Raw genomic sequence first — 72,089 nt, forward strand, 5'->3', positions numbered from 1 at the left:
TACGTAGGTCGCTTCCATATTTTTGTTGTTGTAAATAATGCTCTAAAGAACATAGGTTCATATATCTTTTCAAATTAAATTTCAAATTTCTTCAGATAAATAACCAGAAGTGGAATTTTTATATAATTTGGTATTTCTATTTTTTTGAAGAATCTCCATATTGTTTTTCACAGTAGCTGCATCAATTTATAATCCCCCAAAATGCACTAGGGTTCCTTTTCTTCCACATCCTTGCCAATACATCTTGTTTGTTCATTTATTAGTGATGATCATTCTGACAAGTGTGAGGTGATATCTTATTGTGGTTATAATTTGCACCTCCCTGATGATTAGTGATGTTGAGCATCTTTTCATGTTTATTGGTCATTTCTATTTCCTCTTTGGGAAAATGTCTATTCAGTTCCTCTGCCCACTTTTTAGGTGGATTATTTGGTTTTTTGGTGTTAAGTTGTATGAGTTCCTTATATATTTTTAATATTAACCTCTTATTGGATATATCGTTGGCAGATTTCTACTTTCATTCAGTAGGTTATCTTCCCTTTTTGTTGATTGTTTCCTTCACTATGGACAATATTTTTATTTATAATTTTGTTTATCTTGCCTGAGGAAACATATCTCCCCAAAATATTGCTAAGAGAGATGTCAAAGAGTTTACTCCTTATGTTTTCTTCAAGGAGTTTCATAGTTTCAGGTCTTAAGTATGTAATCCATTCTGAGTTTATTTTTGTGTATGGTGTAAGAAAATGGTCTAGTTTCACTTTTTTTGCTTGTGTCTGTTCCGTTTTCTCAATACTATTTATTAGAGACTGTCCTAATCCCATTGTATATTCTTGCCTCCTTTGTGGTAGATTAATTGGCCATATAGGTGTTGGTTTATTACTGGGATCTCTATTCTGTTCCATTGATCTATCTGTTTGTTTTTATGCCAGCACCATACTTTCTGAAAAGTTTTTAACTTCATGGAAACAAATAGATGCCATGATAATACCATTTCGAGAAGGCCAGTCTGTTACAGTCTCATATCTCCTAAAATGTTGAATAGTAAGCTCCAGAGTTAAGGAATCGTATGTAGGGAACTACACTTACACAGCCTGTGAAACTAAGGGCAGTATTAGATCTGCTTACACTATGGCTCCAGGATACATCTGACCTTCCCGCCCATGCTGTCCTTCCTAGAGAGCTTTTCATACAACCCTGCTTGAGACTCTACCTGACACCACTGGACTCCTCTCATTCTCTCTCCTTTCCTCCCTCCCTCCTTCCCTATGAGCTACTTCAGTCAGAATATTTATAAGAAACACACCATATATTCTTGATGATTATGGTGATGACATTAGGCAGGGGTAGTAAGCTATCTGCTGTCATACACAAGTACATTTACATATGCAATTCTTTGTGCTCCGCTTCCTTTCATTAGATAGACAATCTTAACCTGTTTTTATTTACTGTCAATTCTTGGACACTGAGAAGAGTTGAAATACAACTGGCCACTAACTATTACTTGAGGAAAATAAATAACATAAATTGAATAGTCATGCTATTGCATCAACATGTGAATTATGATACAAACTCTCATCTGGAACTCAGACTCTGCTATTTAGTCTCTGTCAAAAAAAATGAGTGAAGAAGTGGTATTTTTGGAAGATAAAAACCATATATTCCACCAAATACCACATACTCCAGTAGCTTGGTTCTTGAATGATTTATTATTTTCCTTTTATATACTTAACTTTCCTCAGTGAATGTTATTTAAAAAAACAAGTAAAAAAATCTAGTATTATTTTTCTTAAGAGTAAGTTCATTATATAATTTTGGATTATCTCTAGAAAGTCTCATATAAAAAATACATCTGGGAAGTTAAAGATATACAACTTTGCCTTCCTCTAAGGAACCAGTGGGCTTTTCCTTATCTAAATGTGTTAATTATTATTTAATCATATAGCCCTTTTTGGTTTTGCTTCTGTGGAGTTCAAAAGCAAATATGAACATTCTTAACAGTTAAAATGTTGGTATATTTGGATTTTTAATGTTAATGTATGAGCAAGGGCTGTCATTTACTGTCTACCTTAATCAGGCATGGTGCTAAGTAATTTATCACAATTGTCTCATTAAATTATTTAGTATCCTAAAAGAAAGGTTTCATGCTGAATAAAAGGTGAGATTGTTCTTATTCTAGATGATAAAGGGGAAGTTAGATGGCTTTCTCACATCCACATAGCTAGTAAATAGGGAAGCTGTGATTCAAACTCAGATCTGTATAATCCCCATATACTATGTTCAACCAATGTACTCTCCTTCCCTGCTAATCTGTCTTCTTTTTCACTCAACTTATTTTACTTATATTTTTCATTTTCTAGTTCTTTTTATATTTCTCTTTAATTACAATTTGATTTCATATGTTTTTGTTTACACTCACAATTCTTTATAAAATCAAATAGGGAATAAACAAATATATTAAAATAACAAAGTAAAATAATCATGTACTAATGCCTCATGAACAGCTAAGAACTCTGTGCACTTTGCCCATCAAAAGACTTGCTATCTGTTATGGGTTAAACTGTGTCCTCCTCCTAAAATAATATGTTGAAGTTGTAACAATAGTACCTCAAATGCGACTGATTTGGAAATACGGTCATTACCAATGTAATTAGTTAAGATAAGGTAATACTGGAGTAGGCTGGGCCCCTAAGCTAATCTGATTTACAAGAAGAGAGGGAACACAGAGACATACATGCACAGAGAAGACATGGGAAGAGACACAGAGAGAAGGCCACGCATTAATGGAGGCAGAGAATGGAGTGATGCATCGAGAAGCCAAGGAGTGCCAAGGATTGCCAGTTAACACCATGGAGCGGATACTCCCCTAGAGCCTTCAGAGAGAGAGTGGGCCTGCTAAAACCCTAAGCTTGAACATCTAGACTCCAGAACTGTGAGGGAAAAATACCTGTTGCTTAAACCCACCCAGTTGGTGGTACTTTGTTATGGCCATCCTAGGAAACTAATACACTCCCCAGAAGTGCTGCAGGAAGGCAGATCAAATTCCCAGCTAACATGAAGCACCCAGCTTAAGTCACTTTGGTAGCAGTGTTTATGTATAATTGCTACATTTGGAGTTAGAAGTGGATTAACTGCCTCATTAAGCCATAGCTCTTGAGAGAGGCTGAGTGTTGCCAGTATTGGTTATCATACAGATGGGCGAGAGTCACACCACACAGTGCTTGTGAATATCACTTTGGCTCTTCCAGAATCTGACTCTGCAGTTTATTGAGTTTTAAAGCACATTTTTTTTGATATTGCTCAATCAAGTGACAATTGAACAAGGCAGTAGAAAAGATCACCTGAATTTATTACCTTAAAAATATATCATGGACCTTTATTTTCCCAACATAGTCTGTGAACCACCATTTCGTTTTTTAGCTTTTATCTTCATTCAGCCGCCTTCACAGTACAATGTTCAACATCACAAAAATGCCATGTTAAATGTTTTTAAAAGTATGTTATAAGGAGTGATTCAAATGATTGGGAAAAAAAACCCTCCAAATGTTAATGAATCTGCTCACTAGATTCTTACTTTATAGCACAGGACTTTTCTGTAATTGCAGGAGGCCAAAGAAAATGATGCAGGTAAGCCCCAGTTATGGAAACAGTGAGAAAGCAAAGATAACAAATACTAATAAGCTTGTTTCTAGCCAAATGAACCTCTACTATTTATTCTTAATGTCTATATATTTTATCAGTGCTTTGCTGAGACAGAAATAAGACTGCTTTTTAAATTTTTTTAATAAACTATCAGTGAATATGTGGTAATGGTTACTGAATCAGAAAATTCGTTCTAAGGAGCGTACAAATAAAAGTTGTGGTGAGGAAGCTGTAGCATTCATTTCACCAGGGTTTGATTCCAAAGCACCAAAGGCATTTGATAAATGTGGTCTTCTTGTTTTAATAAGATTGAAATTGCAGGGGAAGTTAGATCACATCTCTTCAGAGTGGCTCATTAAATTCTACTACTGGGTTTTGTCCATTATTGAACAGTCTCCAGCCTTCACAGAAGGAAGAGGGGAAAAAAGTGTTGTCAGGTTTTTATGGAAAGATATCATCACTGCATTTTATGCTGCATGCATAACTTTTTCTACTACTTCAGTAACAAATCTGTTTCAGACATTTTGTTTTCTTTTTAAGATACAGGTTAAATTTACCCAAATTATCAAATTTACTAAAATTTACTAACCTTACATAATTATTTTCAAGATCAACAAACAAAGCTATTTTCTGGGGTAGGTTGGTTTGTTAACTAGGAAAAGCATCACATTATTCTGTGTTGGCAGTTACCCACCAGGCATCAAACACCCCTCTTGCAAACATTCCCATACGTGGGTGCAGACGCCTCCTTCGTTAGCATTTCTAGATGAAATGATAGTTTTTAGTATATTCATTTGTAGCTGCTCTATTTAAGTATTTCCCATAAACTTAAAGTAGTATTCAATTTTCAACCATCCAAAGGGTGAAATCAAAATAAGCCACTTTGTAGTTAAGGGAGAGGAATAAAAGTACCTCCCACACCCACCCCTGGTCTCCTGCCCACCCACCCAAGAAAAAGGAGGGATAAATGGGAAGATTTACTTTTCAACTACCTTTCCAAAACTCATCTCCTTCCTGGAGCCTGTAAAAGGTAGAACCCCACTGACTCTCATTCATCTAAGGATTTACTACAGTCCCTCACTACAAAATTATGTAAATATAGAATAACTAGTCTTTATAGCAAAATGAGTATACTTGATGGCTGTTTGTTTTGAATGTCAAATTCTTAGAGGAAAGGGGTAATTTTCATTGTTTATTGGTAGCTTTCCATGATGTCCACTATTAATTTTTAACAAGGCATTAATGTATCTTATCAATATTGTTTTTTATATGCTTATGATATTATATTGTATATAATATTAAGGACTAGTGTCAGACATGTACAGCCAAGAGGACAACGATGACTAAATAATTTTCCATCTCTGTTCCCTACCATTCCCTTTGGAAACCCCATTTTCTTTTCTTTTTTTTTAATTTTATTTTTCAATTTACTAGTTTTTAAAAGATTTTATTTATTTATTTTTAGAGAGGGAAGGGAGAGAGAGAGAGAGAGAAACATCAATGTGCGGTTGCTGGGGGTTATGGCCTGCAACCCAGGCATGTACCCTGGCTGGGAATCGAACCTGGGACACTTTGGTTCCCAGCCCACGCTCCATCCACTGAGCTATGCCAGCCAGGGCGGAAACCCCATTTTCTAAGGCTAGTCAAGACATTACCTGCCCTATTTCCCCCTGAAAATAATGCTCACACTGGCCTTTTTTCTGTTACAATTGAATCTTTTCTACTGAAATATGTACTTTTTAATGCTACCTATTTTTTTCTTGCTCAGCTCTATTTTCAAATCTTCTGCAAACAAGTCTTCACTTACTGTCTAGCTAACAATGATATTTCTTTTAAAATATTGCAATATTTTATGATCTGCCTCCTTCATTTAATGGCTCTAGATTACATTATATTATACTTTTTGTGTATTCATCATTTTCAGTTCCAATTAACTGTCAACTTTCTTAAAAGTTTACTCCTGCGTTCCCTTAAACCAATAATTATTTTTGAGACACTAGAGTAATAAGAATTTATTTCAAAAACAAATATACCTCTGATTTCAGTTTTTATTTGAATAGCATTTTTTGAAGTTAATGATCACAATTCATCTGAATTAATATCCAAAGTTAGTATGTGAAAATCCACTAAAATACATTCAAAATTTTAATGAATCCCTTTTCTACATTTATAATATTTCCTTTTTGCTCTCTCTGAAAAGTTTCCATAGTTTATATTATATAACATTTATAGAAAAACTGATACTACATAAAGTACATCACAGTATTATTGTTTTTTAAAGAAGGAAGTCTTTTTTTTAAGATTTTACTTATTTATTTTTAGAGAGGGAAGGGAGGGAGATAGAGAGAGAGAGAGAGAAACATCAATGTGTGATTGCTGGGGGTCATGGCCTGCAACCCAGGTATGTACCCTGACTGGGAATCGAACCTGCGACACTTTGGTTCACAGCCTGCGCTCAATCCACTGAGCTACGCCAGCCAGCGCTACAGTATTATTTTTTTTTTAAAGATTTATTTATTTATTTATTTATTTTTAGGGAGGGAAGGCAGGGAGAGGGAGAGAGAGAGAGAGGGAGAGGGAGAGAGAGAGAGGGAGAGGGAGAGAGAGAGAAACATCAATGTGCGGTTGCTGGGGGTTATGGCCTGCAACCCAGGAGTGTACCCTGGCTGGGAATCGAACCTGGGACACTTTGGTTCCCAGCCCGTGCTCAATCCACTGAGCTACGCCAGCCAGGGTACAGTATTATTTTTAAAACTACCTGTTCATAACTAAAATAATATATATTACCATAAGTATTAATAACTAAAACTTAGAAAATACATATATTGAATTAGAATTCAGTTCACATGTTGAACACAAATAAGAATTGAATTTTTTACTTACTATGAATCTAATTAAGTATAATTAGATCTATGAAATGGAAGTTTTAGATGCCAAAAATATAGCTCCTTCTTGTACAAAGTTAATCCAATTGTGAAACTAGATACAAAGTAATGAGTTTCTGCAAGTCCTAGAGAGACCTCCACATTCTGACAATTAAGAGTTAGATGCAGCTAATGTACAAACTTTGTTCTTAATAATTAATTGCTTATCAAAATCAGTTCTGTCAGTGATTCAGTTCTTTGAATTAGAACTACTGGCATCTATTATGCTATATTGAATTAAACAGAACTCAGTCTCAAGTTTTAAGAAGAGTTTGGAAATTCAGAGATTCTCTATGAGCAAACTTCTTATTCCTTTCTATATATTCCACCCAGAATATACTAGGTGTCAATCTTGTGCCAGGGACTATGCAGCTATTGAGGCTATAAAATAAGTAAGACAATAATACTCTACCTTGGATGTGGTGATTGATGAAAGAAATTTAGCTCCCTTAAAAGAAGTGTTTAAAACCATTTCTAGCACATAAACCTTCACCACGAAATAAATCCAGTAACAGTGGCTGCACAGACACACACATAGTGTCCTCTTTTTAATCTCAGATTTGTTCCAGTGACAATTAATGGTTTTCAAATGACTGGGAACAGAAAACAAGTATTTTTGTTTTTAATTGTTATTTTTAAAATTTATAGATAAACACACTACAATATAACTAGTTAGGGGAGTGGGGAGGGAAGAGAACTGACTACAAGAGGAAAGTAGCATTGTTTGTAAACCCACTATGTTCCATGAATTACTATATATATTTTATATATTCTTCTCAACAATGTTTCTAAAATACCTTCTGTTACCCAATTTTACTAATGAGAAACCTACAACATTTTAGAGGTTAAGTACCTTTGCCAAAGTCATTCAGCTAATACATAGCAAAAGGCCATTTGTGTTTTCAACATGGAGATCAATGGGATGGTATTGACATTCTTTGTTCTGTCATAACGTGAGCAGGGACACATAGAGAACCAGGTGCATTTAAGAATTAGGTTTAGGAGGAAGGTTTTCCTCTATTAACTCTGTTTTCTATTCAAACTATATAAGGTCTAAAATTATATAAGAAGTATAAAATCTGGAGCAGGATGTACTTTTCTGATACCTTAGAAGAGTCTGGTGCTCAATTTTAAATGTCCTCTCTCTAAAATATAAGAAATATTGCCAACAAGCTCTCTAGCTGGGAAGTAGTAAAATGTGAGAAAACACCCAAAAGTGTAAAGACAGTAAAAATGTCTTATATATCTGAGGTTTGAAATCTTATTCTGATTCATTTTCCATGTAAATAGTCTTTAAAAAGACTAAGCTCTACACAATATTCATTCAAACATCATAAAAATTTTATTCTTTGAATTCCCTAATCATACTGTCTGATAAAGTGGTACTGCTTTTTTCATCTTATATTTGAAATAATTCAAACTTTCTTCAATTAAAAGTGGATTATTCTCCTTGTTGACAAATAGAATTCTGTACACAAAGGTCAAGAGGGCTACACACTTATTCTTGGCTTAGGACTCAGCAGTTTGATATTGCTTTGAAGGGACAGGATTAGGAATTAAAGAAATAGGTTGAAGCTTTCATCAACAATACTTTAAAAAATTAATAGAATTTGCTATTTATAGAAATTTCAGTTTTACAGAAAAAAATTCATTAGAAAGTATAGAGAGTTCACACACACCCTGCTCCCAACATCCATTCAGTCTCTCCTGTTATTTGTGCACTGTGGTGCATGTGTTACAACTGGTGAACTGAAATAGAAAAATTATTATTAAATGAGTCCATAGTTGACATCAGGATTCACTCATTTTGGTGTGGAGTCTTATGGGTTTTAACAAATTATAATGTGTGCCTCATTAGCTTATCATACAGAATAGTTTTGCTGTCCTAAAAACGCTCTCTTCTCCACTTACTTACTCATTTCTCCTGCCCTAGCTCACTGAACCCCTAGCAACCTGATTGTTTTACTATTTCCATACTTTTGCCTTTTACAGAATGTTATATGGTTGGAATCACATGGTATGTAGTCCTGTCAGATTGGCTTCTTTGATTTCGCCATGCACTTTTAAAGTTCCTCAATGTCTTTCTGTGGCTTGATACCTCATTTCTTTTTATTATTAAGTAATATTCCATTGTCGAGAGTTACAAAAGTTTGCTTATCCACTCACCTATTGAAGGACATTCCTGTTTCTTCCAATTTTAGGCAATTGTGAATAAAGCAGCGACAGACATTGATGAACATATCTTTGTGTGAACATAAGTTTTCACCTCCTTTGAGCGAACACCAAGGAGCATGATTGCTGGATTAATGAGTATATTTAATTTGTAAGAAACTGCCAAGCTGTCTTCCAAAGTAGCTGTATCATCTTACATTCCCCTTCAGCCATGAATGAGTTCCTATTGTTCTGGATCCTCACCAGCATTTGGTGGTGTGGGTGTTTCGAGTTTTAGCCATTACACTAGTTGGATGTGCAGTGAATCCCATTCTTGTTTAAAATTATATTTCCCTAATTATATATGATGTTACACATCTTTTTATAAGCTTGTCACTTGTATATCCTTTTTTTTGAAGAGGTCATTTTTTATTGAATATTCACTGTTTTTACTAGGCACTGTATTATATGCTAGGAACATTTGTTAATGTGTCACAGAAGAAAATATATACTGAATTTGTTATTTAGTTGTTGCTTAAAAAAATGAAAGGTTGGTTTGCTTTCTGAGGAAAGTGGCAGTTTGCCAATGACAAAAGCTATCCAAAGAAATTCACCAAGGAATTGTGGTTCTCAAATCATATAAGCAGGATGCTATAAAACCTATATTTTTATCCCTTCTAAAATGGCCTGTCACAAATACATGCATATGCTACGTATTTGTAGAAAAAAATGTGGCATACTAAACTCAACACATACATATTATATGATACAACAATTTCATTCTTGGTGTATACTCAACAAAAATTTATTCATAGGTTCATAGACAGACATATAAATTAATATTCCTAGCAGCATTAGTAATTACCCCACACTGAGAAACACTGAAAGTCCTTTACCAGAAGATTGAATAACTTATTATATATATATATTCATATAGTGAAGTGTAAAATAAGCAAAATGAATGAACAAATTATTGCTAAATCAACAGCCTATTGCCTGTGTCTAGGTTTTTTTTGGTTTATTTGATTGTTGCTATCTCTTTTATATCTCACATATGAATAAAATCATATGGTCCTTTTCCTTTTCTGTCTGACTTAATTTCACTTAGCATGATACTCTCCAGATCCATCCATATTATCTGTTGTTGCAAATGGCAATGTTTTATCTTTTTAGGGCTGAGTAGTATCCTATTGTATACATGTATCATTTTTTTCTTTATTCAGTCACCTGTGGAAGGACACTTAGGTGGTTGGAATGTCTTGGCTATTGTGCATAATGCTGCAATGAATGTAGAGGTACATATGTCTTTATGAATGAGTGTTTTCAAATCTGGGGGTAGGTACCCAGAAGAGGTCTTGCTGGGTCATATTGTCCATCTTTTGAACAACCTCTATGTTATCTTCCATAGAGGCTGCACCAGTTTACATTTTGCTTTGCATTTCCCTCATAGCTGGTGATACTGAACATCTTTTAATGTGTCTGTTGGCCATCTGCGTGTTTTACTTATAAAATGTCTGTTCAGGTCCTCCACCCATTTTATAATCAGATAGTTTACTTTTATTATTTAAACATTTTAAGTATAGCAGGTATTCAATATTATATTAGTTTCAAGTGTACGATATAGTGATTCAACATTTATATAACTTACAATGTGATCACCACACTAAATCTAGTAAACGTCACCATGTAAACTTATCATCACCTCAATTAACTGTATTCACCTTCACCTTTTTTTACCTATGCCTGCATCTCTCTTCCCCTCAAAACAACACTAATTTTATCTCTAAGAGTCTGTTTTGTTTCTTTTTTTTTTAAGATTACACACACAAGTAAAACCATATAGTATTTTTCCTTCTCTTATCTGACATTACAGTTAGGATAATACCCTCTACTTCCATCTATGTTGTCACAAATGGCAAGATTTCCTTATTTTATATTGCTGAGTAAAATTCCACTGCGTGTGTGTGTGTGTGTGTGTGTGTGTGTGTATCACATCTTCTTTATTCACTCATCTATCAGTGGACACCTAGGTTGCATCTATGTCTTGCCTATTGTAAATAATGCAGCAATAAACAGAGGGGTACACATACCTTTTCAAAATAGTGTTCCTGTCTTCCTTAGATAAATAACCAGAAGAGGAACTGCTTGATTGTATGATAGTTCTATTTTTAGTTTTTTAAGCAATCATTATAGTGGCTGTACTGATCTGCATTCCTACTAACAGTGTACAAGGGTTCCCTTTTCTTCATATTCTCTCTAGCATTTGGTATGTCTTATTGGTAATAGCCATTCCAACAGGTGTAAGGTGGTGTCTCATTGTGGTTTTGATTTGCATTTCTCTGATGATTAGTGACGTTGAGCATCTTTTCATATGCCTGTTGGCCATCTTTATGTCATCTGGAGAAATGTCTTTTCATGTCCTCTACCATTTTTGATCAAATGCTTTATATTTTTGTTATTGAGTTGTATGTGTTCCTCATGTATTTTGGAAATCAACCCTTTACTGAATATATCCATTGAGAATATATTTTCTCATTCAGTATTTTGTTCTTTTGTTTTGTTGACGGTTTCCTTTGCTGTGCAGGAACTTTTTAGTTTAATATAGTCTCATTGGTTTTGGCTTTTGTTTCCCTTGCTGAAGGGGCTATACCGACAAAGATATTACTAAGACTGATGTCAAATAGTTTACTACCTATGTTGTCTTTTAGTATTTTTGTAGTTTAAGATCTTAGATTTAAGTCTTTAACCTACTTTTTTGTTGTAAATGGTATCAGGGAGTGGCCTAATTTCATTTCTTGCATGTATCTGTCTGCATAAACATGGGTTTACTTCTGGGTTCTCATATTCTGTTTTTTTTCCCTTGCCTTTTAGGTGTAAGTATAGATTGTTTAGTGAGCTTTTTCTTGTTTTGCAGGTAGGCTTGTATTGCTATGAATATTGTCTTCGGATGGCTTTGACTGTGTCCCACAGATTTGGGGTTATTGTGTTTTCAGTTTCATTTGTCTCAAGGTATCATTTGACTTCCACATGCATGTCAGAATTAGAACAGCTGCCTGGATCCCTGTGGGTATTAAACACTATAAGCTTTAGCAAGATCTTGGTCCAGAAGATGTGGGACAGAGTTGAAGACAAAACCCAGTTTTGTGAGAAGGCATTAACACTTGCCTGGGGCTGGAGACTGAGATGTTGATAGAACGTCAGAGAAGATTCATAAAGTGAAGGGATACTAATTCAACTTTTCATTTGTGACAAAGCCTGAATATGGGAAAGAGTGACATATATTCAAGTAAATCATCAATAAGCAGAACAAAGTGTCTTTTGGGAAAAGTGAATAAATTAGCTCAGTGGATTGAGCTCAGGCTGCAAACCAAAGTGTCTCAGGTTCAATTCCGAGTCAGGGTACATGCCTGGGTTGCAGGCCATGACCCCTAGCAACCGCACATTGATGTTTCTCTCTCTCTTTCTCCCTCCCTTCCCTCTCTAAAAAAATTAATAAATAAAATATTTAAAAAAAAAGAAAAAGGAAAACTTAAAAAAAAAAGAAAAGTGAATAAATAAGAGCAGGAGAACTAAATCCATTAAGCCTTACTGGAAAGAATACAAAGTAAGCCCTTTCTCATGCAATTCTGATTCCTTCATAGGTGAGCCAGTGTTCACCAAGCTTAAAGCAATGGGGCTACTAGATTCACAAACACAGAATATTTCCTTTGTGCATCGTCATCAGAAGAGCATGTCATCTTTGACCTTCTAAGTAGTTTCTTATCATTTTATATTCTTTTTATTGGCATCTACAATTTAGATCCATTATCCACTTATCTTGTTTTATGCCATATAGGCTCCTGCTAATTCAGTCATTTTTCTTACCCTCTGTGGTTTGCATGATTACTAAGCATTGCTCTTTGGGTCCACATGTCCAGTGTCCTGGATGCCTGTTATATGACAACAGTGAATCTCTTGAGACCAGAAATAAGACCCCTTTAAAATTTGCTGATATTATTTTGATTCCTGATAGTGGCACCTTCTAGTTCCATTTTGGAGAGGTTTTTGGAGAGGTAACAAGTGGGTAGTATTACCCATCCTGACAGTCCCACCCTGATGTACTTCTCAAGAAAAAATGTAGCAAAGTATCTTACCCTTTTCCTTACATTCCTAGTCAAATATTCTGACTGTTAGAAGACAAATGGGCCATTTTGTTTGCTTTCTTTCCACTACTAACCTTGAAATCTTTTCTTCAAGGTTACAAAGTATTTCAGTAATTTGGAAAAATAGAATAGACTGTATAGTTATAAACTCTCAATTAATTGCTGATAAAACTGTTTCCCCATATACATTTTATTCAGCAAGTAAAAAGTCTGAATTTATAAATTGAGTTCATTCAAGCTTAACCAGATTTGAGCTTGAAACCTCATAAAATTTGATTTTGCTTGTAACTTGTGGCTGACATTTCCAAATTCAATTAGCTTCAATTCTGCAAACTCATAAGCCAAATTTGAGTCCAAAAGTGTTTATAAATTGCTTAAGTATATTTTAGTGTCTGAGATTTGCTATCTGCTTTATTTTTTAAAAATTTTATTGCACTATAGGGAATAGATCTGTTAATTTTTTATCATGAATATTGTATTATTGAAATTTGGGAGGCTGAATTTTTTTATCCTTTTCACCTTTTGCATTCTTTAATGACTCCATTTCAATGCTGAAATCAGGGAAACTATGATTCAGTTTTTCTTCTGTAAGCTAGGAATGCCTTGTTAAGTAGGCCTGTGTCTGGCAAAAAATTCTGTAGAGAGATTTTCTCATTTACCTTTTTTCTCTTAAAGACTCGCAACAGGTGTGTAGAATAAATGTAGTAAGCAGACCTCATATAAACTAAAAGCCAGGATTAGAGTTGTATATTTTTTGTGAAGTATTATTTTTAAATGTATCCTTTTTTTTTCTAAATAAAGCTTGGTCCCTGTGAAACAACCTGATTATAAGGAAAACAAATAAAAAGAAGCATGAAAAGAGGAACTAAATTTTTATTTTTATAATGATAGGCTTACAGTAGAACATTTAGAAAGGAGAGATACATAGGAAAATGAGGTAAAAAAATAAATAGCAATCCTCTATACTCTCAAGACTCAAAGATAGCTTTTATTAACAATTTTATGCATACTTTCCTTATTGACCCCTTTTCTCTCCATGAATATGAGATTAAAACTATATGAAAATCCATTGAAAAGTGCGTAGCAGTGGTAGTAGTTGTCATTGTTGTTACGACTATATTTAATCCACTCCATATTGAGTTAGACCAGACATTCATACATTCACTTAATACATTATCTTTTAAGTATCTACCATGCTTTATGCACTATTCTAGGAGGCAAGAAAAAAGCAGATACAATCTTTATCTTAGTGAAGTTTATAACCCAATGGCAGTAGACACATCACAGTTGGCCTCAGGTATAAGAGAAGGAGGGAATTGGTTGATAGATAATAAATAGATAGACAGATAAGTGCTACCTGCTATGAGATGGTAAGTGCTAGAAAGAATATAAAGCAATGCAGGAGAACAGAGGGTCTGTAGGTGGTGGGGAGGGGTTACAATTTAAAACAAGTCAGTCAGAGAAGCCTTACTATTAACAGGATGCTTACAAAGGCATAAAGAAAGGAAGGGAGACAATTACACAGAAATTTCAGGGAAGAATATTCCAGAAGAGCAAGAAACACAGTGTGGAAGGAACAGAATGAGTAAAGAGAAAAGAGTAGGAAATGGGGTATGACACTGTAGGGTTTTATAAACCACTAAAGGACTTGGACATTTACAACTGGCCGAAATGATGTGCCACTGAAGGGTTCGGGGCAGTCGAATGGCATGCTCTGACTTAAAATGTCCAATGATCATCTTGTATGTTCTGTTGAGAATATATTATGGATATTGGGCATGGGGAGACTGCTCAAGAGGAAAAAAACACTGAAATCAGTAAGGAAGTTGTTTCAATAATTCAGGTGACACAAGATGATGGCTTTAACCAAGGTGAAGGCAGTATGGATGGTAGGAATACATTAGGGCAAATATAAGAGAAAGTGTAATCATGAATGGCCCCAAGTCTCTGAGAGGAAAAATTACCACTTATGTTAAATTGAAGAGGTCTAATATATTAATGTAGATGTTTAGTAGTCAGTTGGATAGATGAGTTTGGAGTTCAGTAGAGCCTTCCAAGTAGAGGTGTACAGTTGGTAATTAGTTGATACTAAGTGGGTGAGTATAGTAGAGAAAAACAGAAGAGAAAAAAGGGATTGAAGGTTGAACTTAGCAAACTCTATAGTTTAGAGGTTGTGTAGATAAGGAAAATCTGACAGAGGAGACTGAAAAGGATCAGTAAGTGAAGTGAGAGGGGAAAAATAAAGGTTTTTGGTGACTTAGAAGCCAGAATAATAAAGTACATGTTACAAAAAGGTGAAGTAAGATGAGACCTGAGGTTAGACAGTTGGATTTAGCAACCTTGCAATTACTGGTATACTAACCACATGTCCAAGTTGCCTGAGCCAGTTCTGCTTTATGCCCAATGCCTCAATATAGTAATTATTTATGCTCCCTTTCTCTTTCAAAGATGTCCAGGCTTGGAAATATATTATATAATCAACCAAGCTAAAGCCATGTGGCAAACTCCTAGTTAGAATGGTATCAAATGATAGAAGATGGGACTTGGAGAAGTGAAGCTGACTTCCTTTGGAACAAGTTTCACTGTCAAGTAGAGTGGACAAATAGGCTGCTAGCCTGAGGGGACTATTGATCAAAAGAAGATTCTTTTTAGGCAGGATAGATAATAGTTTCTGCTACGCTTATAAAAAGGCAGGAAAATGTGATGCAGGAGAGAAAGGAGACTTGCTGGAGTGAACAGGGGAGAAGGGTTGGCCTCAGGTAACATGGAAAATCAATCAAATGAAAAAAATTAATAAGGATAGTATAAGAGATCTCTGGGATAATATCAAGCACCCTAAAGTTCTCATTATAGAGATTACAGAAGGATAAGAAGGAGAGAAACAGGAAGAAAGAATATTGGAAGAAATAGTACCTGAAAACATTTTTAATCTGGAAAAGGAAACAGGCATCTTGGTCCAGGATGCACACAGAGCTCCAAGCAAGATGACCCCAAAGAGACCTGCATCAAGACATATTGTATTAAAATGGCAAAAGTTAAGGATAAAGAAGTAATTGTAAATGCATCAAGAATGAAGCATCAAGCGACATACAAGGGAAACCTAGTAAGGCTATCACCAGGTTTCTCAGAAGCAACTTTACAGGCCAGAAGGAACATCTTTAACTTGCTGAAAGAAAGTAATGTGCAACATAAAATAGTATATCTGGCAAGGTAATCATACAGAATTGAAGGGGATAAAGAGTTTCCCAGACAAGTAAACACTAAAGGAGTTTACAACCACTAAACCAATCTTACAAAAAAGCATTAAAGGGTCTTTTTGTTGAAGAAAAGGTCATAACCAGAAATAATAAAATATAGGATAAAAAATCTTTTTTCACCAATAAAGCCAAATATACACAATAATCACAGTGAATCAAACACTTAAAAAGCTAATGTGAATGTTAAAAGACAATAGTAGGAAAATTAACTATGACTACAATAAATAGTCGGGGGAGACAGAAAACCAAATAATATAAAACATGACATCAAAAACACACAGTGGGGGGAAGGAGTAAAAATGTAGTGTTTTTGGAACATGATTGAACTGAAATACCTATCAACTTAAAATACACTACTATATATATATGTATAGTATAGTATGTATATACTATATATATAGTATATATAAATACACTATTTTATATATATTTCATATATATATATGAAAATGCATGGTAACCATTATTAAAACTATATTAAAAATGTACAAAATGTGAAGACCAAGGAATCTAATCAAAAACTAAAGAACAAAAAGTCAGAGAGAGAGAGACAGAGAGAGAAAAGGAGGAGGAGGAGGAGAAAGGAAAGCAAACAAAAAGAAATTTTAAATGGTAGTAAGCGCATACCTATCAATAATCACTCTAAATGTAAATAGAATAAATACTCTAAACAAAAGACATAGGGTGGCAGAATAAATTTTAAAAAAGAATAACAAAAAATCCATAACCTATCTATATGCTGCTTATCATAAACTCATTGTAGATTGAAAGACATACACAGACTAAAAGTGAAGGGATGAAAAAGATATTCCATACAAATAAAAATAGAAAGCAAGCTGTTGTAGCAATACTTAATATCAGACAAAACAGACTTCAAAACAGAGAATGCATAAAGAGATAAAGAAGAATATTACTTAAAAAAGCCAATGGTCAATCCAAGAAGAGGATCTAATAATTGTAAATATTTAAGTACCAAACATAGGAGCACCCAAGTATATAAACCAAATGTTGATAGACATAATGCAGAAATAAACAGTAATACTATAATAGTTGGGGAGTTTAATACTGTACTTAGGTCAATGGACAGAATATCCAGACAAAAAAATAATAAACAATAGCCTACTTGCCTCATTAGACCAGTTTAACTCGATAGACATTTATAGAGTGTTTTACCCAAAAGCTGTAGATTAGAAATTTTTCTCAAGTGCACAGAGAATACTTCCCAGGATAGATCACATAACAGGCCATGAAAAAGCCTCAATAATTCAAGAATACTGAAATTACATGAAGCACATTTTCTGCCGCAATGACATAAAACTAGAAATCAACTATGGCAGAAAACTGGAAAAGAAATACAAATATGTGGAGGTTAAAACATGCTTCTAAACAACCAATAGATCAACAAGGAAACAAAGGGGAAATCAAAACCTATCTCTAGTAAAATGAAAACACAAAATTAAAAATTTATGGGATGCAGCAAAAGCAGTTATAATAGGAAAGTTTATAGCAATACAGGCCTACCTCAAGAAGCAAGAAAAGTCCCAAGTAAAGCACTTCAATTTACACCTAAAGAAAGTAGAAAAAAAGGAAGTAATAAAACCTGAAGTAGAGAAAATGAAATAATAAAGACCAGAAGGAAAATAAATAAAACAGAAAAGATAATGAAACTAAGAACTGGTTCTTTAAAATGATAAATGAAATTGGCCAGCCTCTACCAAAACTCATCAAGCTAAAAAAATAGAGAACACAAATATATAAAATCAGAAATGAAAGAAGAAAGACTACCAATGATACCATAGAAATGCAAAGGATCACTAAAAAATACTGTGAACAGTTATAGCAAATTGTACAGCCTGGAAGAAATGGATAAATTTCTAGAAACAAACAACCTTCCAAGACTACCCAAAGCAATTTATAGGTTCAATGTAATTTCTGTTAAATACTACCCAATGCAATCTATACATTTAATGCAAATTGGCGCAGCCACTGTGGGAAACATTATGGAGATTCCTCAAGAAACTAAAAATGGATCTACCCCATAACCCAGCAATTCCACTGCTGGGTATTTATCCAAAGAAGACAAAAATATATGCATCCCTATGTTTATGGCAGCATTATTTACCATAGCTGAGATATGTAAGCAACCTAGATGTCCATCAGTAGATGAATGGATAAAGAAGATGTGATACATATACATAATGGGATATTACACAATAAGAGAAATGAAATTTTGCCATTTGTGACAACATGGATGGATTTAGAAGGTATTTTGCTAAATAAATCAGACAGAGAAAGACAAATACCAATGGTTTCATTTATATGTAAAATACCCCCCAAAACAAACAAATAATACAAAACAAAACAAAAACATACTTATCAAAACAGAGACCAAAGGGATGATTACCAGAAGGGAGGAGGTAGAGATATGGGTGGAGATAAGGTGAAAGGAAATATAGTCAATGATATTGTGATAAGTTTTCATGGTGAGAGATGATTACTAGGAATAGTGAAGTGATCACATTGTAAGGTATAAAAGGTTAAATCACTATATTGTATACCTGAAACTAATATAACTAATATAATCCTGTATAGCAACTATAGTTAAATAAATAATTTAAAAATATATATACATTTATTTCCTTCCCTAATTTTAAATTTTTATATAAAACTTTGTCTTTTCATTTATAATTAAATATTTCATATTATACTGGAAAAGGCTTTCCTCATTATAAGATTTGTAGTTTTTTCTGGTATATTCATAATTTCTTTGTTTTTATTTCTGTGTAGTTTTATTTTTTAATTTTTATACAACTAAAATAACTGAATGGAGTCTGAGGAAGAAATAATAACAAGATGTCCATAGGATTTAAACCTATCGATTAAGAGGCTAACTAGGCCATTATCCAACAGAAAACATCCAGAAAGAATAGTCTGTAGTAGAAGAGGGGCTTTTGTTTGGGGAAGTTACAGATGTGTCTGAACTCTCAATTTACAACTGCATACAACAGGTAAAATGATCCTAATTGCCTTAGAAGATTGTTATACTTATGTTTGTAAACTGCATCACAAATATTAACTATTGTTTTCATCATTATTTTAAGCAGGACTGAATACATATCTGTGGGGATAATAGAAGAAAATCTATTAAGAAGGAAAACAGCATACCACTTATTAATTTAAATACTCCAGGAATTTTATCACAAGTCTTGACAAAAGAAGCTATGATTTTGTTAGATAAAAGACAAGTGACTAAGGAATTGGCTCTGGATCAAGATGCTCTCAAAAAGATACCTTCAGAAAAAAGAAGCTGTGCTAAAATAACCAGTACAAAAATTCACAGCACAAGTAGTTTCTAGGATTATCCAAGCAGATTCCTGGTACAGGTCAATGTAAATTAACAGAAAATAATTTCTCCCCTGCCCTCCATTAAAAATGCCCTGGGGACATTCCCCAGAAAATGGCTGTGGTACTTTATAGCTGACCCTAATCTAAGTTATAGTTAAGTAATTTTGAAAGGAGATAAAATGAAAATTCATAGAGCCTTTCACAAAAGGCATCAGGTTGGTAATTGTGGTTATTAGTTCATATCTAAATTTTCTATGTGGACTCCTGCAGCTCTATTCAATTTGCATATTTGGAAGTTCCATAGCCCTCTTTTTCATATTGTAGCCTTCATTTCCATATTGTTCAAAATTTACTTAGAGTCTGGAAGTGAATACTTTGGGGCAACATATGAACAAGCTGCATTCAAGCAATTATGGAAATTCTGCATCTCATCTTGATGATCAATAAAATTGGAACCTATGAAAAAAAATTGCCGTGCTTGATTAAATGTTGTCATTAATATTGCAGTAAAAGAAACTTTGGAATGTCCTTTCTCTCCTTGACTTCATTAAGCTCCCAGAGAAGCTTTACAGACTCATTATCTTATTTCATGTTGGGCTTTTCATCTATGAATCTCAAAGAGTAAAAATGAGATTTAATAACTTTTGAGGTCATGACAATTTTCACACCTACAGTATTACAGAAAAGACCTATGTCATCAACTTGACTTTGACCAGCAGTTTGATCCCTGAACTTGTGAAATTTAAAATCCACAGCATTTCTTTTTTTATTAAAGTATGCTACAAATACAAAAAGTTAATAAATCATCAAGAGATATCTCAATGTATTATCACAAATTGAATATACCTATGGAAGCCTACCCAATTCAAGAAAAAACTTACCAGCACCTCAGAACATAGCTTTCTTTTAAGATAAAAATAAAGAATATTTTCTTTCTCCTTCTCCTCTTTCCTCTCCTTTTCTTTCCCCCTTTCTCCTTCTCCTTCTATTAGTTTTCACCTAAACTACAATCTTCATATTCATTGAAACTGGCCACACACTTGTAAACCTCTGAACAAAGCTTCTGAAATCCTTGAGTTGGGAAAAACTAATTATTTATATTTTCTATAAATCCTAGCCCCTGGCTTCAAATATTAGGCAACTGAATAGATCTTTTTTTAAAAGTTTTTATTGGATTTACTGTAGTGACATTGGCTAATAAAATAATACAGGGTTCAAATGCACAATTTTATGCAACTGAATCACTGTTTTAGAGGTATAAAATTCTCCATCGCTGTGTGTGTTCAAATAGATGTATCACTCTAATCATTAGACAGTCTATCCTTGAGCTTATAATAAATTCTTTACAATTTCCAATCAATAATTCTAGTATTATATTTTATAGCACCAGAAAAATATTCTATTTGAATTTCAACAGCAGATTTTGAAACATTCATTATGAACCTGAATTTAAAAACCTTAGCTTTTAGCTGAGGGTTAATTCCTAGCTCTTCAATAGATCCCGGTTGAAATGTTTTCTTCCCATCTGTCTGCTGGGCTACCTGCCTCTTTCGTCTTCTCAAATATCCTACTTCATAAATACTTTTTAAAACTACCTTATTGAAGTATAGTTGACATACAATAATGTATTTAGTTTCAGGTGTATAATATAATTATTCAACATTTATAATTTATATAATGCAATCACTGTAATAAGTCTAGTAACCATTGTCAACATGTGGGTATTACAATATCGATTACTTATCCTTTGCTGGACATTACATTCCCATGACTTATTTTTTATACAATTAACTGGAGATTTGTACCTCTTAATTTCCTTCGCTATTTTTAGCCATCCCCTTATCTCCCTCCTTTCTGGCAATTCCTCAAAAATTAAAAATAGAGTTATCACACAGCTCAGCAATATCACTTCTGGATATCTATAAAAAAAAACCCAAAACATTAACTCAAAAAGACATATGCAGCTCTATGCTCATTACAGCATTATTTACATAGCCAAGATATGGCAGCATCCTCGGTGTTCACTGGTGGATGAATGAATAAACACTTATTCATATCTTACAAATGAGAATACTTTACAGTATACATTAATTTTTTTCTAAGTCCCCAATTAGTAAAAATTTTAGTCCATCTGTCTTCAACATAGGCAATGACAGCGGTAAATGTATTGATGAGTCTGACTGATAATTGTACTTGATTTATGCAAATAACTTTTCTGTTCTTTTTAAAATTTTAAGAGATTTCTCATTGAAAAGTTGCAGATGCAACTGAAGTTCCACTTCTCATCATTTCTCTCTTTCTTCCAATAGTTACCCACTCCTCTGAAGTTGTTCCCTAGAGTTTCCACACGTTTTTATAATTTTTCAATAAATATATATGCTTATAAATAAGATATTAATTTTACAATATTATATGCATCCTTTTACAACTTTATGTTTTAATTTAATGTACAATTTGGCTACTTACATTATATATATCACTTATATATAATACATTCATTTTAATATCTCTATAATATTTCATCAATAAGCTATAGTTCCTCCATTCCTCTACTATTGTACAATTAAATTATTGTTGCTAAAATAACAGTGCTATAATGAATATCTTTATGCCTATTTTCTTGTATATGAAAATTCATGCCAGGTAGAATTCAGAATTGTTGTCTTTATGCAGAATTCCAAATGATTTTCCAGAGTAGTTATATTAACAATCAAAGTAATAATATATAAAAATTCTCACTTCACAGAACCTAGGTATTTAAGATTTGGCATCATCAGACCTCTTGTTATCTAATTAATAACTGAGAAATGATGTATTTCCATAACACTGAACTAGAAATAGTTACCCAATTTGTTGTAAGCACCCCCAACATACACAAACCAAAAAGAAACAAAATAAAAAGAAAACTTCTATCTTAAAATTTCAAATTCTAGATTATGGTTGACAAAGAGAAGAGGAGTTTATTAGGCCAATTACCAACTTAGAAGGTTTTTCTATTTGTATTTATAACACAGAGCACTAATTGAAGTGCTCTGGAGATGATAATGAGTATCAATAGGTTTATTATTATGAGTATGAATATTTATGAGTACAAGGTTATTTATAGTCTTACAAATTAGTAAGAAAAATGTAGGCTAACTTTTAAGTAAACCTGCTATTTTCCTATTTCATAAAGAAAATTACAAATATCAGAAAAATATTCTTTCATATTTTTGCCCCGATCTGTACATTTCTTTTTTCATTTTTCATTCCTTCCCTTAGGTACCATAACAAATACAAGCAACTTTTTAGCTAATTCCTTCATCTGTATTTTGTATTCCAATTATTTGCTTCATTTTACTTGAAAACTTTATTTTACCCATCGTATGTCCTCTCCCCTGCATCTTTTCCCTTCTCCTCTTTCATGGGTCTTTCCATTGGTATCCTATCTAGGCTCACATCCCTCAGTTATTATTATCGCATGTTTCCCAGCATTGTTCTAATCTCCACTGCTACATCACCTGAAGACCAGACTGTCCATTCAATACTCATGCTCTGCTCAGTCTGCCTACTGATAGGTGATGTCTGCAGCTGGCTGCAGTGCAAAGGTCGCTCCAGGCCTCCTTTTCATCAAACTCTAGGGATAAATTGAGCCCCTATCTCACTCAAGTATTTGCAGTATTTGATACTATTGATTTACCACTCTTTTCAATAAAATATTAATTATTGGTCATATTTGATTATGTAATATACAGTTAATTTTAAATGTTTTATATAGAAAGTTCTTTTTAACCACTTATAACCATGCAGAAATAACTACACTTAATGTTCTTTTTTATTTTGCTTTCAGTTACAATTATTGCAATTATCAACAAGTATATTGATCTAACACTGCTTTTTTACTTAATATTTTGAACATGCCATTAAAAGCATAAAGTGTTTTAAAAGGTAACATGAGTTCAGGTAGGTAGACGGTGGTGATGTAGAGCCCACTTGCTCATGCACCCAACTGGGACACCTAGCTGATCTTCAGAAAAACAAAGTGAACAGCCAACGGAATCCCAGCTGACAAGAAGTTTGGAAGCCAAACTGTGCAGAGGATGCTTAAAAATATGTGGTAAGGAGAGTCTGTAGGCCGACCAAGGATAGGTCCCAGGCCTTGCGCTGGAGACCATGGCTGCTGAGGGAGCATTAGAGGAGAGCCGGGTCAGTGATAGCAACCAAGAGGCTACCTCCCCTCCCAGAGGCAGGAAGCCCCAGACCCCTGCCAGGAGATACCTGAATGCATAAAGTCACTGGCGGAGGCGGGGTAGATAAAAAGGCAGTAAAAAGGGGGTTAAAAAGACATACAGCCCATGGTGTACCTTGGCTGGAGTGGCAGTTACTGCCTGGGACAGTACCGGAGAAATTGGGGAGCCAGGTGATAGCCGGAGCTGGGAGAAGAAATGGACCATGACTGGCCATGGCCCAGATAGACTTTGGACTGGTCAGAGAGCTGGACTGTGTGAAAAGCTGGGCACTTGTTAGGAGCAACAGGTGGCATCCAAGGGGCTTTTGTTGAAAGGGAAACTGGGCTGTCCTGCAGGGACCCGTGGGCAGGCAGGGGCCAGGTCAGTGAAGAGGGAGGAGAGAGAGTGTGATTTGCTCCCACTCGGTACACCTCATGGACTGATAAAAGGGGTGCAAAAACAAGGGGTGATAAAAGGGGTGCAAATGCACAGAGTGGACAGTGCAGGCTGCACAGCGCTCTGAAGGTATAGGCTGGAAACTGGGCCCCTGTGATTATTGTAGCCTAGACTGAGCCCACATCCTTGTGGAAACACTGGAAAGGAAAAAAAACAGCCTAGCCTCCTTCTGCCTGCAGGACCCAGAAAGACCTGCAAAATAGGCTTAGCAGGTTTAAAATCAGCAGGAGGCTTATTTATATATCTATCTATCCATTTATTTACTTGCTTACCTTTCTTTCAAAAATAAGATGATAAGACTCAGAGCTGTAAGAAAACCTTTTTCTTATATAGACAGTAATGCACTTATACTAGGGGATTTTAACATCCCACTGTCAAAAATGGGTAGATCTTCGAAACAAAATATCAACAAGGATATTGTGGCATTGAATAATTCCCTAGATCAAATGGGCTTAACTGATATATAGAGCCTTTCATTCCAAAGAAGCAAAATACACATTCTTTTCAAATGCACATGGAACATTTTCAAAGATAGACCACATGCTAGGACACAAAACAAGCCTCAAGAAATTCAAGAAAATTGAAATTATATCAAGCATTTTCTCAGACCACAAGGGCCTGAAACTAGAAACCAACCTCAAGGAAAAAACTCAAAAACACTAAAATTCATGGAGATTGAATAGCATATTATTAAACAATGTATGGGTTAATATTGAGATCAAGGAAGAAATCAGAAAATTTACAGAAATAAATGAAAATGAACACACAATAGTCCAAAACCTATGGGACACAGTTAAAGCAGTTCTGATAGGGGAGTTCATAGAGATACAGTCCCACCAAAAAAAGTAGAAAAATTTCAAATAAGCAACCTAACCTTACATCTACAAGAATTGAAGGAACAACAAACAAAACCCAGAGCATGTAGAAGAAAAGAAAAAGATCAGAGCAGATTTAAATGACATAGAGACTGAAAGAATAATACAAAGGATCAATAAATCCAGGAACTAGTTCTTTGAAAGGATAAAAAAAATCAACAAACCTTTAAGTGGACTCATCAAGAAAAAAAGAGAGAGGACCAAAATAAAATCAGAAATGAAAGAAGAGAGATTACAACCCATACCACAGAAATATAAAGGATTGTAAGAAATTACTATGAACAACTATATGCCAAGAAATCTGAAAACCTGGGTGAAATGAACAAAATTGTAGAAAAATATAATCTTCCAAAACTGAATCAAGAAGAAGGAGAAAACCAGGACAGACTGATAACAGCTGGTGAAATTGAAGCAGTAATAAAAAAATTCCCAACACACAAAAGCCCTGGACCAGATGGTTTCACAGAAGAATTTTACAAATCATTTAAGGAAGAGCTAACCCCTTCCCAGACTATTCCAAAAAAACCAAGAAGAGGGAAGAATCTGAAACTCATTTTCTGAGGCAATCATCACCCTAAACCCAAAATCAGATAAAGACTCAACAAAGAAAGAAAACTTCAGGCAAATATTGCTGATAAATATGGACTCTAAAATCATCAACAAAATATTGGCAAACCACATCCAGCAATAAATTAAAAAGATCATACACCATGTTCAAGTGGGATTCATTCCAGGGATGTGAGGACGGTATACTATTCTCAAATCAGTAAACTTAATACATCACATAAACAAAAACAAAGACAAAAATCACATGATCATATCAATAGATGTGGGAAAAGCATTTGATAAGGTACAGCACCCATTATGATAAAAACACTCAACAAAGTGAGAGTAGAGGGAGCATTTCTTAACATAATAAAGTCCATATACAAGAAACCTACAGCCAACATCATACTCAAATGGGCAAAAACTAAAACTTTCCCACTAAGATTAGGAACAAGACAAGGATGTCTGCTTTCACCACTTCTATTCAACATAGTTTTGGAAGTCCTAACCACAGCGATCAGACAAGATAAAGAAATAGAAGGCATCCAAATTGGGAAGGAGGAAATAAAACTGTCGTTGTTTGCAGATGACATGATAGTGTACATAGAAAACCCTATAGACTCCACCAAAAAACTACTCAACCTAATAAGTGAATTTGGCAAAGCAGTAGGATACAAAGTCAATTTTCAGAAATTGAAGGCATTTTTGTACACCAACAATGCAATATCAGAAACAGAAATCAGGAGAAAAAAATCCCATTTGTTATAACAACAATAAAGTACCTAGGAATAAACCTAACCAAAGAGGTAAAACACCTGTACTTGGAAAATTACACAACACTGAAGAAAGAAATCAAGAGAGACACAAATAAATGGAAACACATACTGTGTTTATGAATTAGAATAATTGATATAATCAAAATGTCCATACTACCCAAAGCAATTTATAGATTCAGTGCAATCCCTGTTAAAATTCCAATGACATATTTCACAGATATAGAACAAACATTTCAAACATTTATATGGAACCATAAACAACCCTAAAGTGCCGCAGCAATTTTGAGAAAAAAGAACAAAGTAGGAGGGATCAAAATACCTGATGTCAAACTATATTACAAGGCAACTGTAATCAAAACAGTCTGGACTGGCATAAGAACAGACACACAGATCACTGGAATGGAATAGAGAGACCAGAAATAAACCCATGTCTCTATGGTCAATTAATATTCAACTAAGGGGGCAGGAGCCTAAAATGGAATAGAAATAGCCTCTTCAACAAATGGTGTTGGGAGAGCTGGACAACTACATGCAAACAAATGAAATTTGGCTACCACCTTAGACCATGCATGAAGGTAAAATCAAGATGGATAAAAGACTTAAATATATGGAGTGACACCAAAAGTCCTAGAGGAGGACATAGGCAGGAAAATCTCAGACATTCCTGAGATTATCTGAGGAACATAATTGCCCCACCCACCCCCACCTCCCACCCTCAATTCTGCCCTCTTTGGGTTTGTCCATAGGTACTTTATACATGTTCCTTGGCTTGACCCTTCCCCTTCTTTCCCCCAATGCCCCCTCCTGCCTCCCTTCTGTTCACTGTCAGTTTGTTCTTTATTTTCATGTCTTTGGTTCTATTTTGCTTGCTGGTTTGTTTTGTTGATTAGATTCCACTTATAGGTGAGATCATATGGTATTTGTCTTTCACCTCCTGTCTTATTTCATTTAGTATAATGCTCTCCTGTTCCATCCATGCTGTTGTGAAGGGTAGGAGTTCCTTCTTTCTTCCTGCTGCATGGTATTCCATTGTGTAAATGTACCATAGTTTTTGATCCACTCATTTACTGTTGGATGCTTAGGCTGTTTCCTGTACTTCACTATTATAAAGAGTGCTACTATAAACATTGTGGTGCATAGACCTTTTGTGTTAGACCTTTTGAATTAGTGTTTCAGGACCCTTAGGGTATAACCCCAGCAATGGAATTGCCAGGTCAAAGGTCAGTTCCATTTTTAATGTTTTGAGGAAATTTCATTCTGTTTTCCACAGTGGCCGTACGAATGCATTTCCACCAACAGTGCACGAGGGTTCCTTTTACTCCACAACTTTGCCAGCACTTGTTGTTTGCTGATTTGTTTATGATAGCCATTCTGACTGGCGTGAAATGGTATCTCATTGTGGTTTTAATTTGCATCTCTGTGATGGCTAGTGATGCTGAGCCTCCTTTCATATGTCTCTGGGCCCTCTGTATGTCCTCCTTGGAGAAGTGTCTGTTCAGGTTCTTCATTCATTTTTTAATTGGATTGTTTGCCTTAGAAAATATAAAAAAGTACAAACTAAAAAATAAGCCTACTTTAAAGTTCTTTTTAAATGCACACATAATTCTAAAGATGGTTAAACTAAAACCATTTGCACTAATTTCTAATCAAACATTGTATATAAGGAATGGGAAATATTGATAATTTCATAATATATTAGGTATTTTACAAAAATAATATTTTTTTAACTTGGCAAATACTATTATCTCGTATGTATTATTTGAGGTAATTGGACTAATCTTGCCCTAATCACACACTGTTTTAACTGGTATGTTTTCAACTTTCACATTGTGCTTGCACTAAAAGCTTTTCATTTTAAAAAAGAATATTAGTTCTACTAGATGAACTATGTACACATAAAGAATTATTGATCAAAATTTAAAATTTTAAGGAGATTTGTTTATTTATTTTTAGACAGAGGAGATGGAGGGGAAAAGAGAGCAAGAGGAACATTGATGTGAGAGAGGAACATCAAACGGCTGCTTCCCACACTCACCCTGACAGGGACCTAACCCACAGCCCAGGCGCGTTCCCCAAGCAGGAACCAAACCAGCCACCCCTTGCTCTGCAGGACTGCTCCCAGCCAACTGAGCCACACTGATCAGGGCAGGCTATGTGCCCTAGGGCAAAAGTAATGACAGCAAAAGTTTATAAATGGGATTACGTCAAACTAAAACATCCTTATAGTGCAAAGGATGCCATCAAAAAATGAAAAAGCAACCTACTGAATAGAAAAAGATATTTGTAAATTATGTATCTGATGAATGGTTAATATCCCAAATATATAAAGAACTCATACAGCTCAAAATCAAACAAACAGACCTGAAAAATGGCTAAAAAAATGGCAGATCTGAATTAAAATTTCTCCAAGGAGGCATACAAATGGTCAATAGACATCTAATAAGATGCTCAATATCATTAATCATCAGGGAAATAAAAATCAAAACTACTGTCCTGGTTGGTGTGGCTCAGTGGATTGAGCTTGGGCCTATGAACCAAAAGGTTGCTTGTTTGATTCCCAGTCAGGGCACATGCCTGGGTTGTGGGCCATATCCCCAGTAAGGTTGACAGGCAACCACACATTGATGTTTCTTTCCCTTTCTCTTTCTCCTTCCCTTCCCCTCTGTTTAAAAATAAATAAAATCTTAGCCCTGGTTGGTGTAGCTCAGTGGATTGAGTGCAGGCTGCAAACCAAAGTGTCACAGGTTCAATTCCCAGGCAGGGTACATGCCTGGGTTGCAGGCCATGACCCCCAGCAATCGCACATTGATGTTTCTCTCTCTCTCTCCCCCTCCCTTCCCTCTCTAAAAATAAATAAGTAAAATCTTTAAAAATCAATCAATCAATCAATAAATAAAATCTTTAAAAGAAATACTGTGTGATATCTCCTCATACCTGTCAGAATGGCTGTCATGAATAAATCAATAAATGGCAATGTTGGCAAGGACATAAAGAAATGAGAACCCTCATGCACTGCTGGTGGGATTGCAAATTGGTGCAGCCACTACAGAAAACAGTATGGAGGTTCCTGAAACAATTAAACATGCAACTACTTTATGAGTATTTACTTATAAATACTTCTGGGTATTTGTTTGAAAAAATCCAAAACACTAATTCAAAACTTTGTGTGTACCCCTATAATGCTCTTTACAGCATTATTTATAATAGTCAAAATATGGAAGCAACCTAAGTGTCCATTGACAGACTAATGGATAAAAGAGAAGTGGTACATATATATATATATCTATGAAATATTAGTCGGCCATAAGAAAAAGGATAAAATCTTGTCATTTTTGACAATATAGATGGACATAGAGGGTATTATACTAAGGGAAATAAGGCAGATAGAGGAAGACACATACCACATGATTTCACTAATATGTGGAATCTAAAAAACAAAAGAAAATAGAAACAAACTCAGTGATACAGAGAACAAATTGATGGTTATCATATGGGAGGGAGGTCATATGATACAGGTGGGCTAAAATGTTAAAAGAGTTTGAGAACAAATTGCCACTTACAAAAACAGTCATAGGGATGTAAATCACAGCATAGGAATAGAGTCCACAATATCTAACTATGTATGGTGCCAGGTGGGTCTCCACTTATTGTGGGATCACTTCATAAGGTGTGCAAATATCTAATCACTATGTTGTACACTGGAAACTAATGCAACATTTATGTCAACTATAATTTTTAAAATATATTAAATATAAAATTTACTTGGCTTATTAGTGATATTGATAAAAACACTGAGTTTTCATCATTATATATGATGGAGACAATATTTTGGGATAAATATAATTTATTTTGCTAAAGAAATACTCATCACTTACACTGGGACATCATGAACCCAACATTGAATTAATAGTTTAAAACATACATTGATTTTCAGATAGGGCAAGATAGCAGCGGCCTCCAAAATGCCCATCTTTCAGTAATCCCTCCATAAACAATACGAAACAAGAAAAGAATGTGTACAAAACATGGCTTCAGCATAACCTGAAGATAGAAAACACCTGTACATCAAAATAAATAAGTATAAATAAAAAGAGAAAAATGGGTAAATCCTGGAGCCGGTCCATACATGTTCCTGCTCTACCTCATCTCTGTCACAAGCCTTGTAGCAGGAAGCAGGTGTTTGATATGAAATAAATTGATAAATCTCTAGCCAGATTAACTAGGAAAAAAAGAAAGAAGATACATATTTATAAAGTCAGGATTGAGAGAGGTGACCTCACTGCAGATTCTAGTCATAGTCCTCAATGTGGAAGAAGGGGAGAAAATAACAGTTGTGGGAAGGTAAGGGATTAGCCTGTGAGGTTGGAATGAAACTGGAGGTGTCGGTATGAAGTTGTAGTTAAATTTCATAGCTCTCTTGAGAAAGGACCTAAAAGCAGTGACATCCATTGTCAATGAACCCGCACAGCACCTAGGTCTCATTTTCAAAATAAATACTTCAAAGGCTGTCACAGAGTTTTACAATTACTGACAAACAGGTTGCATAGAAAAAGAATAACATAACTGATACAAGAGTTATTAACGATGTACATTATATGGGTAAGTTTCTTAGCCCAGAAATCTACTTTTAAAACTTTAGGGTCCCACCCTCCACCAGCACTTAATAATAGATTCTTAGCCACAATCATTGGCCCACTGACATAGAGAAAAAAAAAAACTTACAAAAGTCCAGTTAACTCTCATAATCAAATTGCAAAGTATAGTTGGGAGCTGTAAAATTCAGTCACCAGATGCTGTGCATGAAAGCCATAGTGTTCGTTAACTTCTGAATGAGGTCCAAACATTTTCCTGTATTTTTAAAAATAAAGTCTCATCTTATTCATTGAATCTGTTCATGGCAAAAACCTTATTTGTATGTCAGTTTGCCCTTGAATTTATTACTAGTATCTATTTTAATTTGTCTGTTCCCAGGAGGCAACAGCTATGTTGTTAAATTTATCCATTTACTACTCAGCACAACAGATAATTTAATGAATTTTGCCCTAATGATAATGATGGTTTAAAAACACTACTAAATTGAAAGCTTACAGATTTATGTCCTCTTACTTCTAATGGTCATCGTATTGATGGTGATTAAAGAGATGGTGTGTAGAGAGTTGTAAGCTATTTCCCACAGAAAGCTACCTCAGCCTCAAATATCACGTTAACTTTCTTTTCCTAACGCTACAAATCACCGAGCATTCCATCAGGTAAATTCTACTAGCTCTTAATTACCTTATCAACAATATATAACAATGATCAAGAACAAGATGTTAAAAACATAATTGTCATACCAATGCATAGTGAACATGTGCCAAAGTTTTGTCTCACTCATTAATCATGGACCAACAGAATGACAAAAATAGTTCAAAAGAGAATGCAAAAAAATACATAACATAAGTGAAAAAATCTTGGAAAAAGGTAGCTTATTTTAATTTTTAATGATTAATAAAATCATAACCTTGGGGGTTATATTTTCTATAAGACAGAAATCAATTGCATCACCATTATACAAAAATAACTGGCATATTATTTATTTTCTTCAAGTTAATCTCTACAGAATCCAGGTCATGATAAACAGTGAACACTAAGTCAAGTAAGTCACATTCCCTTAGAAAGTCAGGTGACCTAGTTCACTGAATAGCACTCTAGTGTGACACTGAAGGGCATAAAGCCCTTTCATGCCTTAATGCCAGGTTTTAGTTAAGTTTCTTTAGCAAAAAACTGAATGTATCTTTAACGTTGAAAACAATGTATAAATGAATACATTGTGTAGTGGACAGCAAACCTCTCTAAATTCTCATAAAAGTAAATTACTTTCCAATAGTTTAATTCAGAAACTATATATCTAACCTTTATACCCATTAGTCTCATGAAATATAGGGTAAAAAAAGCACAATTCTATCCTTAAAATATAGGCATATAATACACATATATGTATATTCTCACAAATACCTATACCTATGGACATATACATATGGATATGAATCTAAATTCCAATCTTAATCTAGTCAAAGAAGTAAAACTGAGAATAATCTGGTGTCATCAGTGTTCACTTGTCAATGTGATATATAATACTTTTATGACAAGTAAGAAGGGACCTCTAGGTGGTTCCCAACTTTTATCCTCAGAAGAGTGATTGAGAAGTTAGAATTTGTACGTGGTCCACACTTTTAGAAAATACTTCTAGCCATGGCACTTTTACAGTTACTTAACCATACATAATTATTTTTAATCTTAAGATATGTTTTCAAATTATTTTGATATTTTTGAAGTATTACACCCCCTAGTTTATGTTCTTTGTAGCTATGTTCTGTTTCTTGTTTTTTTCTACATTTGAATGTACATGTTTTTCCTCAATGATGTGAACGCATTTGTTATGATAGTAGCGCCATGTACGGGTAACTGGCATAATTTGGTTCATTTATTTCCTTGATAGGTTAAATTCATGTTTGCATTTATTGGGGAAGAGAACACACAATTCTGAAAGTGCTACAGAAAGGAATATGTTAAATGGTCAGTTGAAGGCAATAATCATGAGAGAGTTCCTCTAAATTACTGTCATAATAAATCATTAGTTGCTTTCTAGAACTAATCAGAACTAAACAATACAGCTATTGAGCAATTTCAAGTTGTAGACATTTCAGGACATTTGAAATGGTGTACTGCTTTGTTGTTAGTCAGGTAATATAAAAAGCATTAACATTCATAAAATATATTTAATAAATGATTAAAGAATATGTTTAAAGCCTTAAATTATTTTTCACTAACTCTCAAAAAACTAATAAGCTTTAAGTCATCTTATTCTCTATTAAACTAACATTTTCGGAAAAAAGACCTCTATCTTAGTTATTACTTATTTTGTTAATAGGTGCCATCTGACTATCTGGGGGGAACCTACCAAAATTATTTACAATAAAACAATCTTAAATGCTCAGTGTCTTTATAGACTCCAGCCAGGAATGCCATGCCTTCAAAATCATATCTACTCTGTTTTTAGCAACTGAACTATTGTTGATTGACATTGCAAAATATAGTAATCTATGTGAATTCAAAACTAGAATCTACTTCAGGCTTACAATAAAAGCATCCATTATTTTTAAAGTCAGAAAAAAATATACACCTTTCAGTAAAACTTGAAATTAATGATAGATGGAGAAAATTTAAAAATTCAGACACTTGCAAACATAAACATATAAAATGCTAGAGGGTTTAGCCATTGCGGTAGCCTCAGCCTGCCTGTAACTATTTAAATGTAAATCAGGGAAGTTAAAAATTCTGTTCCTTAGCCCTGGCTGGAGTAGCTCAGTGGATTGAGCGCGGGCTGGGAACCAAAGTGTCGCAGGTTCAATTCCCAGCCAGGGTACATGCCTGGGTTGCAGGCTATAACCCCCGGCAACTGCACATTGACATTTCTCTCTCTCTCTCCCTCCCTTCCCTCTCTAAAAATAAATAAATAAAATCTTTTAAAAAATTCCATTCCTCGTTCCTCGGGCACACTAGCCATGTCTAAAGTGCTCAACAGCCGCAGGTGTCAAGAGCTCTAGTATTACACAGTGCAGACACAGAACATTTCATCACTGCACAATGTTCTATCAGCGCTGAGCTGGGGCAGCCAGCATCGGCTTCTCTATCAGGCTGACTCTGATAATGTGTTGACTGAGTTTTATTAAAATTTTATCTATACTAGGTAAATGTTGAACTCAACCTATGAACTCACAATCTATGTTTATAAAGTACATTTAGTTATTTTTACCTATTTACAAACCTCATAATACTACATTTTTGCATATTTTCCTGGCAAGAATTGACAGCAATATATTAAAATTACTACTACATAATTTCCTATTCATTTCTACCTGCTTCTTTAACATTCTTTCCTTAAAGGTTATACTGCCAACTTATTCCATGCATAGAGGCTGGATGCTATACTATCACCTGTTGGATCTGTCACGTTCACTACCCCCAAACTTCTGCACCATCTCAGTTTTTAAAAAATCCAAAATAACTATGATTCACATTCTTGGTTTAGAACAATGATATACAGCAAAAATATTAGAAAACAATGTTCTATTTCCTGTTGTGATTTGGAAGTTAGAATTCAGTTTTTAGTATTTGGAGAAAAATGTGTGCTTACTGCCTTAAGCAACCATGCCATTTACTTTTTCCCTACTAACATACCTGTGGCTAATGCTTAAACTAAATTGTGTGATTCATCATTTCCCTAACATACACTGAATTTCCAGCTCATTTGCTTTTTCCCCCAGTTTGTATCTCTACCATAGTTCTACCTCACCCCAATTTCACCTTTAAAATTACTCCTGGACTTCTGGCCAAGATGGAGGCATAGGTAGATACACTTTGCCTCCTCATACAACCAAAAGAAGTACAACAACAAATTTAAAAACAAAAAATAATGAGAACTGCCAGAAAATCAAACTTTTTGGAAGTTTGACTACCAAGAAGTTAAAGAAGAGGCATTCATCCAGACCAGTAGGAGGGGCAGGGACGGGCAGCCAGGGTGGACAGGACTCATGGCAAGGCAGTGGCTGGTGGAGTGGGTGGTCCCACATTTGCCTGTGGATAAAACGGGAGTAACAACTAGGGAGCGAGACACTGCGCAACTCAGGGTTCCAGCATAGGGAAATAAAGCCTCAAAATCTCTGGCTATAAATACCTGTGGGAGTTGAAGTGGCAGGAGAAACTCCCAGCCTCACAGAAGAGTTCATTGAAGAGACCCACAGGGACCTAGAATGTACACCAACCCACCCACCAGGGAATTGGCGCCAGAAGGGCCCAGTTTCCTTGTAGGTAGTGGGGGAAGTGACTGAAAGCTGAGACCTGAGCATACCACATTGTTCCCTTTTGGATCCCTCCTTGACATATAGCACCACATAGTGACATGGGTTGCCCCACCCTGGTGAATATCTAAGGCTCTACCCCTCACCACATAACAGGTATAACGAGACAAAGAAATATGGCCCAAATGAAAGAACAGATCTAAACCCCAGAAAAAGAACTAAGCAATGAGGAGATAGACAACCTATCTGATGCAGAGTTCAAAACGCTGGTAATCAGGATACTCATAGAATTGACTGAGCTCTGTTACAAAATGAAGGAAGAAATGAAGGCTACACAAAGTGAAATAAAGGAAAATATACAGGGAACAGTGAAGGGAAGGAAACCAGGACTCAAATCAATGATTTGGAACAAAAGGAAGAAATAAACATCCAATCAGAACAGAATGAAGTAACAAGAATTCAAAAAAATGAGGAGAGGCTTAGAAATCTTTCAGACATCTTTAAGCATTCCAGCATCTGAATCACAAGGGTGCCAGAGGAGAAGAGGAAGAGCAAGATACTAAAAATTTATTTGAACAAATAATAAAGGAAAACTAACCCCAGTCTGGTGAAGGAAATGGACTTCCAGGAAGTCCAGGAAGCCCAGAGAGTCCACAGAAATTGGACCCAAGGAGGGACACACCAAGGCACATTGTCATTAAGTTACCCAAGGTTAAAGATAAGGAGAGAGAGAATCTTAAAAGCAGCAAGAAGAGAGGAGACAGTTACCTACAAAGGACTTCCCATTAGACTATCAGCTGATTTCTCAAAAGAAACCTTACAGGCAAGAAGGGGCTGGAAAGAAGTATTTGAAGTCATGAAAGACAAGGACCTACATCCAAGATTGCTCTATCCAACAAAGCTATCATTTAGAATGGAAGGGCAGATAAAGTGCTTCCCAGATAAGGTCAAGTTAAAGGAATTCATCATTACCAAGCCCTTATTACATGAAATATTAGAGGGACTTATCTAAGAAACAGAAGATTAAAAACTATGAACAGTAAAATGACAACTCACAATTATCAACAACCAAACCTAAAAAACAAAACAAAACAACAACAAAAATTATTTAAGCAACAACTAGAACAGGAACAGATTCACAAAATAGAGATCACATGGAGGGTTATCAGCAGGGAAGGGGGGTGAGGAGGATGGAGTGAAAAAGTACAGAGAATAAGAAGTATAAATGGTAGGTAAAAAATAGATAGGGGGATGTTAAGAATAGTATGGGAAGTGGAGAAGCCAGAGAACTTATATGTATGACCCATGGACATGAACTAAGGGGTGAGGAAAAGCTAGTGGGACGGGAATACAGTGTAGAGGGAAATAAAGAGGAAAAAAATGTGGGACAACTATAATAACATAATCAATAAAGTATATTAAAAATTTTAAAAATAAAATTACTCCAGATTCTAACATTTGTAATATATGTGTCATTTTTATTTATGTGAATCTCCTATTTATTTCTATCCCATAAGCTTCTGATAATAGCAGTTTATGGGTTAATGCTCTATTATTATTGTGAAACTACATATTAGAGACTTAATATACATTAGGCAGATTTAATTGAGTATTATTGAAGTATTGATCAACAATGAAATATGGCTGTTACCTTTAAAAATATAAAATGTAAAGAAAAGTAATATGCCAGTAACTTTTTTACTTAACAAAACATCAAGTGGGTAGAATAATCTACAAAGAATACAAGGAATAATGTAGCAGTGTCCACATCTGATAGTTAACCCAAAGTTAAAGAATGCTATGCTTTTGCCGTATTTCCTCCAGATCTTCTTTTCTTAAATCAGTCCTACAAGTACAGTGGCCTGGTCGTTGTGGCTCAGTTAGTTGAAGTGCTGTCCCATATACTGAAAGGTTGTGGGTTTGATCCCCAGTGAAGCATGTACAGGAGGCAACCAATCATTGCTTCTCTGTGATAAGGATATTTCTCTCTCTCTCTCCCTCTCCCTTCCTCCCTCCCTCCCAACTCCTTTCTATCTTAAGCAATGGGAAAGTGTCCTTGGGTGAGGAAAATAAATAAATAAATAAATCAGATACAGAGGGATTGCCCTTCATAGCCTTCTCCAATCTCATTTCCCTCCTGCCTTCCCCTCAGAGAACTATGCACTATTGTGAAGTTGGCTTGCCCCCTCATTTGTGTTTTTTCAGGTTTTGTAGTAGCATATTTTTAAGGTCAACTACTATGCCAAAACTCTCTTTCAAGGGTGGTGGTCCACATGTAAACACAATGATTCATGTTAATACTTTCTAAGATTTTAGTTCTAAATCAGTGTTTTTGCTTATGTTTGTAACCCTGGAGCATCAAAGAATATTTCTTAAGCAAGTAGGTAATTATTTTTGCCAAATTTTGTTTCTGAACTCTTTTAAGATTAAGCTGAAAAGGGAAAGTATATTCCTTTGTGAGAAATTATTTTAAATTTCTTTTCACTGACTTCACAAATAGATAAGCAGTGTCTGCCAATTTTACTTTCAGTATAATTGATCCAAATTATCTAGGCTAAAGCTCTTTGAAAAATGCAAACTGCAGTTAATCCTTAGAAATATAATTGATTAAAGGACTATAAGGTTATATGTAGACTTAAAAGTTATACATTTAACCAGACTTGGACTGTATCTTTTAAAGATGCATAGAGCATTCTTTAGAAATCTGATGACTGAATCAGTGCATTAGGAGGGCAACTAAAGAGAATCTTTCAGTGACAGAACACCATGCTAGGTGTTGGGGATAGAATAATAATTGAAATGTTGGTGAATGATAGTTGACCTTGGGTAATTAAATTAGAACAGTGTTCTGCAAACTATAAATCTTTTTGCATTTGTGAGTAAAGAAAGATCAATGAGTCCTGAAGGAGCCAAAGTTTAAGTAATGAAAGAGAGTGATTTGAATAGTGAATAAGATTTGCATAATAAGTTATCAGAAGAAATGCATTCCTGGCAACGGAATGCCCTAACTGGAGTGGTTGGTGAGTCTTGGAAAGTAGTGGCGATAAGCTTGGATTGAAAGAAAAAGGAGAAGATAATAGAATCCACTGTGAACTCTATTTGATTTCTTTGAAAGTGCTTGATTTTATGATTCCTTCCATTCTAGTCATGGCATTGATAAGCAGTAACAATGAGCTCTTGACACACTTGTATACTTTTGCTTTTTGAAAAAGAGGTTTGCAAAAGTATAGGGATGGTTTAATGTTAAGTGACAGAACTTTCTTGAATTAAAACTGTTGCTAAAACTAATCTTTAGGGCTGGGTTTCCTTATAACCATTCCACCAGATGTGTTAGAAGAACATTCACAAATTTATCAGGAAGAGAAATGAGGCGTAGAGAAATAAAGTGGTTCAACCATCAGCAAACAGTGCTTCTGGGACAGAACTGAAGAGAATCCTAAGGTCAGAAGAAACATTTAAAGGTCATCAATTGCCATTCTCATTTGTCTGCTAACTGTGTTATTCAATGCCTCCAAAGAAAAAAATGTCTGTGTCCTTTCTTACTAACCTCTCAAAAGTTTAAAACTCCCCATGAGTAATCTCTACCTAAAACTGCTGCCGCCTGACTTCACCCACTTAAACAGAGTGAACATCACTCTGACAAACAAGTTTTCTAATATTTCCAATTGCCTTGCACGTAAAGGCGCAGCACTGGTAATGTCATCCATTGCAAAGTAAATTTTAAAACCATGCCCATTACAGAGTCAGGTTTTAATAATAGCTCTTTTCTAGAATTTTAAGACATGAAATAAGGTATTGCAAAGTTACCAGACATATAATTTTAATTTAAGTGGCTTATGTTACAATCTTTGTTTCTATTCAGTTTAGTGTATTCACATGTCAGACATGCTCTGTGCTGAAAACAGTTGAGTTGTCAGAGAACATACACATCCCCCCAGTAGGAGTCATTGACCTTCACCCTGACGCTCTGCTCCAGGTTTCTGGGTCACCTTGCCATTGCTCCTGAAGCAGGCTGCTGTGGGGGAAATTGCAGTGCCACTACTGCAGATCTTAACTTTGAGAGCAAATTTCACAAAATATGAAAACCAGCATTTTTCAATGCGATGGGCTTTTCTGTTCAAGCAAATTTTAATGTAAAGGCAGCATGATATTTTTATATGTTGCTGAAGTCAATTCAATGACAGATCTGTGAATGAAAACATTTCTAGATTACTGATTATAGAGGAGACTTTTTTAATTGAAGAGGAAAAAATTTGTGAGATTTTTTTCCTGGGTTTTCTTCTACTAAGTATAAATGTAATGTCATTAAAGACATTTTGTAGGAAAAAGGAAGAAGTTGACTTACAATTGTATGTATACACTTTGGTAACCACTAGTTAACACTACTTTGTCCAAAATCAACTAGATGCTGTTTTGTTTCACTTCTGAAGGGACATCACCCCACAATTTCTCCCTATCGTGTTTGTATTTTCCTCTGCTACTGGATCATGGCACAGATGGACTCCAGCTCCCAGCTACTTCAAGTTCCACTTCAGTTGCAGGGAGCTGCCTGACCCAAGCACAGGCCTCTCAAGATGGGCACATATCCAGTGACTGATTGTGCCAGGTTAAAAATACCCAGATATTTAAGCTCAGTGCAAACACTGTTGACACTCCATTTATGTTCACAGCATTCCATAGGATTGCCCAAGGCTCAGTGAGCCTGCATCACAGTTTAAACCTATCCTCTACTGCATCCTGGTTTCCTGTCTCGCTCCACAGGTGCTGCTCCCTGATAAATAGTACGACAAAGTCCATCTCAGTGTCTGCTTCTGTACATTGCTGTGTGATGGCATTCTTGTCAGGATCACAACATGATCTTCATGCTGCTAAACCCACTTGTCATTTTTTAAAGATTTTATTTATTTGTTTTTAGACAGAAGGGAAGGGTGGGAGAAAGAGAGGGAGAGAAACATCAAGGTGTGGCTGCCTTCATGTGCCCCCTATTGGGAACCTGGCCCACCACCAAGGTATGTGCTCTGACTGGGGATCCAACCAGCAACCCTTTGGTTCATAGGTTCATAGGTTGATGCTCAATCCACTGAGCCACACCGACCAGTGTAAGAACAATTCTTTTAAAATATAAGATAACTCATCTCCCTCTTCTGCTCAAGATTCTCCAATGTTTGCCAGTTTGACTTAAGCCTTAAAATGTTCTCCAAGTTTCAACATGGCAACTTTGTCTTTCATAACCCTTGATTTCATACCCTACTACCTTCCCCTTGTTCATTTTGTTCCAGCCACATTAGCCTTTTCAATCTTGCCAAACTGTTCTTGTCTGTAGGTATTTCATAAACGTGACTAACTAACCCCTCATTTCCTTCCGCACTCCAACATTGCCTTTGAAGATAGATGTTACCCAACCACATTAATTATACCATTCCCTCCTGCCCTTCACACATTCCTATTTCTCATACCTTTGTTTTTTATATTTCATTTTTCACCATCTTACACATAATGTATTGATTTTTCCTTCTAGTAAAGAGTAAGTTCCATAAGAAAAGAGAACCAGTTCATTCACTATTATAATTATATAAGCTAAAATAATTCCATAAATTCAACAAATTTAATGAATAATCATTGAATGTGTGACTTAATTAATGAACCAACTTCTAGGAATACAATACACCTCCTTGAGAGTAATAACAAAACCACTTTGAGCATAAAACATGTAGTAGCCTAATATTTTATAGTATGCAGAAAATCCACAGCAATGCCACACAGCTCTGCAATGAATAGCTCTAGAATACTCATCAATGGTTTATTTAACGCCACTCTTAGGAAAGGGCCTTTTCAAACCTGTGGTAATTGGTAGAAGCATCAAACATCCTTTGGTTTGCAAACTTCTTTAAAAATCCAGAGCTGTTCTGAATGTCATCATTACATATGGAAATGAAAGTAAAGTTTTAAAACTAGACTTCTATTTTAAGAAAAGGTTACACAGTTCAGTCACTATGATGATTCTGACACATTAATTTTCAAGGAAGATAGACTATGATGTGATATTCTTCTCAAAATACAATGTAGCTTTAAAGAAATTCTCGTTGTTAACTAAACAAAGACCTTATGCCAACATTAGCATAAATGCCACTAAATCAAGAATCTTAAGTAGGAATCAATCTACCAGACTCTAGTAGAATGACCTTGTCAGGATCTGTAAGGGTCCAGACCTGCTTGTGACCTGCATTGCCATTTCTAAATTTAGAGTGTGCACATTGTAACAACTAAAAGATTCCACTATGCTGACTTCTGTGGTGCAAGTTGGTTCAATTACAATTGCCTCTGAGGAGAAAATGAAAAGGAAAAAGAAGGAACAAATGTAGGATTTCCAGTTTAATGCTGATCACACTGGCAGAAAAACGAACATCTGGCCATTCGTAACTAGTCTTCATCAGAAGGAACTTAAGCTTGGGATATGCACCCAAATTATGAACACATTCCTTATCTATACAAATGTGTGAGGGAGATATAAAACTTCTTCATGAGTAATGAATGAAGCACTAAGATCAATGTATTTGAAGAAAAATTATATGAAAACCATTACAGTCAGAACGACCTCTTTTCAAACATAAAGGAGAACCCAATTTTGTTGATTTTCAGTAAATGCAGTACTTACTACTAGCAAATGTAAAGTTATTACATATTAAATTACAAAGCACATATGGAGAAATACACAGTTTAATACTCTAACATTTCAGAGCTAAATACTAACTAGCTAAGTATATTTGCAATTACATATTCAATTTTGCCTTTAACTTTAAAAAATACTTAAAAGTTTTAAAATTAAAGCCTTCAAATTTGGTAAGAGCTGTAGTCCCTCAAAAGGGCTCCATGTCCTAACTATGAAAGTAAAGATAAGTGGAATTAAAACATGATTGCTTAGAAAAGGGATTTTCCACTGGAGCCTATAAATTAAGAGTTACTGATAATATGAATATGAAGTGCTATGGGCCAACCAGTATTTTAAGAGTTTACCATATATTTTCTTCTTTTATCTTCACTACTCTCTCCTCCTACAGATGATACCCATTTACAGATGAGGAGGCTGAGGATGATAATTCATAGACTCTGGGCAAGGATACAGAACTGGTAGGATGGGAACCGAGTCCTGACCCAGGTACTCTGACTGCAAAGCACATGCTTTTAATCACTACACTGTTAACACAAACAATTAGCTTAGGGGATAAAAGGGTGAACTACAGAGCTTCAGCAGTGAGTCTGTCTTCACAGTGCCAGGAGAGACAGTTGTAAATTGCAAAATCCAGGCAATCTGCAGGTCATTTCCTCTCCCCAATGGCAAATAAACAGCTTGACTTGTAGTTCTGACAGAGCACATCAGTTGATTTGGCATCAGCAGGCCAAGCCATCGTCTAGCTACCATATACTACAGGGAGGTTCTTGGCCAGAGTCCTCGTCAGAGTAGTTTCACAACTCGGTTAATCACATACTCCCAGCTGAGGTTCGAGTCACAACAGAGCACTTTAGATTCAGTCTTCACAGCTCAGCAGGTTTAAGGAAAATTTAGAGGAAAGCACCATGCCCTGTACATCATCTTACTGCTTCATCAACAGATTTACTCTTAAGCAATTACTTTAGGAGTTTGGCTAACCTAAAAAAAATTCTTCAATATCCCAAGAAATTAAACAGCTTTACAAAAATTGTTGTGCCTCAAACCTTCCTCCCCCAACCCTTGGCACACACACACTACATCACATACACTTTCTGAGGGCTGTACATTCTCACATTCCAAAGGTTCATCTTCTCTTTTGGATTTAACTCTCACCTCTATGCAAATAACCCTCAAATACTTTCTAATCGTATAAACTCAGCTAGCTTGAGCAACTTAGTTTTTTGGAAAGGAGACTACTATGTTAGCATCTTTCAAAGGTCTCTTAGGATATAGTTAAATGGAGACATTTGATGTTGAAATGAGTAAATAGCAGCAATCTGCACCAGGCTGCTGGATATCATAGTTGAAGTACCACAGTGGCTGTCCAGGCTAGCCTAACCTCGAAACTGAACCAATTGTAAACACATTTGGAACTCAGATTTGAGTCCCACATCACTAGATGGTGAAGAAACTGGGTCATAGGGATCCTGAAGAGAACGAACATAAGAGGAGAAGCTAGGAAAATACCAGTTTCCCTAGAAAATTGGTATTAAAAGAGGACTATAAAGATGGATGGGATGATAAGAACCTAGGGGACAATCCTGTGGATCTTAGGTCTTAAGAGAACATTAGTTATGTATTGTGTAGGAAATTACCCCAAAACTTAGTAGGTAACCCAACATGTATTTATTATATCACAGTTTCTGTGGGCCACAAATGTGGGAACAGTACAACTGGGTACCTCTGGCTCTAGGTCCTCATAATGAAGTGACTGTCACCCCAGCTGTCAGCAGGGGTGATAGTCATCCAAGGCTCACCTGGAGCTGAAGGATCTGATTCCAACTTCACACTAAGGGCCTCCCACTAGGTTTACTTCTCACAGGGTTGGAGATCTGTGAAAAAGGAGAGAGCCCAGCACACTAAGACCTGTCTGTACCCTGATCTCAGAAATGACATTACATCACGTTGTCACATTCTATTCAGTACAAGCAAGTCACTAGGTCCAACTGATACCAAAGGGGAGGGGAAAGCACAAGGAAGGGAATGTCAGGAGGCAAGATCAATTGGGAGCTACTTTAGAGGCTGCCCACTAGAAAGGACAACAGAAAAGCTAGAATAAATATGGCCCAGACAGGAGGAACCTAGTTTCATTTAAATTTTATCTAAATAGAGATCTTCACATTCTAGCATACACTAAAGTCTCTCAGGTAACATGTTCAACCTCTGGCTTTCTAAGGCCTCACCACTAGAAATCTCAATCAAGATGCCTGTGGGGTGAGGGGCGGGGACTATGCACACCTGTAGTTTGATCACCCTCTCCCCAGGGTGATAGAACCCAGATGGTTTGCTGACCACACCTCAGGGAAACACTGGTCTAGGCAAACACTTTTTTTTCACATCCTAAGCATTGACAAGATTATAGACCCTGTTTCCAAAACATATACTCATTGATGTTTTTAAAAATAAAAGTACTCAATTGTAAAATAAATATAAACAAATCTAACAAAATTTCAATTTTTCTTGCAAAAGCAATGTCAAAGCAATTATTGAAATGTCACTCAAAAATATTTAACCCTCCTTTCATCTCTCAGTTTTGGTGGAGTTCTCCATTTGTTGGTGCAACCAGTCTGAGTTTACCTATTGTATCATCCTAGTGAACTAGAGATTGCCACTTCGTGAGAAGGATGGGCTGATGTTTCTGGGGACTGAATTCTCATTTCCAGTACTAGGCAAGTGGATTGTTTCAAATTACTCAAATTCTGTTTCTTCATTTTAAGAGTGAGGATGAAATTATCTTCCTCAGTATGACTACATTGTGAATGAAGTGGGTCAGCCAATAGAAGTGGAAAAATCAGAACCAGGAGGCACCTAGTTTGAAGTCTCCAGTGATGGATAGTGAAGCCAATGATGGTAACTGTGGCCACAATTACTGCAGCAGGATGGTCCGTGGTCACAGATAATTATGTTTCTCTTTTGGCAAATTTTCTGTTCTCATTTGGGGTCAGGCGAGATCATCACTATTCTACAGCTATGTGTTGTTTTGATTTCTTACATTTGTTATTCAGCTTTAAGTTTTCAAAAGCATCTTTTAACCAGAATTTATCTGATTATCAAAGTCATGAACTAATTGGTATCTGTTGAATCTCTTCTTTTCATATAAAAATAATAACTCAACATGTTTTCACTGTCTGCTGATGACATGTCTATTATTTAACCTTTGTTAGTATGGGATCTTGAGATACTGTTTTCTGTTTTTGAAGTTATTTTGACTTTACTATTTAGTGTCATGGCCATATATACAGTAATTATTTAGGCAATACTATGTTTAGATGGCTTCATAGCTCACCACCATCCTATTAAACAAATGTTTACATTCCCAAACTCTACCTGACTGTACACTGTATGTATACATATATGGTTTTCAATAATATGTTGATAATGTGTTTTGAGACCTCATTTCCCTTACAAACTGCTGCTTTCAGAAAAACAATTTTAGTATAAACTTTATAAATTGTACAAATTTCTCCTGAAATTTTGTAGTTATTTCTCCATTATTGTCTAACATTTGTTGTTTGACAGTAAAGCTCTGAATTCATTCCGACTCCTCCTATTTGATAGATAAACCACATTTTTAGCATAGATGCTTATAAAAATGTATTATTAATCTTCATAATTAATTGTTTGCCTAAACAATTAATGTATTGACCTCTGGATGTATTGACCTCTCTTCATATACACTTGTATTCTTATAAGCCATTTCAACATGCTCTCCCTGGTTTTTTCCTTTGCTGCAAAGCAGGAGTCATAAAGTCCAATAACTCCAGTGTCTAGACAAGTAATAAAAACAGTGAAGTGGTCCTGAGAGAAAACCCAGGTCCTGCCTAAAGGGAGCAGCTGCTATTCAAACTGCCATTTGGAAATTTGGAAATTAGGTCTAAGTGTGCCCAATAGCCTAATTTTTCAAGAGAAGGCGTGAAATCACATTATTTAAATATTGGCTTAACTTTTTTTCCTTAAAATGGCATTGTACAGATCAAATAAAATATTTTTGCCAGCCCCATTTGGTTATAAACTATCATTTGAAAATATTTCATTAAAATTATTACCAATTAATCCTCTCTTACTTCATTCAGCAAATATATGTTGAGTGACTAGGATGTGACAATTATTATCTAGGAACTAGGTATGTGATAGTTGCCCCTTTATTAATACTAGTGACTTGAATTTCTGTCTCTGTTGTGGTTTTTATGGCCTTTTCAGAAAAAGATTGGGTTGGTTGTCATTTTCTGCACTTTGTATTTTCATCCCCTTTCTTAGTTATGTCTTTTACATCTTTTTTAAAGTTCATTATTCACATCCGGTATTCATTTTCTTTAATGTTGGATTTGTTCTTTACCTCTTATGATAAGGACTTTATTATTTTAGTCTCCTTGTAATTCTTGTTTATTTTGCACTTCTTTCTTTCTTTATTTATTTTTTTGCTTTTGCCCAATAGACTTCATATCCTTATGCATTATATTGAAAATCCATTTTGGAATATTCATGATTATATTCCCTATCTCTTGTGCCATAATATTTGTTTGCAAATCCCATATTGTTTAATTTTTAAAAAACTTAAAATTCTTTATTGTATGAGAAAATAAATAAAATTCTTGATTATCTGAATGAAAAAATTCTATCTTCAACCAATGTTTGCCTATAGAGAGATCGACATTAGAGCTATACTTAAATTTTAGATCTATTCTCAAATTCTGTTGAAAATTTTGTCTTAGATTTCAGAAGTAGAACTGCTTTATATACAAGGTTCCCAGTCTAATGCTCAGTGTTTAATATGAATTCTGTGATGTGGCTATGCTCACTGAGAACAGGAAGAGAAAAATGAAGAAAAATCTGGAGCTCACATTGCTAAAATAATTTATCCAGGCTCCAGTCTGCCCCTAGCACCACATTTGTAGGCACTATTATCTGATAATCCACACAATAAAATGTGCATCCAGTAGCTTCCTTGCCCCACCCAACCCTCTCCAAAATGCTCAACTTCCTGTCCTGGTGAAGTAAGCACAGAGACAAGCATGCCTTCTGAGTGAGCGCCACTAATATGCAGGCATGTATTTACCCTCAATACTCTTATTAGAATCCATCAGACTAAATTTTAATTTTTGAGGCTTTATTTTTTAGTAGTTCTATTTGTAAGAAGTAACATTTAGTAGGTTTTATTCTTACTCAAGGTTTCCCTGGTGTCAGAGAGAAAGAATACTTATTTTACAAAATACAAGAAAACATTAAATCTTGTCATTACCATGTGGATCCATTGAGCCCTTCATATTTATACTACAATATAGGGTTTTAGGGCTTAATTTTTCTATATATTGAAATATTTTATTAATCTAGAGATTAACGTAGAGATTATATTTTATATAACCTAGAGATTATTTTATCACTGATCTCCATCACTCATCAATTGTCATCAATGATGTTTAAAAATAACTAAAATAGGAAAATAGAAAACATGATGGAATAGCCCAGGATAATATCATTTCCTTCCCTACTTTTCTTATCATATGGTCTAAAGCTCTATGCTATCTTTCAAGAAGGTATAAGAGAAGACTGAAGACACTATCTTTATATTTTGGTTTTGCTTTTATGAAACACAATTGAGCATTCAGAATTTTTGAGTATCTGCCCAAAATACTAGAGAAGAAAGCTGACAAAGAAAGTTTTACAAGCCAGAGGTCAATGCTCTAAACTGCAATAATGAGTGGGAAATTATTCAGATAAATTCAATCCCAGATGAATTAAGTTAAAATTTAAAAACTTCTAAGTGAACAATGTATTCTCAGGAAATTAAAAAAAAATTCCCAACTAATTAGTCACAAAACAGGAAGGAACTAACCATGCAATATTTCACAACAAAAAGCTATCAGATTTTTTTGTTAAAATTATATGTGACAGTATTTTTTCACCTTATGTCATGTTTTCACTCTATGATTCTCTCGATGCGAAAAGTGTTGCTGTTTAATTTAACAATTCTAGTTACTTTGACTATCTTTTTATTCTTTCTTTTATTTTTTTTTCATTAAATAACTGCGAACTATGAAAACCTAAAAGTGTTTATTAGACTCAGATGGTAAATGTAATACCCATATTCCTGGCTTCTCAGGGCTTCACAAATATTATGTGCTATTTGGTGGCTGTAATGGTTCTCATCATCATCATCATCATCATCAAGTTATTTACACCATGCATGGGTCACCAATAATTTTTCTCTATTGATTGTTATACCTTCACCATGACAGCAATAGGTAGTTTGTTTATCTTTGCTTGTGGTAGTGATGTGAGATTTCCTCTTTATCTCTCACATTGGTAGGAAAATGAGAGACAGGAACATCTACATTGGAGCCTGCTGTCATTTTAAATCAGAAGCCTCTATATTTATTTCTTTTGAAATGGAAAATAATAAGAGAAAAAGAGAGAAAGAATTCTAGATATAAATGAAGACAAAGGAAAAGAACAAATCAAGAAGTAAAAGAATAATTAAAGGATAAAATGAGAAAAGAAGTTCAGAGAAAAACACAGGGCTTAAGAATTAGAGGGACTTGTAAAAAGCCTAAGAGATTATCCAGTTCACTATTTATTGTGCACTTATCAACCACATATTTATTCAACATTGCATCTAAAGGTTCCAAGAACTGTTCTGCGAACACAAAGATAGGATCCTGTCATCCAAGCACTCATACTGCAGTGGGCAAGATTAAGAAATAAACAGACATTCCTTCCCCTCGCCTGCCCCTTGTTTCACAGTAAGTATTCAGTTTCCTATGCAACTACATCTCAACTGACATATTAAGGAGGACTAAAAGCGATGCTGCTGACACGAATACAGGAGCCAGGTGGGTTGAGCAGAGAAGAAATAAGAGTACAGTGGAAAGTCAAAGGTGAAAAAGTAGAATTCTACAATTTATCAGGAAATAGCATACTACCTCATTTTTTTTTACCAGGGCATACACACTCACATACAAACCCACTAAACAATTTATAGTACCATTTAGAATTAAGTCTGAAATGTTACAGCACAGAAGGAAGCAATTGATTGTGCTTGGTGGAGGTCTTAAGGGAGGCAGTCAAAGTAGGCTTCAGACAAGAAGTGACATGTGAATTGTCTTTTTTAAAGTATAAGATCCTCAGGTGTATCAGAAGGAAAAGGACATTCTAAAGACAAAATACATGTATAGGACATGGGAGGAAAGAAAGCTGTATATTTAAAATCACCTGATTTGAATAGAACCTAAAGTCCATAGGCTTCAAAACTTTGGTGGCAGGTGACACTGCCAAGAAACTGGTTTTCATGAGGACGTGTCCTCACAGGAGGACAGGCGGTGGGGAGCCATTTGAGCAAGGAGGATATCGGTGCTCTCCGAACCTCAAGTTTTTCTTTTATAAAAAGGAGGTGAAGTACTATTTGAAAAAATTATCTTACTATGTTCTGTGTTCACTGTTTTTGCCAATGGCAAAAGGGGTGAGGATGTAAGGTGGGTAAACTTAACCTGGCTGATTAGAGGAAACTTAGTGTGTCTGGTTTAATACAGACTTTTTCAGGTTGACTCAGTTCAAAGCTCAAATTCAAAACCAAGACTGCTTCCCCCTCTCAAAGCATCCTTCCTTCCTTTCTTTCCTCTTTTTTAGGGTGCTTTAGGGAGACATAAAGGAAGCTTATCTTCTCTTATAGAACTGGGCACTGGCCTCTCGGGTCCATGTGTAGTCTGTACTTGTCAGGATTAATGAAGCCATTGGTTCTCAAACATCTTGATCGCAGGATTTGAATTTTTTTAAAAAAGTTAATATAACCCATATATGGGTCATCTATTAATATTTACAATATTAGAAATCAAAGGGAAAAATTTCAAATGCACATTAATTTTAAAATAATAAACACTCACTACATATTAACCCTACGTTTTTAAAACAAAAAGTAATAGGACTGGTCCCGCTTTATATTTTGCAAATCTCTTTAATGTCTGAATGTCTGGCTTACTAGAATTTGGTTAGATTCTCATAAATAATTCCGCATTCAATCTGCTGAAATATATTGTTTTAGTAGAAATATTTGAAGAAAATCCAGCCTTATACACATATTTTGTTGGAAAAGGAAGGGATATTCTAATAGTCTTTTTATATAATTTTGGATTTTTTTAATACCATAACAAAATCCCACTCAACAAATGAGTTTCTTGAAACTAAGAAGTAATACCTGAGTAATCTGAAACCTGATTAATGAATTTTTGTGCCATTTTTTCACTCAAATTTATCTTGCCATTTGAATTACTGTCCTATTCACACATGACTTTGAATATCTCTTGGAAAATATTAGTTGAATGAGTTATGTAGATCTTACATATGTTGACACATTTTATTACACAAGTCAAAAACATATTCATTAATATCACCACTGATATGAGCGATGTCTGTGAAGCTTAAGGAAACAAATAATAGTTTTTCAAACGTATTTATTTCTACTGTTGCTGTAATAAATCACCACTGTTCAGGATCTCACAGTTGTGTAGTTCAGAAGTCCAGCTGGGCTTGACTTGGTCTTCTACTTGGTCTGGGTTTCACAAGTGTAAAATCAAGGTACCGGCCAGCCTTGTCTTTTATTTGGAGTCTCTAGGGGAGAACTTTTTTCCAGATCTTTCAGGTTATTGGCAGAATTCAGCTCCATGTAGCTGTAGGTCTCTGGTCCCTGTTTCCCTATAGCCTGTCAGCCAGGAATGCTCTCAGCTCTTTAAAGTCACCTGCATGGCTTACCACTTTGCTCTTCCCATTTTCAAATACCAGCAGCATGTTGCATACTCATACTCTGAATCTCTCTGACCTCCTCTTATGCCATATCTCCTTTGCTTCCAGGTAGAAAAAGTTCCTCCTTATAAGGTGTATGTTATTAGATGGGCCATCAAGGAAAATCCACAATAATCTCCCTATTTTAAGGTCTGGTAATCTTAATTACATTTGCAAAATCCCTTTTGTTGTGTAACATAAAATATTCAAGGAATTTAGGGCAGGGACCTCATAGGATAAAGGAGCATTATATGGTCTATGAAAACAAATTTCTAATTTTTCCTTGAAAACACTAATTTAACTATCAGAAACATTAAGTGAACTTTGAAGTGTTTAAATCCAATTGCAGGCTAGTAAAGAATACAATGACCTCAAGTATGGTTTGGTGACATTTCCTTGATTCATGCTAAAGCACCAGCAGTCTAAACATTGTTGCTTTTTTACCATTGATGTTAACATTAAAAAAAAATCTTAGAATTATATGAAAATAGTTTTGACCTTACAGATTACCTGAAAGTATCTCAAGGACTTTTGGGTCTGCAGACCATACTGTGAATAACAACTTAGTTTTAAAACCACAGCTTTTGAAAAACCATATATTTGGCTGTGGTAAAAATTAACTCTGAAATCTAAACCACTTAATTATTAAAAGGTACTTCTCATTCATGAAAAATCTTCTCGATATGAGTGATTCATTTGGACAACTCTTCTCCATGTAGTAATGAAGTGCTGTTGGCCTGTCTTTCAATTATCTATTACTACTGCACTGTCTCTTATGGCTCTGTGTGCTAACAAGGTTCTGTTGGAGGGTTAACACTTGAGGTTTCCCATGTAGAAGTGCTCAGAAACCATCTAAGGTTACTGATATCTCTCAGGGATCCACTGGGTTAGACATGCAGCGTGGTGGCTCTCACGTTGCTGGATGAAGACTGTTGACTGGCCACTCAGCTGGGGGTGCTGACCTCAATACCTGCATGAAGGCTTCTCTTGTGTCTTGAGCTTTTCAAAGCATTGGGTTTGACGATTTCCATGAGGTGAGTCCCAAGAGCAAGTGTTGCAAAAGACAGGGAAACGAATGTGTCAGGGAAAAGAATGTGCCTGCCCCTTAAGCCTGGATATGAAGATTGGCATAATGTTATTTCTACCACATTATGTTAGTCAAAGCAGTCACGGAATCTGATCCAAGGGGAGGATCCCTGATTCAAGGGGAGGGGTATATAATACAGGTCTCAATGGGAAGAGTATCAAAAAATATGTGGTCCTCTTTGTTCTATTACTGTTTGATTGAATCTTGAGAAATAGCCATGGCCGCCACACTGTTCTATGGATACTCACTGGGAGATAGTTGCTCTGGCCTGGTCCTTGGATCCCTACTGCTAAGTTTGTCTGTCAGGACATTAGAATTGCATCTGTTTTTGAACTTTACAGTCTCTTACAGATTCCACTATTATGAAGCTTTGAAGCTCCCTTGTCTTTTCAAACACCAGGCCTCTTATTCACCAGTTTGTTCAGTATCTCATGTTCCTGCTTCCAGGACATTAGGATACTTAAATCCTCTGCAGGCCTCACAGCTGCTAAATGTGTCAGAAGAGATATTGTGGGCATGTCAACCACCACCCTCTGCCAAAGTTGCTCTGTTACATTTAAACCTTTTGGGATAAGGTGCCTCTTTAATGAGCTACAATTTTCTTGGACCACACACTGGGAGAAGAGAACAACTCCCTCTTTTCTGAAATCCTTTCTTCCAAATATTACCAGCTATTTCTGTCACCCCAACCCTTGTGATTTGGCCTGAGGGGTCAGAGAAATGCCCAACTCCTGGCCTTTCTCTTACTTGCTTTTTCTTTGGTTTTACCTCTCAGCTCCAGAAGGTGTTTTTGCTTCCCTTTCCTCTCTTTTAGGAACACCCTTGAAATCCATTTCTCTATGTGATAGCTAATAATAAAAATAATCCAGTTTCACCAGGACTAGTTCCTGATAGATGAAAGGAAAGATTTATAATTTAGAAGGGAGGAAATGTGTTTCCAACACATTTTTCCTTTCTCAACACATTTTCTTACAATGACACAATTCAGCAATGTCCTATTTGTTCTAGTTGACAAACTATGGTCTGCAAAACAACCAGTTCTGTGAGCCAAACTGAGTTTGTTTTTTAATGGTCTATGAACTAAGAATAGATTTTATATTTTGAAAAAATTCTGTTTAAAAAATTACCAAAAACCACCCCCAAAACCAAAGAGGAATATGAGACACAGATGATCTTTGGCTCACAAAGCTTAAAATATTAATTATGGGCTTTTACAGAAAAATTATTGGCCAATCCCTGTTTTATATGGCATCTTCTTTCTCCAGAAGTTATGCATGCCTTTGCAAACGTTTGGAGAGACACAGTGAAGCTTGGTACTTCAGCTTAACTAAATCAGTTTAATATTTTTCAAAATTCCCTATTTCATGTATAAGAAAAGCTCTATTTCAGTATCTGACATAGATTGTGTTCATTTTTTTTCCCTTTCCAGGCTTCTCCTCAAAGAGGCTGATGAGAAAAGAATAAAAATGTGATTTAACTAACCAGGAAAAATAAAGCATTGATGCTTTAGATGCTTAAAAGGCATGTGATGGTTTAAATTGAGTTGAAATATTTAAAAGGAAGGTGGGGAAAAGGACAGTATAGTAAATTTGTTTACAGGCAAGGTGAGCTTGTTGTGTCTGTTTAATAGTGCCAGGAGTCATTTGGAAATATGATATAATTTGTAGGAAAGATTGAGTGTTGAATAGATAAATGCACTTTTCATTTTGGCAAATAAATATTTGAAAATTGGAAGTATACAAATATTAGTCAACTCATTAAAAAGGAAATCAGAAATGAGGAAGTTAGAATGCTAGAGACAAGCAACAGTTTAATAGTCAAGAGAAAGAGAGGAGTCAGAGAAAGGCAAGTCAGAGAGGCAGCAATACAGCCAAGAACAGTCTTCTGGATGCCAGGGGAATAATTCACAAGGATACGGACACCCAAATAATTTATGCAATTTCCCTAAAACATACCAGCTGGATATTCACAGAATCTGTATCCCACATAGCAAAATTAATGCTTTTTACACTTTTAAATGCTGACACATGTTCCCCTACAAACAACTTGTAGTAGTTTCCTACTGCTACTGTAACAAATCAAATGTGTTATAATTCTCAGGGTCAGAAGTCTAGAATGGGTCTCAACAGGCTAAAAGCAAGGTGTTAGTAGGACTGGTTCACCTGAAGGCCATTGGGGGGGGGGTCTGTCTCCTTGCTATCTCTAGCTTCTAGAGACTTCACACAGTTCTTGGCTCATGGCCTCCTTCTATTTTCAAAGTCAGCAATGACCAGTTGAGTCTCTGTCAAATGGCCTCCCTCTGACAATGAAACTTCTGCTTCTCCATGCCACAAGTTCTGGACACTTGTAATTACCTAGGACCCACCTAGACTTTCCATCTGCAACCTCAAATCTCCTTTACCATATAACCTACCCCACTCCCAGGTCCCTAGAATAAGGATTAGACCTCTTTGGGGGCTGCTGTTCTTCCTATTCCTATCAAATGCTTTTCACCCTTTAAAACCCAGGAGTCATCCTTGTTTTGAATCCTAACTTTAGCCAGTTACTAAATTATGACAAGGCTTTTTACTCATTTATTAATCATATAACAAGTACACTAGAATGACTGTAAGAGTCAAGGTATCATTTATGTTTTTGAAAAAGTAACAAGATATAGTGCTTGTCTTTAAGGAGCTAAAATCTGCTTATTCAATAGGTATAATTCTATTTTCCTTCCTTTATCACCATGCCTGCACTGAAAGAGCATTTCTTTTTTTTTCTGTTCTCTTATCACCTTTCCTTTTCACTTTGGACACATCTAACAGCTTACTCATCCGAATATTCAGCACAGTACCATGTTTTTAAGTATTTGCCCCTTTACCTCACCATTAACAGTGTCTTCCATAAAAGGTTTATTTACACTTACAAACTGTTTATGAACTGTCTGATCTGAAACAGGCCTTTCAGCTTTCCAGTCTTCCTGGCTGCTCATTCTTCTCTCAAATGTGCTTAAGAACCCACATATATCTTCCTTCTCTTAGCTTTTTCTATGTCTAGGTACCTCTTCCAGCAACTTGTTCCTGATTTACAAGTGACCAGTAGAGGTGGAAACACTGCTTCATTATGCTCCTGCCCTGTTCAGAAGTCTGTAAAGAGTCTTCCCTTAACACATCAAACTGACCCAGCACCCAATCCAAGCCCACACTGCATCATCAGGACCCATTTTGCTTGTGAATAATCTCCATGACTCTGACTGGGTCACCTTCTACTGCTGGTGATCCATCTCCGCAACTCCTGACCGTGTCATGCTCATTCCAACATCGAAGGCTTTTGTTCCTATTCCTGCCTGGAGTAGCTTTACTTCAGAGGAAGAGTCCTTTGTCACAACTGTCTTTATACCTTACGCCTGGGGTTCTTCTGCAAATCCACTTTAATATTTTGCACCAATGATGTAGTTTCTACTTTTTGATCTTCCATAGAAGTTATTGTTGTTATCACCCAACATATTAAAAGCCACCACTAGCTATAAAACAAACCATACACTTTAAAAACTGCCTGGTCTGTGGTTAAGAACCTTAAAGGAGGGGAAAACTTTGTGGCATTATATGTGTGGCATTATAAATGCACATCACAACACAATATCAGAAAATGTAAGAAGTTAAAATCAATAAACATAATTTTTTGGTAACTAATACTACTCTCTCTTATTTAGTCCTCTACTCATTAAGCACATATAAGCTTAGACATACCAACTATATAGTTGGCTTTTTCAAAGTAAGTCATGCCTTTTACCTATATGCTAAACTTGAACTTTTGCTTGAACTTTTACATATATTGGCACATATTAATTGTCAATCATATATTAATTTAGTTGAATAGAACTGAACATTTTATTGAGTCTTAAAACTTTAGTATCTCATGGTGGAACAACATAATAAACAATATATAATTCATACTTGAGCCAAACTACAGCCAAAACATGTTTATGTCCAAATACAATTTTTACTGATGAGTCAACTCCCAGCCAAATTCAATTTATATTCCAAAACACTCTGTACTGATGAGACAGTTAAAAATTGTAATAAAATTTTGCCACCTTAGTAAAACAAAACAAGGCACTAATAAATATCATATAAAGGAAACAAATTGAATTAACAAAGCCAATGCCAACTTTAATAAACTGATAAGCAAGGCAGTCAGCAAAAGTATCAACTCCAAGTACTAAATTAAGGTGTACAGAACAAGTGGGCCATCTGATCTTCTTTTTGGCTCAGTGGCCTGGTTCTACCCATTGATGCCATGCTTTGTTTCCTGAAAAGGTAAGTCACCATTATATCTGCCTAATTCTCAGCTCTAAATAACTGACACTTCCAGTCCTGAGGTCTTACACCACAGATAGTCTTCCTGAATTAATATTTTCTCTTTAAGAAAAGCCATAAATGCCTTCACCTAAAAGGGGAACATGTGAGGCAACAAGAGGTTCTCTTGGGGACTGAATCTTATGGTTGTCCTTTCACTTCTCCCAAGTATCAACAATGGTAATATTTAAAAAACATTTGAGGGCTTGGTCTGGAATAATGGAATCTCTCTCCAGAAAAAAAATGTTATGTTCCAACATGTGAGCAGAATAAAACATGTCACACTGACTCCTATTGCCCAGTGCCGGTGAATCACTGAGGAGGCTATGTGGCATTTTTGTCAGCAACAACTTGTTTCTGAGCCTGAGGTTTAAAAACAGCAAAACAGAAAACTCTAAGGGAGCTGTTGTGCATGCAGTCGTTCTTCTGGTGTTGAGAGGGTGCACGCAAAGTACACAGGTGAAAGGCACCAGTGAGCATATCAGCTTTCAAAAGATGAGACTCTCTAATTCTCCATGTCACAAAAAATTACTGAGCACATATGTGGATTATGTACTAATTAAAATAGCAACTCATAGACGTATTATATAAACATCATTATCTTGTAGGATATACTGTAGAAAACCACACTATTTGAGATGTACTAAAATAAAATGTAAAGAATGAGAAAATGTTTCCATTGTAAATGCATTTTTTAAATTATAAAACATGGAAAATATCTTGTGTTGATAAAGCATAGATTTCTTTGGAAACACTTTTATATTCTTCCTATTATGGAACATCTTACTGGGGGATGCTACATGTTTATAACTGGTGGCCAGATTGTTATACAGATACCTTCCTGAAAGCACCTCCTGGCACTCTCCTTTAATTCCTTCCAAACTCAGGACCTTCAAAACTCAAAAGGTCTTAGAGAGAGAGAAAAGTATTGAAGAAAGCAAGATGATTTTTGCACCTAAAAATATATATTGCTTGCCTTATTTATACACAATTATATATTTTAAAGCAACAGAAGAAATCAACCAGCCAACCTCAAAAGCTTTGTTTGTAAAGCACTGTATTTATTGAACAGTTTTTAGCATTTCCTAATCAAGCCTCCCACATAAACTTAACCAAAATTGCACATCAATAAAGAATGTGAGGTTTGACACTGATCACTGGAAAGGGCAGGAAAGAAGAAAACTAGTATCTGGGAATCACTTCAGACAATTCTTTCAGTGTGCTGAGGGACCACAAGTGCACTGAACCAAATCCCTCCACTGTGTGGGAACCATGAGAGTTTGGAAGTGATTGCCCACCTCATCTGAGATCACCCATAATGATTCTTTTTGGTACCACTTTGAGAACAATATTAACATTTTCATTTTGGTGTTGTCCACTAAGAAAAACTACATTCCTTTCATGGTTGAAGCCAAGTGCCCTCTGTGACAAATTTGCTTGACCTTACCTATGTGAATTAGGGTAAAATCAAAGACAAGTGAGTATATAAAAATATCTGAGAGGTGAGTGAGTGTTGGTATATTAATCCAAGGAATGAAAAGTTAGCTAGACAAAAAGCAACAACACAGTGATGTTTCTCTCCCTCTCTTTCTCCCTCCCTTCCCCTATCTCCATAAATAAATAAATAAATAAACAAACAAATAAATAAATAAATAAAATCTTTAAAAAAAGAAAAGTTAGCTGGAAGATTTGCCTGGTTGTCTCTAACTCCCAAGAGAAATTAAAAGAGGGGAAAGAAAATTGTTTTAGCAGTTACACTTCAAAGAAGACTTAGATCCCTTTGACCGTAAAACCTTGGTAAACTGTTTCATTCTTTTTGTTCTCTACTTGTTAACACTAGTACAAATCATTAAATAATAGTTGGGATTGATTGTAGGAGTGGCAGGGGTAGGGGAGGAGTGGGCAATGGGGGAAAAGGCAGAACTGTAAATGAGCAACAATAGAAAGACATAGCCCTTGAGTGATTTAAAAGTAAGAAAAAAGAAAACAAACAAAAAACCTCAAAACTATATTCATTCTTATTTAGTTACTATATGGAAAGAAGGTTTTATATCCTTTGGTTTTAGTTCCTTAAAAGAGAAAGACAGCTATGGAGAGAGAGGGGAGCGGGGAGTGGGAGGAGGGAGGGACACATAGGGAGAGATAGTTTTCTTCTATGGCAACAGGTTAGAGCAACACACTCAATTCTCATTGTTGACAGCGCAAAGGACAAAGAAAGACCCTAGAAAGCCACCCCTAAACCGAGAAGTAACTCTGGAGGAGTATTTTCAGGAAGAACCCTCATCTTAGCTAAATCCACACACATCTCAGTGCAGCTTTAAAAGGGAAAAGGTTGTGAAGATCAGAAGAAAGGTGAAGTGAAAGAAGCCTGGGCTGCACCTGCCCGCCATCTCCTGGGAACAGACGACAGTGCTTAAGGGGCTGCCGCTGCAGTGAAAGCTGAGCTCTGCGTAAAAGTCAGATTGTTTACATACTGATTTCAAGGCCTCAACTTGAGTTACTGAATCATATCTTTGGGGAAGGGGCTTGGTTATTTCTTTCTCTTAAACAACTTCTGAGTGATCTTGATTATCACCTAGTTTAGAAACTATTATTTCATATATAATGAACTCTCAATCACTTAGACTGGTGTGAATATTTTTGGAATTGTTTGAGATGAATTGACTTAATTTAAATGTTTTTTTTTTTATGTTTAGTAGACTTCAACAGTGAGGCCATCTGGTCCTAGGTTTCTTTGTTGTCAAGAGGTTTTTGAATACCGACTCTCTCTCCATACTAGTTATGGGTCGGTCTGTTTAGGTGCTGGTTTTCTTCATGATTTACTTTGGTGCATTGTGTAGTTTTAGGAATTCATCCATTTGTTCTGGTTTATCCAGTCGGTTGGTGTATGGCCTCTTATGATCCTTTTTGTTTCTGTATCGTCAGTTGTAATGTATCTTCTTTCATTTCTGTTTTCATTTATTTAAGCCTTCTCACATTTTCTTAGTCTAGCTAAGGGTCTGTCAGCTTTAGTATATTTTCAAAACAGCAACTCTTAGTTTCATTGATTTTTTTTCCTATTTTTCTATTTTCTATTTCATTTATTTCTGCTCTTATTTTTGTTACTTCCTTCCTTCTGCTAACTTTGGGCTTGGCTTGTTCTTTTCTAGCTCCTTGAAGTGTAAAGTTAGGGTGCTTATTTGAGTTCACTTAAATTGCGCTTATCTATCATTAGGAATTTCCTTCTGAATGCTGATTTTACTGCAGCTTGTAAGTTTCAGTGTGTTGTGTTTTCATTTTCATTTGCCTTGAGGTATTTTCCGATTTCTTTTTTTAAAATTTCTTCTTTCAGTCAATACTTGTTCAAGAATCTATTGTTCAACTTCCACATTTTTGTGAATTTTTCAGTTTTCCTTCTGCTCTTGATTTATCATTATTGTTGTTTTTCATTGTGGTCAGAAAGGATATTTTTATAACTACCATCTTACATTTGTCAAGATTTGTTTTGTGAAGTAACATGTGATCTGTGCCAGAGAAAGTATTATGTGCACTTCAGAAGAATGCAAATTTTGCTGTTTTTGGTTGAAATGTTCTGTATACATATGTTAGGTATATTTTCATCAGCCCAGTCTGTGATGAACCATGAGGGGGAGTTATGACATCTTCCAGCACAAACTGCGCCTTTCTCTCCCAGGCCAGGATGTGGTGGATCCATCTGAGCTGACATGCAAATCAATACTATTCCTCTCTTGGTAGAAGCCAGGAGGTATGATGTCTTCTTCACATCCTACAGCCGAGGTAACAAACTCCAGTAAGAGGGCGTCTCCAATCCCCTTACCAATTTCAGTGAGTCTGGTTTGGTGTTTGCCCAAAGTGCAGGAGCCTTGCCCTTAGTTTCTGGATTTCTCACAAAAGAAATTTTTTCATGAACTGTTGCTTAATTGGTATGTTTGTAAGGCTCAGAATAATCCACTGCATCCTGCTCTGCTGTTTGGCTGATGTCACTGGTTAACTGTTCTGTACTTAAATACTAACAACTTTGAACTTGAATTGATGTTTATGAAACAGTTCCTGAAGCTTTTCTGTTCTTTCCCTCATGAGGAAGCAAGAGCAGACATTTGCTTTATTTGTATCTTGTGTTCTAGGTTTAATAAATTTGTGATTCAGTCTTTTCCTATTTAACTCTGGTACCATGTGTATTGTATTTTAGAAGAAATGTTATACATATACAAAATTCAATCTAGTCATATATATTATTATATAAAAGTACTATATGATCAGTGAAATATAAAATAACCAAAATATGTCTGTGAACTCTGGAATACTAATTATATCAAAGTGCTTATTTTTGGATAATTTTCTTTTATAAATATATTCTTTTTTTAAGAATTTTTTTCTAGTTTGAACTAAAAATAATTTTTGGTGCAAACTTATTCTAAGACCCCTAAAGAGAATAAAAATATTCCTGAAATTCTGAATAAAATTTAATGTCAACCTAGAACATCTCCAAATAATAGTAAATTTATTATAGATACAGTGTCTATGACCCCATTTTTCAAGAATTACACAGTGCCTAAGAGGACAAAAACAATGTTAATGAGGTACAAGCAAAATGTATGTCATCCTTGCCTTAAGAAAGTGCCAATATTAAGCATAAAAATATAATACACAAGTAATTACAAATTATAATAATTGCTATGAGCCTAACTCCAAGCCAAAGGAAAACTTCCAGGAATTTCATTTTCCACTGCTGTTATAGACAAACTGAGAATTACTTATAAGCAACTGAAGCTAGTCCTTGCTGTTCATGCTTCTCAATATATATATACAGTCTATTTGACTTGACAAAATGTGTTAAATCTGCCACACACAATACTGGACAAAATAGAATGAGTAAAAGCTGCTAATAATGTCTCATTGTAATTGTCCAGATATAATTTCAGAAAACCTACACTTCAGTTACAAAGAGCTATATAGCTATCAGCATGGAGTTCTTTAGGTGTGTAACCACAGCAATGTGTCTGAATGGCTTGCTTTTCCTTATCTCATAAGGTAAACGCTCCCTCAACAAGTCAATGGTACTCATTTACTTACTCATTAAGTATGTATTGGTGTTTCCTTGTGTCAAATGGTATGTCAGAGACTAAGAACATACTGCAGAGCAAAAAGAGAATAGCCTCTACCTTGTCTGGGATACTAATTATAAAGATATACACTGACCTAATATACAAAATTGTGTTGTATAGTTACAAATTATAGTAGCAAAATAACAGGGTAAAGCAAGAGGAAATGATTTGAAAAACCTCATTCAATTGAGGTGCTACTCATTTTAACATAAGTAAAATAGAAATCTTACCAATGCTCAACCTACATACAATTATATCTAGAGTTCTCTTAGACCAAACACTTGGGATTAGCCATTATGCTGTGATCAGAATGATTGTGTGGGTTTTCAAAATTTCATGACTTCTACCAAGATTCTTTGTTGCAGAGTGTCGTCTCTATAAGCAATTTCAACCTGTTTTCTATCCTAGCATTCATGATGGATGATGCTGTTTACTAATATATCTGGATTTATTTCTATAACTTTTTTGTGTTTTCTTCTTATTCTGTATCTTCTTTGATTCCCTTTCTGCACTCAAAGTATTAAGTTTTTTTGCATCATTTCTTAAAAATTTTTATTGTATTTTTCTATTACCATTATCCCCTTGTACCCCCTGCAATCACTACACTGTTGTCCATGTCCATGAGTCCTTTTTCCTTTGTGCTTGATCCCTCCACTTCCTAACCTGCCTCGTAGTTGTCATCCTGCTCTCTATCTATATCTGTCTTTATTTCGTTTATTAATTCAGTTTGTTCAGAGGTTCCATTTATGAATTAAATCATATGGTATTTGTCTTTCTCTGACTGGCTTATTTCACTTAGCATAATGTTTTCCATGTCAACCCATGCTGTCACAGAATGGAAAACTTTCTTTTTTGTGGCCAAGTGCCACAAAACTTGTGCATTGTGCAAATGCCCCATAGTTGTTTTATCCACTTGTCTACTGTTGGACACTTGGACTGCTTCCACATCTTGGCAATTGTAAGTAATGGTGCAAGGAACACAGGGGTGCTTATGTTCTTTCAAATTAGTGTTACATGATCATATCAATAGATGCAGAAAAAGCATCTGATAAAATCCAGCACGAATTTATGATAAAAACTCTCAGCAAAGTGAGAATAAAAGGAACATACCTAAATATCATAAAGGTCATATATGACAAATCCACTGCCAGCATCATACTCAATGGGCAAAAGCTACAAGTACTCCCCTTAAGACTGGGAACAAGACAGGGATGCCTTCTTTCACCTCTCTTATTCAACACAGTACCAGAAGTCCTTGCCATACCAGTGGAAAGAGGAAAATATCATCATCTGACCCATCGTATAGTGTTTTCCTAATAATGGACAAGGAGAATAATTGTTACCCATGATTACTTTAGAGAAATATTTTATACCCACTTCCTATAGGTATAGTTAAAAAAAGATACAACCATAAAAGATTAACATTTTATTTTTCTGAAATATGTTTTCTCTAAGTTAAAATACTTGCAGAGTTGACTGGAGCATTATTCTGGGCATTGCTTTAAAATTCCTGATAATCCCAATAAAAACAAAGATGACATCCATTTTCAAATGGGGCTTCTACTTTCCTACCTAATACCTAGGAAGACTGAAAAAGATGAAAATTTAAAGAACATGGGCTCTATGTTAGGGAAACCTTCATTTACACTATAACTAATTGGGTGAGGTTGACAATCACTGGTTCAGCCATACTGTACTGATCAAGAAAAATGGAAACCTCTCATCTGACAGGAAACAGGATGCTCCTTTGCCCTTCCACAGTATTTACGCACAGAATCGACCAGGAAGCCCAGCATTGCCTGATGTTCCCCTAGTTCTTTCAGATCACTACAGGCAACCTCCCAAAACAAGCTGATTCCTAAATAAAAGCTAACAATGAAGATATCAGCACTGGAACCTGTTTTTCCCTCATCAACATGTTTACATTTCCTTATTTCCATTCCTGAAAACTGATTTCATACCATAAAAATTAATCATAAATTACATGAAAATAAAGCAAAAATTTAGTTTAATTCATTTTAATGTATATTTTAAATTTTATTCCAATCCAAAAGAATTTTATTTTGTTCTGTGGTATTTAAAAAAGACAAAGACATTTCAAGCATTGATAGAACTGGAGAGCATTATGCTAAGTGAAATAAGCCAGGTGGTGAAAGACAGATACCATATGATCTCACCTATAAGTAGAACCTAATCAACAAAACAAACAAATGAGCAAAATAGAACCAGAGACATGGAAACAAAGAACAAACAGACAGTGAGCAGAGGGGAGGGGGAAGGGTAATAATGGGGGAAAATAGGGGAAGAATTGTCAAGGAACATGTATAAAGGACTCATAGATAGAGCCAGAAGGTGTAGGTTCAAGGGTGGGAGGTCAGGATGGGTGGGGTGAGGGGCATGATGGGGGGAAAATGGGGGCAACTGTACTTGAACAATAAAAAAAGAAATGCATACCTATTAGTCTAAGGAAACCATCATAAAATATGGACAAGATATATAGCCAAGGTAGTTCATATTTGCATTTATTTAGAATAAGGAATTACTTGGATGCCTAATAAGAGGAAAAATGTGGCATATAGGGAAATGACTGCTTATATAACAGACAGTATACTTTTGTTAATATATTAAAAAACTACTTTAAGATATAGAAATTATTGTTATTTTCACTTAAATACATTTCTCCATTAAACAACTATTTATTTTACTGAGTATATATTATATGGGAGAAACTGTATATAATTAAAGGACACCACTGTAGAAAGTTAGCAGACCTTATTCATAATATATAAGGAATATGTAAATTTAATTGTCTCTCATCTTGTTTTGTATTTCCTACTTTCTATAGTGAGGAGGAATGACTTCTGAACATTTTCTTTTTAAGTTTTCTAACTAGCAAAGTATTACTATATGTAGCTATTAAAAGCAAAAGATAAAGCTTGGAGATCTCTGAGTCAGACTATGGCTCTGTTCATTGTTTATAAGATCAACTAAATTTGTAAATCCATAAGTGTAAGCTGAGTCATTTTGAGTTTTTCCTTGGGCTTCACTATTGCACTGGAGTGTAACAAGAATTTGTTTAAAAACATTGACTTAAAACCCTGAAGTTTAAGCGTAAACAAAAAATCAGTCTTAAAATATATTTTTTAGCTTGCCACCACACAGTCTAATCTGGAATTATACAAATCTGGAAAAAATAAGCATACAGATTTGTGTTTTAAATAAGAATCCACACATTTGTACTTAAAGATAATGGATGTAGATTGTCCTAGTGTCCTAGCATGTCCTGGCAACAGGCAGGCGAACTCCGGAACAGGCTGGCTTTTGTTTGGGAAGAGAAACAAGGTGAAGAAAAATTTTGGGTGACACGTGCTGCCATCATTCAGCAAAATGCAGCCAGAAGCTGTCTCGGAGAGAATAACAGAAGGCTGTAAGTTCAAAAGGGACATTTAATCAAAATAAATGGCACTCTAAAGTTAGCAGATAGAACTCTTAAAAAGATGTTTTGTCAAAGTTCAAATGATTTTGGTCTCATTTTAAATGTGGTGCAGTGAGGTGTGCCCAGCGTGTCACAGAAAAGGAGTCTATGAAGAAAGGTGATCTAGCCCTCTGCCATTTATCACGGCAACTTGAGCTGCGCGCTGGTGTTTTCCAATGACAGTTTAGAAAAGGAATTGGAATGTCATCTGTGCAAAGTTCACAATCACCGAAAGGTGGTCTGGGTGAGATGAGCTCTGGGAAGCATAAAATATACAGACAGGGTATCGGTGTCCTTGAAGATCTTTACATAGGGGAATGACATGTTCAGAGTTGCATTTTAGAGTGACTATGTGAACTGGAATGTAAAAAATGGATTGGAGTGGTCAGTATAGAAAGCAGAAAGACAGGGTTGAAACAGAGCAATTGGAAATAACTGGGCAGACGTGAGTGAGCTTAATGAAGTTTAGAAAAGAAATCCTTGATGATCGAACTGGGGAGATGTGAGAAAGAGAGCAAATCAAAGTTGATTCCTGATTGGGTGGGGGGTTTGTTTTGTTTTATTTTGTTTGTGTGTTTGTTTGTTTTAAGGGGGAAAGGGGAAGGGAAGGAGAAAGAGAGGGAGAGAAACATTGATTAGTTGCCTTCCACATGCACCCCAACAAGAAACTGAATCCACAACCCAGGCATTTACCCTGACCAGTAATCAAACCAGCAATGTTTTGGTTTGCTGGAAAATGCCTAACTGAGCCACACCAGTCAGGGATTTTTTTTTAACAAATTGGGAATGTTGTCATTCACTGAGATTAGAAACACACTATGGGAAAGTTTGATCACAACTAGACAACAGAAAAATGACTGTTTCCATACAGGAAAGGTGACAACATTGGATAGGTACTTAGATATAAAGGCTTGGAACTCAACAGAGAGGTCTGGCCCAAAGACCAATTCTTTCTGTGGGTATGAAGGGAACCATCTAGAAAGAGAAAAGGAAAGGGACTGATGAGAGGAAAGGAGCTATCACAGAAGCAGGAAATGAACCTGAAGAGGACAATGTCACGGGGGTAAAATAAACAGTATTTTAAAGAAGGAAGAAATGGTGATCAAGGTTGAATGCTGTGCAGAGGACAATACTAGGCCTAAAAAGGTTTTTTAGGTTCAGAATATAAGTGGTCCTTTATGACCTCATTGAGAGATATTCATGGAATATTGGATGAAATAAGTGAGGTAAATCAAGGGTAGACCTCTCTTAAAGAAATGTTTTCCCTGACTGGTGTGGTCTGGTTAGTTGGGTGTCACCCAGCAAAGCGAAAGGACTCTGGTTGGGTTCTTGGTCAGGGCACAGGCCTGGGTTGCAGGTTTGGTCCCAGTCAGTTGGGCATGTACAAGAAGCAACTGATTGATGTTTCTCTCTCACATTGATGTTTCCTCCCTCTCTTTCTCCCTCCCTTCCCCTCTCTCTAAAAATAAATAAATAAAATCTTTAAAAATCCAAATGTTGGTAACAAAAGGGAAAAGGAATAAGGGTACTATCTTGGAAGAATAGCTAGGCTGAGGGATAGATTGTTCAAAGGAAAGACTTGAACATATCAGTAGACAGAGAAAAGGTGGGCACGCAGGAGAAAAACTCATAATTCACAAAGAATCTATAAGAGACAAGATCCAGGCACTGGTGTAGGCATGAGACCTATTAATTCTCTTATAGTATTATTGTAGTGATTTGCACATGCAACTGCAATTTTTTTAATTGAGATGTATTGCATCTTATACAGACACACAAAGCAAAAGTATTTGACTTAATAATAACATAGTAAAGGCTTCTAACTCTTGTAAAAAGCTACTTTTCCTTTTCACATTCTTTGAGATCCTGAGGGAAAGTGCTGTCAGCATCTTCTTTCTCCTGATGAGAATTTCAGAAAACCACAGAAACCACAGGGAGTGAATGGCAGTCACTGCATTAGGGATCTAACAAATTTGGAATCAAGCTTCATAAACAGATTCCAAGCTATTGATGAGGGACAGTGATCTAGAGAAGAGAGCCATTGAGTACTTTATTGGGGGAAATGTGTTTACAAATGAGGAGAGACAATAGAAAACATTAGTTTGTTGATGTATTTATTTAGCTGTTGATGAGCATTCCAGTTGTGTATCATTGCTATAACAAACTACCTCCAAACCTAGTGGCCAAAAATGACTACATTGAATTATTTGGGTCCAATCTTCATGTGGGCAGGACCCCATGGAGACAGTTTATCTGTACTTCAAGCAAAATCGGCCGGGGTAGCTGCACTAGGATAGAGGCTCAGCTTCAAAGAGAGCAACCTGGTCTTGGCTGCAAGCTGTATACTCATCTGGAACTGTGATCTGGGGCCTCAGCTCTGCTTCACCTCTCCTCTCCATGAGACTTTTCAATGAGAATGCTTGAGTTTCCTCATACCTGGGCTCCAAAAATGACTGTTCTGAGAGATGAGAAACAGAAATGTTCTATCTCTCTGGCCTGAGTCTGGAAATTGACACATCACTGGCAATATTTTACTGGCTAATGCAGTCACAGAGCCCACTCAGGTTCAAGGAGAAGGAGCACAGACCACTCCCCAACTCCCATGTCCCATCTCTCAATAAAAAAGTATCCAAAAACTATGACTGGCTTTAATCCATCACTGCATATATTTTTTAAATTTCTCTAAAGAAGATAAGGAGGTTTACATTACTTTGCATCACTATCTTTTAGAAAACTATCATTTTGTCTGAGCAATACTTTTGATGATAATACAGTAGTGGGCAAAAGCAGGTTTACAGTTGTTCATAAGAAAAGTAATGTAATCACTAATAAATAATAATATAAAAATAAATTCTGTAAACCTACTTTTACTCATCATTGCATACAGATTTATTTGAGATCATCACCTGTATGTTTACCTTTCAAATGGGTGGGTTGGGGAAAACTATTTTAAACCGAATCTACCAAGAGATGATTTTGGAGGTGCAGATTTCTGAAAACCTCTACCAGATGCACAGTCTAATGAGTATTCCCCCAGGAAATCCTGATGGGTCTATAGTCTCTCCATGTGTACATCTGGCTTCATTTGCAGTGTCTTGGTCTCATCTCCAGCATGACTGCTAACTTTAATGATGCTGCCTGTAGAGCTGATGTCTGTTAACACCAGCCAATTACATTACTTTGTTAATTGTATTAGAATAGTTAACCAAGCAGAGCCTCTTGGTGTTTTGACAGATAGACTGTACTCCATAAATAAATGTTTATTCAAAGTGGCAAGTTTGTTTGCAGATTTTCCTTGGAGATGGCAGTTAGCATATGACCTTCTGTTATTATTTTTTAGGATTCACATACTGCATTTTCTAAATGATTTCAAAGTCTCAAAGCAGAAAAAAATAAATTCTTTGCCAAGTATTTCTTTAGCAGATTCAGCAAATCCACCTCCTCCAAATGGCACAGGATGCAGATCCTGGTCATATTTCTATTATCCTGCTCTAATGAACTGAGTCCAAATTTCCAAAATGTGAGTTCTCTACTCAGAGCTGGAGTCCCTGAGATTTGTAATCCTAGACTGGTGCCAGGAACTGTTTTCCTATCAGCAGAACAGGAGAAACCATATTTGTGAATTCTTCAAGATCTCCCAAGCCAATCTGTTACATAAACGAAAACAATTATTGTGACAGGGCTTAGCCCATAATTTATTTGTTGTGCCACAGTAATCTCCTATTTATTCTGACTGAAGGCAATCACGAGTCTGTTCAACACTCCCAGTGAGTAGAAGTGAGCCAAAGCTGGTCTGAACATTGAACTCAGAAAACACAGCACCAGGGTGATTTCAGGGTAAATGTGAGTGTGCAAGGTGAAATAGGATGCTGACCTTGAGTGTGCAGATGACTTTGGTTCTTGTACTACACTCCAAAACCTGAGAGTTCATCCCATGCTAAATAAAGGAGTTTAGCCTCATCTCCTATAATGAGGACAGTTTAGTGAACATTATCAAAAAATGGCTTGGGTTATAAAAATGTACAGGGTGAAAAAAATGTGCAGTTTCCATATTCTTCATACCTCTTTCCTATACATCCCCACTCTGAAACAAGAGATCCCAAACAGCTGTGAATGAAGCTCTTCGACTTTTATAAAGCTGATACACCAACAAATGCCTCTTCATAATTTTTCCACTGCCATGCTACCTAAACTAGCCTAAAATTCATATTCATATATTTTCCTTGATGTCTTCTTTGTTTAATTCAAAGTTTATTAAATTCAACAGTTCAAACTTTGTGATCTGTTTTAGGTTACTTTAGGAGAACCTCTTGAGGGCATATGTACACATTTGGAGACCAAAATGACTTTACTAGAGGGAGACAATTGAAAACTGACCTGTTAAAACATTTAAGCTAATTATGAAACAACTATGAAACAACTGTTCTTCTAATTGCTTGAGTTTGGAGCAACTAAAGAGCACACATACCACAATTCTATCCACATTCTTACAAATTATAATATTTTCATAATTTTTACGCTATTCATATTCAATTTTCCTTTAAAAATCTTATTTTCTAATATGAAGAAAATATTATGCCTATGGAAGAGAGGCAGATCTCAGGAATTAGTATGGTGATGTTACCATTACAGAGGCAAAGCCAGGAAGAGAATCCCCTGGGTATTTAGCTTTCAGAAACTAGAGCCATCTTGGTCGAGAAAATATTTTGAAGAGTATCTTTATGCTGCTTTCTCTTTTATGAGGCGATCTGCTTGGGAGTCCCCTGTCATTCTCTCTGTAAGTGCTAAACAGGCATGTAATGATATAAACTGCCCATTCAACATTTGACATAGACCATAAAATTGCAATAGGTGCTTATTTCATTCTTTTCTTCCTTGCCTCTATCTATTTACCTGGAATGTATTTAAAATTATGAATTATTATAATTGGAATTTCTAAAATATAAGATGACAGGTGTCATCATAGGTCTATCATATTGTTCTCAATATTCTTGCTAATGCAAGTGCTGTAATGCAATTACAGAACTCAGTTACATAACTGCACCCCACCACAATGGCGGTTGGGAAACACAGTTTAACTATGTACCCAGGAGGAGAGTGCAATGAATTTGAACAATTATGCCGTCTCCACTACAAAATCCTATATGGTGATAAAAGGATATATTTTGAGAATACAGAGACCCAACTCTTCTTAAAAACTAAATTAGCCTTTTCTTTAGACTAAAAAGTTCTTTTTAAATAAAAATAGCTCTCTGCCTAGTGCCTTCATTTGCCCTCAGTTCCCCAATTGCAACATATCTTATTCCAACTAAAATAGTTCTTATTCATCAACCAGCTGTGACTATTTTAATGACTCTACCATTTAACCTCAGTGCTTAGAAGAACCTTGTGACATCTCTGCATCCCAGATTGAGCTCATTCTCCAAGCTCTGATTGCTACAGCTCAAACTCTTAAATTTTTAACTGACTACAGGGAACAGACAATCCTAGTGGCTTCTCTCCTGCATTCTTCATGTTCTCCAAGACACTAGTACTTGCATCTGCCTTTACTTTTGACTTAATAAGGTATACCACCCTGAGCACAACCCTTGACCCTTGCTACCTCCAACCAAATTCCTACATGTTTGCAGAAGCCTTCCCATTGCCACCAAACTCCTTGGGAAGTGGCCTCACTATCCATTCATTCCTCAATACTGCTCAGTATCTGGAGGCAGCAAACATAAAAAACAGGACTCACATTCTGGGGAGTGTGCAATGTTGATGACTAGTGAAGGGAAGCACTAGGTAAGGAAAACTGATGCTGAATCAAATGGAACCAGATCAAAAATGAAAAAAATAAAACAGACTCATTTGGGATCTAAAGAATTAAAGGGTTCCGAAATCCAAAATGAAATAAACATAAAGCAATTGGATAGGATAGTGAAAATAACAAATACCTCAGAGACTATTAAAATCTACACCAAGATTCTCAGTTGTCAGGACTCATGTGTTTATAGCTGAGTTTGAGATAAAAGAGAAAAAAACAGCAAATGTGCTTATTTTCAGTGCCACCCCACTACCTTCTTTGCTTATGTAATCAGTTTATTTTTGAGATAAAACCTAAATTTTATTTTTTCAAACTTCTGTCCCAGCAATACTATATCAAATCCTTTTTCCCAACAGAATAGTGACTTTGTTATACAACCATTGAGATTTTCATGCTCTCATTTTCTGGCCATTCATAATTTCAATCCATTTTTACTGAGCCTTAGTTCTGTGTATTTTCAGGTTGTAATCTTATTTTCAGTTAAACAACAAAAATGACAAAACTCTTCCGTGTCTCATCCTTCATTTTCCACCCACCCTGCCTTCCCCAGATACTCTCTCACAGAAACTGGGAGGGCAAGGGCAGTTCCTCAGCACAAAAGAAGAGAAGGGCAAGGTTTCCTTTTACACATCCTCTCTTCTGGTGTTGAGGCAGAGAGGAGTAGGGAGGCGGAGCTTTCCTCTGCAAGGTTTCTGGGCTGCTTGGCAACATGATTTCTGTTCTGGGTGTTTTTTATTTGTTTTTAATGGAAGTTGTCTCTCTGTGGTAGATATATAGATCCCAGCTTATGCTTGAAGTTTGTTGTATTGGTGGGTTCTTACAAGAGCATGCCCCACCACACACACACAGGCACCCTGCGTGTGAAATGTAGCTTGGGTTTTAATTTTTCTCCCATATCGACATTTAGTCTCTGCCACTGGTAGTACAACCTGCTGGGCTCCAACCATGCTATGAGGATCCTTGAGTATGCAGAGGAGAAACAGGGCAGCATGAGGGCCCGTAGAGGGTCCATTTGATCACATTTCAAAACTATGTATTTGCTCTGTAGATGCGCAGGTGTAATGACCCATCAAATGAGATACTGATTGCTCTTTTTTTTAATGCTGCCAACTGTCTCTCCTTCTTACTAAGGATAGAGAGTTAAATTTCTGCTTTGAATATCTCAGTATCTTGTTTAAGATAAAGAAAACCAAACAAAAAACATTCTACAGAGCCTCTGTTTATGCTTAGAACAACACAAATCTTGTGGAATGAAGAGGCTGAGATGGGTAACAGAACTCCTTTACCCAAGAAGGTTGGGAATTGTCATGATTTGGGGAAGTGGATGATTTCTGGTGAAAGATATGAAATTGAGGATATTCCAAGAAATCTGAGGCTTGGCAGTCTCAGTAGATGCTTAGGAGAGTGTAGGGGAGGGACAGGAGCAACATGTGAGCTTTCTCTAGAGAGCCTCAAAATCCCGAAGGAGGGAACATGATATCTCTTAAAATTTCTGTAGCCATACTTGTATGATAAAGGCCTTATGGTGGTTGCTTATTGAAGGGAAAAATGATTTACACCCAAAGCCAATGGACTGGAAACAAACATCAACAACAATAGCTCAAGATACTCTCTCTTGTCAACTATGCACACTGCAGTG

This window comes from Phyllostomus discolor, chromosome 3, assembly GCF_004126475.2.
Source record: "Phyllostomus discolor isolate MPI-MPIP mPhyDis1 chromosome 3, mPhyDis1.pri.v3, whole genome shotgun sequence".
Taxonomy (NCBI): domain Eukaryota; kingdom Metazoa; phylum Chordata; class Mammalia; order Chiroptera; family Phyllostomidae; genus Phyllostomus; species Phyllostomus discolor.